General features: G+C 40.5%; 1 long non-coding RNA gene and 1 pseudogene across 1 annotated transcript; one reads left to right on the top strand and one right to left on the bottom strand.

Moving 5' to 3' along the window:
• Window positions 1–1047: 1047 nt before the first annotated feature.
• LOC148851826 (uncharacterized) lies at window positions 1048–4113 on the bottom strand. The gene is made up of 3 exons (XR_016099719.1): window positions 3706–4113; window positions 3163–3396; window positions 1048–1368 (listed from the first exon to the last, which is right to left on the bottom strand). It is a non-coding gene; the product is annotated as an uncharacterized LOC148851826 (long non-coding RNA).
• A 7403-nt stretch (window positions 4114–11516) lies between these two features.
• On the top strand, window positions 11517–20672 carry LOC148851825 (ethylene-response factor C3 pseudogene; annotated as a pseudogene).
• Window positions 20673–72089: the final 51417 nt, after the last annotated feature.

Here is a 72089-nt window from a genome sequence, read left to right as displayed (position 1 = left end):
AAGTTTTATACTATATAAATTAAGTTTTTAAAGGACATGTTTCATTTTTTTTGAAGGGAGAGAGTAAAAAGAACAGGGTCTATGATCGAGTAGACTGTAGAGCCAACCTTAGAACTGCTAAGGCCAGAACCGACATTTATAGGCTAGGTTCTGGTTCCAAAAACTTGGAATCGACCCCTATAAGGTAGGTTCTAGGTTCTGCCATGGAACCGGACCGAACCAACCTATGCTCACCTCTAACAAGATATATGGCCCAAAAACTAAGAAATTGAACATTTAAAATGAGTACAAAGTTTGATATTGTTTATTTTTGATATTCTAGAAAAAAAGGATGTAAGAAAAGCTAATTTCCACTATTATCCGCAAGATTAAATATTTCAGTGATCAAGGGAGGCTGAATGTCGTCGCACCAGCATTCAGATCTTCATTAGCAAGCCAATTTGCTACATGATTACCATCTCTATGTATGTGGATGTATGAAATTAATTAGATCCTCCTCTTGTTGAATCTTTGCACACTCCTTAAACATCGATCTGCACCTCTAAGAAGTTTTGTATGCACCTCGTAGAACCTTAATCATAACCTTTGAATCTCCTTTGATGATGATGCGCTCAACTCCTAAGCTTTTGTCAAGTTTATGGGCCTCAAGGCCCACCTTCATTTTAGCTACCATTATGCTAGTAATGCCAATAGGCTCATTTGCCCATTTTATAACTTTCCCCCTTTTTTTTTTAATCCAAAAGATAGAAATTTTATTAACTAGCAGAAAATTTACATCTCCTCCTAAGGATAAGCAGCCATATCTTCTACCAAAAAAGTTAAATATTAACAGGCGGATTATTTAGGTATTTCCTTCGATCAGATTGACCTGGGGCCATATTAGCTAACCTGTTTACACATCTGTTTGCCTCTCTATAACAATGAGAGAAGGTAATATTTGTTCCTTGACTGATGAAATGCATAGTGTTCTTGAACATCACTTATTTTCACTTCAGAAACTGCTCACTCATAACTGTTTAGAAACTACCCACTTATAAGTTATAACCATTCAGAAACTGCCCATGAATTATAAATAGTTTTTATCTTAAAGATAATGTCACATTCAAATGCACACACACGTTTACTAGTTCAATAATAAGAGGGCCCTTTTGCAAAGCATGCCATAGACCCTCATATATAATCCATAGTTCAGCCACTTCAGTTGGTGCAATTCCAATGTTGCTAATATATCCTCCACACCATCTTCCCCTGGAGTCTCTGATTAATCCAGCTGCCGAAGACAGTCCAGAACTTTGTTTTGAAGCTCCATCTGTATTAAGCTTAAAACTTTGATCAGGAGGAGGGATCCATGTAACGCATTTCCCGAACCTGGTATCACTTTGAACAGTTGGATTAGCAGCAAGATACATATCAGTAAAATCATTACTGTTTGACCACATGGACTTTATGGAAGTGTTCTTTTGATCAAAGATTGTTGTATTTCTAGACTTCCAAATAGTCCAAAGAGTATGACATAATAAAGAAAACATTTTTCTTTCCATTTGTGCCTGTGTGTTTCGAATCCATGTTTTGAAATCATGAGGCATGGGTATGGGAATTAGAAATGATGCCCATGTCTCTAGTTTTTGGACAATTAAAAAATAGATGGATCAAATCTTCATTAGGGTATTGACATATAGTACACTTTGAATCTGTTATGATCTTTCTGTGATAGAGTTTTTCAGCATTATGAAGTTTATTCATAATACTCATCCAGAAGAAATGTTGAATCCTATAAGAGCACGGAAAGTTCCAAACCTTAACCTCTTCTCTTGTACAGTTCACATACTTACTAGATCTTGTATAAAATTTCATAAGCAGATCTTATTGTATCATTTCCATTCTTGCTCTTGCTGTAACTCCATTTCCAAGTGCCCTCAGTAGAAGGGTTGTAGCTAATTGGAATAGCATATATTTAATTCAGAACTGATTGCGGTAACAATGATTCTACTTCCTTGAGGTTCCATTCAAGACTTCTAATGCAATCAGATACTAAACTGGAACTTGATCTAGTCAAAGGTCCCGGTTGTCTGCTTTCAATTAATGGATTTGGAAAAACCCAAGGATCATCCAAGAATTTTGTTAATTGTCCATTTGCAATTCTTTTTCGAATTCCTATTCTTAAAAGTCTCACTCCTTTAACAACACTCTTCCAACCCCAAGAATCATTTGCTATATGTTCGGCATCGATGCCTTTTTTTTGTTTGGAACCGTTGCTGCTAGGAAGAATATCTCCTGGAGCAACAACCACTTTTCTGTTTGGTACCAATGCTTCAGGAAACGTTTTCTGCATTGTTACCTATTATCCAGTGCTTCTACTATGTAAATATTATCTTACATCCAATGGTGGAAAAAATACCTATTTCATCCTATGGTCCCAATTGTTGAACAGGCTATAAAAAAAGAAATTCAGGAAATCATGAGGAAAATGGAAAAAATCTGAAAATTACATGGAAGAAAGCCAAAAAATTCATGCATTAATATAAATATAAAATTCTAGATAAATGTAAAAATATAGAACAAAGTATGGAAATCAGCAAAATTGAATGAAATTGCATGGAAAAAAACAGATATATATATTATATTTATATTTATACAAATATATAAACATAAATATAAATATAAATTGTAGACAAATGTAAAAAGATAGAACAAAGCATGAAAATCAGAAAAATTGAATGAATTGCATGGAAAAACAGACTATATATAAGTATAAATATATATTTATATTTATATAAACATTAGCATAAACATAAACATAAATATAAATATAAATTCTAAACAAATGTAAACATATAGAACAAAGTATGAAAATCAGCAAAATTGAATGAATTGCATGGAAAGATTGCTTGGGAGAAGACCAGACCCACTGTTTGGATGAGCATTTGGGGTTTGAAGGTTTTAAGAGTTGGGGTATGAAGGTTTTAACAGTTCCACATCCTCTGTTCAAAACTGAGACAGGTACCTCCACCAAAACAGAGCAAACATCATACTATTCGACCAAAACAAAAAAGAACAGAATGCTTGAATAAAACGGTAAACAGAGCAAACATCACACTATTCGACCAAAACAAAAAAGAACAGAAAAAAAAAAAAAACTCAGAATGGTTGAAGAATACAGACCTGGTATCTCTGACGACCGAACAGATGGTGACTGAAAAAAGGAGACTACAGGTGACCTCGGTGACTACTTGCACTCGACCTCCAACTCCAACGTTTGACTGCTTGCACTTCAGTGACGGGCTGTGCGGATAAACCTCTGGTGATTGCTTGCACTCAACATCCAACTCCAACGACTGACTAGCTGCGCGGATAAATCTCCGGTGACTGCTTGCACCAAACCTCCAACTCCAACGGCTGAAAAATTGAAGAAGAGAGTTTAGGATTCGTTTAAAGCAGATAAGAAACATTATCAAACTAGAACACATAGGATGTCACATCACTGCCACTCCAGCGCCCTGTTGGCAGCAACGAACAGTTCCAGAAAACGTGACTTTGGAGCACTGTTTTATTTGAAAAAACATTTCCAAACAAGAGACCGTTTCCTGAAACACCGTTTTTCCGACATAGCACTAATGAATACTTGTTTATTCTAGGATCAATGGGGTGAAATCAATTGTGATAGGGACCAGATTAAGAATGATATTGGAAACTATGGATATCTACCTCGTTCTACAAAGGCTTGTTCGTTTCTGTAAGACGCGGACTTGTTGCCGTAGCTCATGTAGCCGTGGAAACCGAACCAGTTGGTGTCTGGACTTAAGTAAATCTTGTTGAAGTGATTGCTGCTGGAAATGGGACTTTGGCGACGTGGGAGGTCGGTTCTTTGATAGCCATTTCTGTGTTTAAGGGAACTCTGGTTATTTGAACAGGGGATTTCTGCTTCTGATTCCTGCATCTGAATGGCTTTTGAATGACTTGTATATGTTAATGTCATCTCTTGTTTTTGGCCTATAAAAACTTCTAAGCTTTTTTATCTCATTGTTTCTCCAAAAGTGGGGAGGGAGAAGGTTAATACAGGAAGGTATTTGAAGACCTTTGAGTCTGTTCTGTTTGGTGAAATTCCTCAATAACATTTCCTCAACTTTCTGTTTCTCTTATTATCTATCAAACTAAAAGCAGCCTAAGATAATTTAAGACCACATTGGAAGCAGACCTACCTAAGACTTAGGTTAATTAGGCATGAGACTTGAACCATACTGACCCCTGAGTCATGGGTCTAAGATATGCTTTGAGGCAGGTAGGATTCAACCATGAAGGGGCTTACTGATAAATATGCTTTTAAACGAATAAACTTGTTAGTCTATGGTCAAGGCAAGGCATAAACTCGAGAAAATTTAGCAAAATCTCAACCCAACCGGATCCAATTTCTAATTAGGGTAAATCTCATAAACCTTCCACGGTCTTTCTGAAAAAGCTTTAAATCTCCCCTGACCTTTGGGGATAAAAGGGACTTATAGACCCTTTTGTTACTTTTAAGTGGACAGATGCATTAAATGTCTTTTATGCCCATACTAATCCCTACTATTAAGTTAGCTTATTTCCTAATTTCAACTTTACCCTTAAATTATTAATACGAGTAAATGTGTTTGGGGCATTTGGTAACGCTAAACAGACCTCCAAAATTTGAAAATATTGCTTTTTCAACGGTTGAATGGTCGTTTGGTTGCAGCTCCGAACATATCCTCCAAATCTGAAAAAACCTTCGAAAATATCAGAGGTCAAGCTACCTCTGAATGCATTCGGAGGTAACGGATGATTTTTTTTTTTCCAATGGTGCCCGTTGATAAAATGGAAGACCCAAATTTATTTAATAATATTCATTGTCTTTCTATTGCAATTGGTTCGAATTTGCACAGGGGATAACTCTGATTTTGGGTTACAACAGTGGCAAAGAATGAAAAGAAAATAAAAAAGCCAAATGGTGCTTCGATTGAGTTGAAGAATCAACGCTGAATAGGGTTTGGATGGAGCTTCTTGCACAAGGGATAACAGTGTTTCTGGTGGTTTAGTTGTAGTGATAGTAAGAGAGAGAGAGTTGTTCCAAGCTTGGCATCCTGTTCAATTAGCGGTGGTGATGATGGTCCGATGAACATCACTGTTGCTGCTCCTCTCTACTCATGGGGGCAGTTCCCTGCTTTCACCACGTCCTTCATTCTGACGTATTCCCCTTGGTCAGGCTTTTGGGCCTCAAACTCCTCCCTACTCATGACGGGAGTGGCTTTCTACTTCGATTATATATTTTTTATAATATTAATATTTTAAATTAATTTTAGTATTATTTTTTAGTATATTAATATTTGAATAAAAATATTAATATTTTGAAGACAAATTAAAATTTAAAAGCAACAAATATTATTTTATAATTAATATTATTTTGATCATTTTACAATAGGGGTAAATTTGTAAAATGTGCATTTTTCAGATGTGAGAGCATTCATATTGTAGAACAACTTCACTACACTCAGATACCTGTAAAAGTAGAAGAAAACAATTCTTTTGCATATTGCTTTCAAAGCCTTTTCGGAAGATTTTTTGAATATTAGACTTTAGATTTATTGAACGCCACCTTAATATCTCATTTTTCATGGGTAAAATCTATGATGCCAAAAAGACATATACCATAAAAGCTTTGACCAATAAAACTAGGGTTGTTAATGGATCGGATCCGACTCGACATATCCTAATATAGTGTCTTGATTATTATCAGTTCAGAATCTCTTTCACCCAGTCCTAACTTGATTTAGACCCAACCCAAACTTTATACATTATATATATATATATATATATATATATATATATATATATATATATATATATATATATATATATTAGTCATGTCCGTCGGTCACAAGCTTTTTTTGATATCATGTCTGTTTGGTATCATAGTCAAACCCTTTTTACAATATAAACAAACATATTCTTTTGGTAAAGAGAATTTTAAGGGTATTTTTTTTTAAGATTTAAGGCTTTGTTTATTTGTGATACAAACGACGAGCCGGGGTATTTATGTACCCTGGTTTGTGTTGCGAGCATTTGTTTGATATGTAAAAAAGTAATGATTATTAGATAAAAAATGTATTTCCTGACACTTTTATACTTTGAAAGCATTATTGTACCTATTTTTTTGTTACAATTTTGTGTTCTTTTGATAATTAACTTTTTGACCAAAGTTAAGGCATTGGAGCATTTAATAATGGGCCCACACTTTGCACCGATTTCAAAAAAACAAGATGAGTGAAAAAACGATTTAAAATATGAACCGTGTTTACATTCATGAACTGAAAAAAGGGTAAATATGTAGTGTACATATTTACGTTTGCATTCCAACCAAACACAGCCTAAGGGTTTAGTTATCAAACATTTTGATGATTTTATATAAGATTAAAATTATGGGGTGCATAAATCCTTTTATCCTCAAACGTCAATGGAGGTTTAATGGTAGGTCAAATTTGAAGGGAGATTCAAGATAGACGGGATCTCCTGCCCCCAAAAACTCTACCTAAATTTACCCACAACACACCAATTCTGTGCATTGAAAACATCTCTCCATGCATAATAGTATGCAGGAGGTTGAGATATTCTCCATTTATGACTGTGATATCTCTCCATGCATAATACTAGAAGAAATGCAGGCTAGCTTTTATGTAATACCCATATAGAGATTCCCTTATCTGCCAAATTACGGTAGGCCATACACCTACTAGAACTTTAATGCAACAGTTCATAGCAGAGAATTGGCATCACCCATCACTTCCACATAAAGATGGTTGAGGCATAATTGGGTTCCATTTCATATCCTTGTTATCCAATATGCACGCAAAATGCTATTTTTAATTTTTATGATTTCTTAACAATCCATTTGATTTTAATGCATGTTTATATCACCTAAGATTTTTTTTTTTTAAATCATTTTAGGACTTGGTTGTCTTTCATGGAAAAAACTTTTGTTACTTAGAAGATGCCAGTGGCATATACCCCCAGTCCCGAATTCAAATCCTTTATGGTTTTATCCTTCATACTATTAAATTCTATCATATTAGCAGAAATTGCCACATGTAACAAAACAGTGAAAAAACAATAGTATTAACTAATATTCTCTCAGTGGATGGCTCTCACATAATTTGAGAAAAATGATTTCTTGATAAATATTTTAAACCAACATTTTAAAAAACGACATGGAAATGAAATCATTTCGGCCATTGGTTCTTGGGTTGATGGTCCAATCGTCTGGTTCGAATGGATGGTCCATTCTGACAAATAAATTAAAAAATAAAAAATTAGTTAAAAATAAAAAAGGTCAAAAAAACCATTGAACATGCCGATTGACGATTTGACCACCCAAGTCAATAAATTGTTGATTTTTTCAATGATTTTTTTACCAAAGATCAAGTTTAGGGTAAAACAGAACCGATTATCCAAACGACACCCAGGAATCAACGGCAATTTGAAAATCATGGTTTAACCAAACAAAATTTCAATTTCCATTGGGGCCTGAGGAAATGCTTATTTATTGAACCTCTGCAAATTTTAGGATGAATGAAAATTGTACCAAACACCATTTTAATTTTGTAGATTAATAGGATTGAAATTGAACAACAATGCAATCAAGAGGCACCAAATATAACGGAATGGGTAAGGTTGTCGGCGACCTTTATTGGCATGCTGTCCCATAAACACAAATGAGACATTATCAAAATGATGAAGCAAATTGGAAAGGTTTAGTCTATGGTACCGAAAAGATATGATACTTGAAAAAAAAAAACTTATAACGAATCAACCGGTATCAATGATTGGTATATTTTATTGAATTTATAAATGATTGTTAGTTAGTTTAATATAGAAGCATGCACAAAGCAATAGATATGGGTACACAGATTTCATGAGATTAATGTGGGCCACGTTTTCACATATGGTCAAGAAATCTTGCCAATTACCTTTATTCCCCACGTGCAATCCATGTCCCATGTTTTCTAAATGACCCCTAGATTAGTAAGCATCACAAAAAAAGGGACAAAAAGTGAAAAAGTAAACCTTAATTAACAACAGTTAAAATTTTATTAGGTAAACTCAGATAGGTATCTCATCCTGTACTTTGGATTAGTCATACTTTTATAATATAAATTTTTAAAGGGCAAATTTGTTAAATTATCCTTATGTTTTAGTTAATTGATTACTTCTATCCTTATTAAGTAGTAAGGAGAAAAACGGAAATATTGAATTTGATCTTTACTATCCCTCACATTTTCAAAATAAAACACTACTGATGAAATGTGGATTATAACACCAAAAAGCAGAGCATTATTGTCACTTCAGACAATGAATTCGAAATACATATTTGGGATCTTAGAATGCCAAAGGTTGGTAGCAGAGAGATTCCTGGTCATGCACATTGGACTTGAGATGTCCGGGGTAATATAGAGTATGATGAACTCATTTTGAGTGCAGGAACATTTACACACTCAACAATCGATTTATGGTTTGTTTCTGATACTTGTAGTGAGGATTCAAAATTTGAGTGTCTTGTAGAGTCACCTATTCGGAAGGTTGATCCTTAACTAAATATGAAGATAGTGTTAATGGCTTTGCATGGAATTCGATCTCGTGAACCATGGGTTTTTGCATCATTGTCATATGATGGAAGGGTGGTTGTAAAATCGGTGAAGTCTTATTCATGGTTTTTAAAAACGATCTGGAGATTGAACCGGTCAGCGGTTTGGTTACTGGGTCGAACGGTTTGACCATTTGAATTGAATGATCGGCTCATTCTGACAAAAAAAAAAAAAAAGGTCAAAACCATTCAAATGGTTCGAATGATTAATCGCCCGAGTTAGTGGTTTATTAACTAAAATCAACGGTTTTGGACAAATTTCCGATTTTGGGAAAGACTGAAACCAATCACTTGACTGGTTCTCGTGATATAAAGTAGAAGAAAGATGAAATGTGGAAAAAAGCATAAGGGTATTTTTAAATTTAATGGAATTGGACTTAAATGTATACTTCTTGAAGTTCAAATACTAAAGTGACAGAATTGAGAAATCAGATCTTAAAGTTAGACTACCCCTAAATTATAAGGTACCTATTTGTAATTTACCCAAACCTCTCCTAAAGTTAGATAATTGTCATCACCTCCCCTAAACTTTTTAACACAATTGCAAATAGATCTGTCCATTAGAATCCTCTAACAAGAGGCATGAAAAGTAGTCCAAAATACCCATGTGTAGGGGTGTCAATAGTATTCGAAAATCCGATTTTGTATTCGATATTCAATATAATCGAATCGAATTCGGATAATTTGAATATATAATTGGTTGAATTCGGATATCCTATTCAAACCGAATAGTTAATCAGATTCGAATTCGGATATGACTTGATTCGATTCTATAAATATTTGAATTTGACCGATTATTTAGTTCTTATATATAATATAAAATATTTTATATAATATAATATATATATATATATATAATAATTAAGTTATATAAATAATTTATATACTTTATATCAATAAAGTATTTATTTGATATATTTATTAATTATCTAAAATAATTAATTAATTGAATTTGAAACAAATCGAATATTCGAATACTTAATCGGATTCGAATTCGGATATTAATTTTTAATATCCGTCGAATATCAAATAGAATTTGAATATCGGATTTTCTAATCGAATTCAAATTTGGATATTACCTGATGCGATCCGTTTACATCCCTACCCATGCAATTACTTTTGACAAAAATATTTATTTTCCAAATTTTTTCTTCACATCTCAAAGGTAAAGTGGCAACTTTAAACACTTTTTTTTTATTGTTATTTATTTATTTTTCTATAAAAACTGACCATAGGTGTTTTCAACATTTTCATGCCCATCTACTTACAACTAAAATAGTATTTATCTTTTCAGTCACGTGCAGTATAATTTTTTTTTAAAGACAGAATAAAAGTAATATCCCGTGGTACCACGACATTTACCGGTACATCACCACCGGCACTTTTCCGGGTTACGACCAAGAAGCAACCCGGGTGAAGCACGCCTAAGGGGGCAGCGCGCTCGGTGACACTCTCTACAGGAGATCACTGGACGGCCTCCTTCTAAGATGCCTTTCCAAGGCAGAGGCCCATGCAGCAATGAAAGAAGCTCATGAGGGCATATGTGGAGAACATCAAGGCGGCAAGAGTCTCTATCAACACCTACTCCGAGTAGGATAGTACTGGCCCACGATGCGCCAAGATTGCAAGCTATACGCCCGCCAATGCCCGGCCTGTCAATATCACGGAGACATAATTCATCTCCCACCGGCAAACATGAACCCGGTAGAAGCCTAAATAACTTATTGAAAAGAAAGTGAGGCGGAAACGAAAAATTCTCTGAGCAATATTGGTACCGAGGTGCCTTAGTGTCGATGAAAAAGAAAGAAAACAGAAAAAAATTCCGAGTGGACGAATAAGGGATTACTAATGTGGTCGTTGAATAATGCACTCTCTACTCCTTTTACACGTGTCTAATTACGAAATCACCCCGATGTGAAAAAGACATAAACACGGTTGGTGGAGTCACGTGTAAATGGAATGGTGGGAATTGCTACATAAGTTACATCATCAATCAAACTCCTGAGAGTATACCATATACGTATGGATTTTGGTTTTATCGGGTGAACCGACCCAAGTGATGATTCTTCAGACCGGTCTTGGAAACCCTTTTTCTTTTTTTAATAAATAAATCTTGGAAATCCTTTGGGAGACGGCAATTTTTATTTTTTTTTGAAAATTGGGGAGACAGCAATTTGCCAGCCGAACTGATGTTCGCATATTATTGCATTTCTGATAACATCTTTACCTTGAATTAATTTGAAGGAAACATGCTTACCAAGTTATTGCATTTCTGATAAGATCCTTACCTTCGAAGTACATAAGCTAAATAGTTAAATGGAAACGTGCTTACAAAGTTGTGCTGCCCGATTCAGACTGATCAAAATCCCCATGAATTTTTATAAATATAATCTGATTGGCTCTACCATTTTGATGATATCGGTTGATTGATTATAAGAGTTTCCAATACCATATTCAAATCCGAGCTAAGATGCCGTTGGGAAAAACCTCCATATTTTGTCTAAGGACGGTGCTTTTTGTCCTTTCACCAAGGATTTCATCAGGGTTGTGCCTGATTTATATAAATGCGTAGATTCCCTCTGAAAATTTGGAGCTTGGTTGTGCATCTCCTGGCTACGCAGGAACCTGGATCTTGTTCTTGTACGCATATAGATATAGCCGCCAGGCAGAGGCGAGGTGAGAGACCAAGTGTGCATCTGTAGAAGCCAAAGCCATCACCTCACTTGGCAACGACTCTGCACAACCCAGAGACACAGATGAGCGACTGCCATGACAGAGAGGATAAGGCTCCTCGAGTGACAAAGGAAGGGGTATTAGTCTCCTGCTGGGCCTCCACCTCCAGGGATTATTTCTCCATATGCCTCGGATGCCGGAAAGGTTCTCCGGCGATGCCACCGCGGAGAGGGAAGGTGATGAAGAACATCTTCAAGCTCGTAAAGCTGCCGTTTTCGTCCATAATTGTCCGCCCTTCTTAGCACCTGTCCCCTTAAATTTATATCTTCATGGTTTATTGGTAAGTTGAAGTGAGTAAGCACACGATAATTAGTAATCTGCCAACGGAATACTCTCTCGACATGACATTCAGTGAACTTATAATCGGTGTTCATTTTTAGAAATCAATCTGTTCTCTTTTCCTTGAGTTTAAATGAATTACTCTCCGGGATTAAATCTATCAATTGTTCAGAGCTTCCAATTAATTGAATTACCTCCCGGAGTCCCGCTGAGCACGTAATACTTCATATGGCTGATGGCCAACTGCTGCCGGGAGGTCACCGCAAAGCACATCAACCTGGATTTTGGGCCGAATTGAGATTACAAAAGCGATTTTTTTTTTTTTTTTTGCTCGTTAGTCATTACGGAATTCAACAGTTCGAGTTACCTGTTAACTTAATTCTACAATCCTCTCTACAAATCCAATAAAAAATGCCACCTCCCTTTTCTTTTCGTTAGTCAGTTTTTCCTAATTTTTTTTTTCTTGTGCACGATTTTTTTTTTTTTGTAATTCCTCTCACCCACTCATTTCTAGTGTTCCGGAATTTGCTATATTCACCATGACAACAAATATGTTATAATTTTTCTCACTCCGAACCAGTGGGGACCCATATGATGCTGGGGAAAATCTGAAAGATTGAGTAATTTTATTTTCTATTAATTAATAAATTAATTATAAATTATTGTTAATTAACGAAAAGTATTCAAATTTATTGTTAATATTTAAAATTTTAATAATTATATTTTCTATTTAATATTAATTTATAAAAATAATTATTTTTAATTTAATATGAACAAATATTTTTTTTTATAAATTTGATTTTATTAATCATTTGTAATAATTTTAATAACTGTTATTATTTTCATTATTTTTAAATGAAAATTTCATTGACTTTAAATAAATAAAAGTAATTATAAAAGATAAAATTTTTATTAATTTCACTAATAATTAACAATTATATAGAAATGGAAATGGGGTGGGTTCGAGGCGGGGCATTCCATTCTTGTCCCCGCCCCATAGTCAAAACACTTTACCCCATCCCCGCCCCGTCCCTAGTGTCAAGCGGGTTCCGAGCAAAGTACGCACGCCCATTAGGAACAGGGAATCCTCGAATTTCCCCGCTTCATCCTCAATGTTGGGTGAGTTCAGGGCAAGGCACCCACTCCTCATCAAGGATGGGGAATTCTTTAATTTCCCTGCCCTATCCCCCAATGTTGGGTGGGTTCAAGGCAAAGCACCCACTCCCTATCAACCCAATATTTAATTTGATGACAAAAATGTATACTAAATTGTTTTAAATTTTCAAAAATGTAATTTTATGAAATTTTTGGAAATTTTATTACATTATGTAATTTTGTAAATTTTATTTAAATTTAGTTTTAAATTGTTATTAAATAATTTATTTTCTTTTTAAATGGTTTACTTACATAATTATACTAATTTATCTTATATTTTTTAATATAAACTAATCAATAATTTCCTTTTTTCAATATTGTACTAATTTACCTTAATAATTTGTGTAATTATTGGTTCAAATTATAGTTTTCCCTTTCCCATACTCATTTATCTTTAAAAATTTTCAATAATTTACAATGAAAACTACATAATTTTCCATAGCTTTCCAAAATCTATCAAATGTAATAAATTTTCCTAAAATTTCCCAAATATTCCAATAATTTTCAATGATTATTTAATACATTTTAAATAAACTTTCAAATATTTTATATCATTTAATTTCCAAAATGTTATTTTATGAAGATGAAGTTTATTAACTTTTTTGAAAAATTTATTACACTTGTGTAATTATGGAGATTTATTGAAAATTATTTTAAATTGTTATTAAATGTTTATTTTTATTAGGTAGTTTATTAACAAAATTACACTAAATTATCTTTTATTTTCCAATATAAAGTAATGAATAATTTCATTTTCCAATGTTATAATATTTTATTCCCCCATCTAGTAATAACAATAACTAAAATTTTATACTTTTTTATAATTGTTAAATATAATTCTCAATTTTACAGAAATTAGTTATTGAGTTTTCAAATTTTATAAAGTGCTGTTAATTAACATGAAGATAACAATATTTACCCAAAATTCTTTAAAAAGTCATGATGAGTTAATTAATAACAATATTTATTAATTTTTGGTAATTTACGAACTGTATTTATTAACTTTTGGTAATAACACTATTTGATACTCATTGAATATGGTTAAATTAAATATTAATCGTATTTAACTATTTATTAATTGATATGAATATTTTAAATGAGAGAGAGTGAATATAGATTGGGGGGATAGATTTTAGGAATTGATTGGGGAGTGGGGTAACATGATAAACTCCTAATGGCTTAGAGGAGATACCTTAGGAGAGAGATTCTATGAATATTTTTAAGTACTTGGGTTAGGAATGGTGACATGGCTTAATGGGAGTGGTGGGGAGGAGAGAGGAGAAAGAGTCAAGGAGAATGCAGGGTGGGGGTAATGGAGCGAGGAGAGGCATGTTAACGTGGACCGTCTTACACAGTATTATGCAGGTGGAGATGTTCCCAATTCACGGGGGTAGTGTGTTGTGGGTAGAGTTCTCATGGGTAGGAGATCCGGTGTCATCTTAGATGCCCTCTCAAGCTCTCAAAACCCTTCAAATATAAGTCAATCTCTTATTCAAGGTGTATGCAAATCCCAACTCCAATTCATGATGAATTTGCATCAATCGTGTTAACATGTTTTGAACATGTTAGAAAAGGTAGGCATCCCCTTCAAAAAAAATAATAATAAATGAAATTCAATGTAGTTTTGTCTAATTTCAATCATAAATTAGATCTTGGAATTCCATTGTGATTCCATTGAGCTCACGATTAGGTCAATAACACCTATCTTCACTTCAGTGTTATCCTTGTAGTCATACCATTGAGCTCACAATTGAGTAAATATTGTGACATGTCTACAAGGCAAATCTTCACATTACTTGGGTGTAGGGTACAGTACTGATTGTAACTTTTTTTATGGTAAAATTCCAAATTAATACCATGTACTTTGGGTCTAGTATCATTTTGGTCAATGAACTTCAAAACGTGCCAATTTAGTACCTAAACTTTCAAAACATGTCAACTTAGTAACTACCGTTAACCAATTATTAACTGGTATATGAAAAGACCCAAATGCCCTTCTAGTGTCATTTAATTTTCTATATCAACCATCTGCTCCTTCAAGAGCGCAATGGTTGAAAGAGATCTCTCCGAGCTCAAGAAGGCTTGGAATGACAAACTACAAAGAGTCTTGTCACTTAGCAAACATTCAAGGTCCCTTTCTCTCTCCTTTTTGCTTCAGTAGCCCTTGGTGCTCTGTCTGTAATTGACGGGGCTCGTTTTGAGTCTTTACATAGTTCTTCTCCAACTGAAGTAGTTCTGTCATCAAACCTTCTACCTCTAGTTTCTAAATATCAAGATCCTTCTAAAGCATATCTTTTTGAAGGACACATAAGAAGCATCTCTTTCGTGACCAAGATTTGTAGTAAGGGCCTCTACAGATTTCTTTAGTAAGTCAATCTCATGGTCTCCATCAATTCTGGCCCGCTCAATTTGATCCCTCTCCCTAACACCATCAACAATCACTTTCTTCAGTTCCCCAAGTGTTCTCACCATTTCTTCCTTCTCTCCTGGGACACCATTGCACTCTACTTCTATATATCGAATCTCGTCACAAACCTCTTCATTGCTCTTCTTCAGGTCTTCCACGACTGACCTCAACTATTCCACTTCCTTTTGATTCAAATCAATATCCTTGCTAGCTCTTTCCCTATACCTACTAAAATCATCATTGATCTGATCGATATCTCTTTGTTGTTGTGTCAACATCATCTCCAAAGCTTCTCTCCGTCTCTCCTCATCTCTAGCATTCTCTTCCATCTTAGCTTTGAAAGCAACACTTGTGAGCTCCGAGAAGCTCATGGCTAGATCAAAGAACTGGAATCACCACCCTTTTTTAGAGGAAATGAGTCATCATTTTCAGCATGAAAATTTGACTTTATTGCTTTGATAGTGACCCCATCCTCTACTAAGGAAAACATTGAACCGAAAGATTTTGGAATCCCGAGTATTGGGAGTGGGAAGGTATTAGACACCCCTCTCTCCAAGCTGTTGTAGCAACCCCATACAAGAAGTTTAGGCTCAAATTCTAACAAAAACATCAATGTACTAGATTGCTTAGAGTTCCTAAAATCTAGCAAAATCGTTCCCAACCTCACTTGGAATTGATTTGAGGTGATGCTATCGGGTTTTAGGTATTGATTTCCCTATGACCCTCGCCTCTCTACCTCTTTTTCTCAATCCGGAGGAAACCAAGAATGCAAGTTTCCCATGGTTTCAGGACTTCAAGCAAACCCAGAACTAAATTGAAAACGCTCCTGGGCCAAAAACCATTGATTTGGTCAATGATCCCCTGACCCAGGCGGTCGAATCGTTGACCCAAACAATGGTTTTTGACCAGTTTTTTATTTTAATTATTTTTTAATCTTTTATTTTTTACTTAGAATGGGCCATCCCTTCAAACTAGACGATTGAATTGTTTGAACCGAGAACCGGTTCCAAAATAATTCCGTGTCCAATCCAATTTTTAAGACCTTAATCAAAAAATAAAAAACTCATAACAAAAACCCCACAAACCCTAATAATAATAAAACAATAAAATAGTAATAAGCTATTGACAAAAATATTATAAAATAGTAGTATTATAATAAAATATTAATAAATTAACAATAGAAGAAAAACATATTATCTCTTTAATAATAATCAATAATAATAATAATTAAGTACAAATGGAATATTAATATAATATAATGAAAGTATATACTTAACCCAACAACAAATGATTTGTTCATCAATCCCAGTCCAACTTTATCGACATTTCCACAAAGAAATAACAAAATGCCCCTAAGCTTTACTAACCTTATCATGAAGAGCCTGGCAATGGCGTTTGCGAAAATTGTGTGACCCCACATTGTTATGGGGCTAATCGACAGAGCCCCATGCGACACTCGAATGGGTCGAGTAAGCCTTAGAAAGCAAGCAATCACACACAAAAGGCAACAAAGATGGCACACGAATTAGTAAAAAGTCAATTTATATTGCAATAAATGGCAAGCACAAACATATAAGTTTGTGTCGAGGGGACCTCATGCTTAACCTTTACGCGGTCTTGGCACCACTCAACTACCTACCTCCCCTCAAAAAGTAGCTTAAGCTTTTGGTGCTCTAACAAAAGATTACATGGAGATATTGAAAATTCATACTACATAATTACAATAATGCCATCGGCAATCCCCCATACAAAATACACATGTTGCCCCACCCAAGACACACTAGATGACACTCTGTTGATGAGACATGGGCGCAAGGAAGGCACTTGATGGTGTGGCAAAATTGTCACTTGTGATAGTCTTCCCTACTGAATTCAGTCTTCATCCTCAAAGACCAACTTTAGCTTGTGGCTTGAGTCCGATGTTGGTGAAGGAAGGTTCTTCTACTGCTCCACGAACTTCTTCTCTTCCAAGGCTTGGGCAAGTGCTTGGGTAATAGGTTCGAGGACAGTTAGGATGATGGAGAAACCTATGGCCAGGTCCTTAGTTAAGTCCTTGGCTAGCAACTTGGAGATAAGTTATGCGTGGCTTAAATTGGTTTGCGCTACTAGCTAAGGTAGGGATTGGCGCAAAAGATGAATCTAAGTCCAAAGGTTGTTGGATACTGAGGGGTGTCCCCCAAGGTTCTCTCCTCACCAGACTACTATGTGGGTTAGATGGAGGTTGAATGCTGGAATGGATCCCAAAGCAAGTGGGTGGCTTTCTCTTCCCAGGGTGATAGGTACGGCTGATGTTGGAGTTGGCCTTGGATCTTTTGTTGGGCTCGTTGACTGAGGGCATTAGCGTTTTTTGCTACGGATGTGGCTTCTACTAACGCACTGTGGCGATGATGGCATTATCTTCTTGCTGGAGATGTCACGATCACTTCTGGTTACAGTGACTGTGGTTGCTGTTACCGAACTCTTTGGTGTCCCTTGATGTGGGGGTGGAAGTTGGAGTTGCAAGGTTGAGATTTGCTTCTTCTTCAAATCACCTAAGGTAATCATGTCAACCATGCAAGGTGTCTACTCATCCATAATTAGCAAGGTCTTAAGCTGAGGCACTGGTGTAGCTTTTGGTTGAGTCAAGAAGTCCATACCAAGTACGACATCAAACTCATCTAGTCGTGCTATGGAGAGGTCAATCTCTTGGTCCTAGGTGTCGACTTGGAGTCCTATTCAATGAGCCATGCCTTTGATGGGTTTTGCACCTGTATTAACAGCTTTGAACTAGCTTGGCTCTCTTGAGATGGCCAAATTAAGTCTCTTGGTCTTAGCAATGGATATAAAATTATGGATGGCCCCTATGTCAACTAGGGCCCAGGTTGGCTTCCCGCCAAGGTATATGTCAACGTACCTCAGTCATCTCTTGACTGAGGTGGGCTTTTTGGAGGTAGCCCCTTTTTTCACCATGGCATTGAAAAGTTGTAGGGCCCCCACTCTTGGCGCCTGTGTACTCCGCTCCCCATCGCTTCGTTCATCATCACTCATCTTGGCAATGAGGGCATTTAGTTTCTCCCACTTTGGGCAGTGCTTGGTCAAGTGTTCCTCCCCACAAATGTGGCAAGTGGGAGGACGTGTTGCTCTCCCCTGATATCTGTTGTTGTAGGAGTTTCGGCTTCCTTGTGGTTGCTTGGGCAGTGCTTGGTCAAGTGTTCCTCCCCACAAATGTGGCAAGTGGGAGGACATGTTGCTTTCCCCTGATATCTGTTGTTGTAGGAGTTTCGGCTTCCTTGTGGTTGCTTCCCTTTGTGGTACTTGACTGGCTTGCGATAGAATGGCTGCTTCTCCTTCGGGGGACTTGGTGGTCTATCTCCCCCACTCAAGTTGGTGGCACACGGGTTGGCTGGCTTGCTTCCTTCATCATCCGACAGCCTTAGTTCATTAAGTTGTTCGGCCACATCCATGGTTGAGGCAAGATCTTGGACATTACATCGCTAGAGCTCAAGCTCAACCTAAGGCTTTAGGTCATCCATGAAGTTAAACAATAAATCTTTGTCTGACATGATGGTGACTTCCAATGTGAGGGTTGGAAATTCTTTGACATATTCGTGGAGCGAGTCACCCTGCTTTAGAGTTTTCATCTTGCAGCGAGCGAGGTACTCCACGTTCTCTAGGTAGAACTATATCTTCAGCTCCCGCTTGAAGCCGACCCATGTATGAATGGCACATGTGCCCCGTTCTATGTCAATGCATCTTCTGTGCCACCACAACATAGCGACATTAGTCAAATAAATAATAGCCGTACGTACCTTAGCTGGTTCATCATTCACACCGGCTGTGACAAGGTATTGGTCTATTTGCCACAGAAAGTTGTTGAGCTCCCAGGCATTGCGTGCACCTGAATAGGGAGTTGGCTCCCTAATCTTTATGTGGGAAGGAGCGTGCACAAAGGAGGTTGACTTTGGAAGCGCGTTAAAACAGGCTTATAGGTTCGCCTTTCTAATAGAATAAGAGTCTATAATTATATAGAATTAGCCAGATCGTCTGAAGCATGAGCAGAATCACCTTTGTTCCGAAGGCCCAATGAGTTAACCGAGTTCCTTTTTCTTGGTCAAAGGCGGTCCTTATTTTTCCCGGGGCCGTTGACTCGGTTATAGGGCGCTGCAAGGCGTCAGGTTGCTTTGCCTATGTACGCTAGTGCGCATTTCCATTTTCTTGCTTGTTGCCCCTGTAGTTTTCTTCGCTTCGCTCCTTGGTTGTTGCTTTTGTTTCTATTACTCAACAGCTTGCCTTACCACCATTTCAGAGCCAAGCCTCTGCAATTTCGCACATTATTGAGACTAAGCCCAGATAAAACATGGCCCAAAATAATGGAATACATTATAAATCGTTCAATTTGCCATTTGTCCATTAAAGACGTTAGGAGCTATTTGATAACAGCTGAACATGTTTAACTGAAAAGCTTATTATTTTGTTTTATAGTGAAATAAGATTTTAAGAATGCTGTTAACGGTTGTAACTGAAGTTGGGTAAATAGACCATCACATCCTTAAAAATTTTACTATTTAAGTATTTTAACAATTAAAAACAAGGGTAAATTAGAAACACCCCCCTCTATACTATGGGGCCTTTGATAAAGACCCCCTGTACTTTGTTTTGCAACAAAGGCCCTCCTCGTACTATGATCATGAGACAAAAACCCCCTTCCGTTGAAATCTGCCTAATACTTTTTTAATCCCCATATTGCCTTTATAATAACTATTCGGACTATTAGGAGAAAAATACTATTCATCTTCCCTGACCTCAAGATACACGAACAATAACCGCAGTAATCCCTTCTACCTCAGATTCCTTCAAATCTCTCTTTCTCCCCCTATCTCTCTTCTTCCCCTTCCCCTTTCTGTTATCTCCTTTCTTCTTCCCACTTTCCTCCATTTTCCATTACTCTCGGCCATACGGTTGTTGAAAACAGACTGCAAGGCCTGCTCCCAAGACTCAGAGTTGCCTTACCAATAGACTGATGGATTAAGAGGTGAGCTCCAAGGAGATAGAAAAGCCCAAGACCAAGGAGGAGAAGGAGAAGACATACAGAGGGGTTCGAAGACGACCATGGCGGAATTTGCAGCCGAAATAAGGGATACCAGCAGGCACGACATAAAGATTTGGCTGGGGACATTAGATAGTGCGGAGGTTGCAACTCTAGCCTATGACCAAGCGGCTTTTTCCATGTGTGGGTCCATTGTGGTTCTCAATTTTCCGGTGGAGCATGTCCGTCGGTCACTCCGGTACATGAAATACGACTGCGATGACGGCTGCTCACCTGTGGTGGCACTAAAGAAGAGACACTCCATGAGCAAGAAAAATAAAGGACGACAAGTGCAGATAGAGAGTGTGGTGGGGTTGGAGGACTTGGGGACAGAGTATTTGGAGCAACTCTTAAGCTCCTTTGAGAGTACTAGCCCCTGTTGAATCTAATCTTGTCTCCAACTTCCGTTTTTTTTTTATTTTTCTTTTGGTTCTTTTGCTCCCTTTATGTTGAAGATGGCACTTAATTGTGATTTTAAATTTCTTGAATGACCCTCTCCCTCTGTTTTAGTTTCAAATGTAAAGTTTGCATTATCGTGTGGACGAAAGCTAAAATTTAATTTTCTAATGGGAGAGATGGGAGTAAATGAAAGATCATTGCACTTAATTTCCTCCCACTTAAATGCTATGAATCCAAATGAAGGATCACTTGAATTGTGTTGGATTTTAATCTCATAAGAGATTAAATCCAATGGGTTTGATTGGTCAATTACATGAGAAATTGCACATGTACACTTGTTTGAAAAAAATCAGTTTTTCTCTTCCAAAAACCCCATTTGAACTTGTCCCATATTGAAAAATTATAAGATTTGTTTTCAATATTTCAATAGGAGCTGATTTACACTCCTTAGAATTAGTAGAGAAGAGTATTGGGATTCGATACTGTGCAACGAGGCGCTTCAGAGGCGCACTTTGCTCGCACCCGCGTGGCTTGCGATGGGCGGCTCTGGTTTTGGTATGTTGATGACCATTGATGACCATTGATGAGATCAACAGTCACGATTCGATCGAGTGTGATCAAGAGGCACAATTCAAAGTTAACAGTCACCAACTGTTAATAACTTTTTAAACAGTCACAATGGTTGAAATTGTGACTGTTCAAGGTGCCATCTCTAAACCAGCACCTACCTTTTCCTCATACCTCTTCACAAGTAATTTAAGGAGCATGAATCAGACTCCAAAAACACAATTTCAAAATTCACTCTCTCTCTCTTTCTCTCTCAGTCCTGTCTGCTACAATCTCACAGAAGGTTTCTTTGGAGACTCTTCAACTTTGCTGGTTGCAGATTGTCGCCCAAGGCTCTATTGTATCCTAGGAACGAATTTGCCTGTAACCCAACAACAAACTCAGTAAAACTGAGTGGGGGCAAATAACGTTATAAAGACAGTGTCTTCAGATGCGCCCCAGAGCTTCTCCTCCTAAGTTACAGTGACCCCATCTTCCCCAACAATTTTTAGAACGTTATTTTGCAATGGAGGCAGAAGCAAGCATGACTTCGATCAAGATGATGAACCAAGATCTTGTTCGACTAGACCAGTTTGATGGAGCAAATTTCAGCCGATGGCAAGATAAGATGATCTTCCTTCTGACCACACTAAAACTATACTATCTGTTGGACCCGAATCTACAATCACTTCCTGAACCCACTAATAAAGACTCTGAGAAACTAAAGAAGGAAAGAGCAAAACGGGAAAATGACTCACTTCTGTGCTGAGGACACATACTGAATGCCTTATCAGACCGGCTCTACAACTTCTACAAGGAACTTACATCTCCAAAAGAAATCTGGAAGGCCCTGGAATTCAAATACAAGGTGCAAGAAACAGGTACGAATAAGTATCTTATTGCAGAATACTTTGACTTCACCATGAACGACCATAAACCTACACTGGAGCAAGTTCATGAACTACAGGTGATAGTCAATAAAATTCGATCCCTTAACATCATCATTCCTGAATCTTTCCAGGTGGGAGCAATCATTGCCAAACTTCCAACCTCTTAGAAGGATTACAAGAAGAATCTTCTGCACAAGGCTGAAGAACTTACCTTGGAGCAAATTCAGCAACACCTTCGTATTGAAGAAGAGTCTCGAATTAGAGATAATAGGGATAAGACCCTGACCGGTATGCTGAACTCTAAGGTAAATTTTGTGAAAAACGGATCGAAAAAGGCTAACCCTGCATTACAAGTAAAGAAGAAGGATGAGAACTTCAAAAAGAGCACCAATAAGAAAGGATCCTGCTATGCTTGTGGAAAGAATGGGCATTATGCCCAAGTCTGCCGACATCGGAAATGCGGAACCAAGTCTACAAACATGGTAGAAGATAATCTCGTGGCCATGATTACTGAAGTCAACATGGCAGAATCGTCTTCTGGATGATGGTTTGATTCAGGCGCCATAGTCCATGTTTGTAAGGACAAGTCCTTATTCAAGACATATGAAGAAGTGACTGATGGCCAGGAGGTATAGATGGGAAACCAAACATCTGCCAAAGTTGTTGGAAGATGTAACGTAGAGTTGAACTTCACCTCCGGAAAGACACTGACTCTCCTGAATGTTTTCCATGTTCCTGACATTAGAAAGAACTTGGTCTCAGTAAATCTTGTTTGTAAGAGAGGATTCAAAGTTGTCTTTGAATCCGACAAACTAATCATATCCAAGAATGTGATGTTTGTTGGAAAGGGATATGGTTGTAATGGTATGCTCAAATTAAGTATTAATGAAGGAAAAGTTTCTACTTATATTGTTGATTCTTTCTCTTTATGGCATGATAGATTAGCACACTTGAATTTTAAATCCATAAAGAACATGAGCAAACTAGGTATAATTGCTTACAGTAATGAATCAACTGGAAAATGTGAAATATGTGTAAAATCTAAAATGGCTAAGAAACCTTTCCCTAATGTTGAGAGAAAATTTCAACTTATAGAATTAATCCATTCTGACATCTATGAACTCAATGGTGTATTAACTAGAGGAGGCAAGAGATACTTCATAACATTTATAGATGACTTTTCTAGGTACACCTATGTCTATCTTATGAGAACTAAGGATGAAGCCTTTGACATGTTTAAACTATATAAGATTGATGTTGAAAATCAACTAGAAAAGAAAATTAAAATCCTTAGAAGTGATAGGGGTGCTGAATACTTTAAAAATGAGTTCAATTCTTTCTGTGAAGAATTTGGAATAATACATCAGTGTTCAGCTCCCTATACCCCTCAGCAGAATGGCCTGGTTGAAAGGAAAAATAGAACACTTACAGAAATGATAAACTACATGTTGTTAAAAGCTAATGCACCCTTAAACCTGTGAGGAGAAGCACTCCTAACAGCCTGTCATTTACATAACAGAATTGTTTCTAGAGTTAATAACAAATGTCCATATGAATTATGGACATGAAGAAAACCTAATTTAACATATTTAAAAGTGTGGGGGTGCTTAGCATATTATAGAGTTTCAGATCCTAAAAGAACCAAATTAGGACTCAGAACTAAGAAAAGTATGTTTGTTGGATATGCAGAACATAGCAAGGCCTATAGGCTTCTAGACTTAGAGTCCAACATAATAATTGAAACTAGAGATGTTGAATTCTTTGAAAATAAACTGTGTTCTGAACCTACAGAAAATGACAGAGAAACTCAGATCTCAATACCTGTTGATAATAATGAGACTGAAAGAAGAAATGACACAACTATAACACCTACAATAGGACTTAGAAGAAGTCAAAGACAAAGAACAAAGAAACACTTAGGTTCAGATTTTATCTCTACTCAGTCAATTGTATTTTTGGTTGAGGTTGATAGAGAGAAGATTTTAAATAAAATATCCATTGTCCTACACATTGAAAATGATCCTAAAACCTATAGTGAGGTCATGACCTCTAGAGATGCTGCCTTTTGGAAGGAAGCTATAAATGATGAAATGGATTCAATAATGTCAAATAATACATGGGTACTAGTAGATCTACCTCCAGGATCAAAACCAATAAAATGTAAATGGGTGTTTAGAAGAAAATACAACATTGATGGAACTGTGTAAACTTTTAAGGCTAAATTGGTAGCCAAAGGATTTAGTCAAAAGGAAGGGATTGATTATTTTGACACCTATGCACCAGTGGCTAGAACAACTTCTATTAGAACACTTATAGCATTAGCATCCATTTATCACTTATCTGTTCACCAAATGGATGTTAAAACTGTTTTCTTAAATGGTGATTTAAATGAAGACGTTTATATGGAACAACCAGAAGGATTTGTTCTTCCTGGAAACGAGAAGAAAGTCTGGAAACTGGTTAAATCACTATATGGATTAAAACAAGCACCTAAACAGTGGCATGGGAAATTTGATTCTTGCATTCTAGCTTTTGGTTTTAAACATAATAGTGCTGATAGATGCATCTACTCAAAATTCACTGAAAATTATGGAGTAATTGTGTGTCTTTATGCGGATGATATGCTTATTGTGGGTACAAATATGGTTGGCATAAATGAAACAAAAAACCACTTATCCTTTGTTTTCAAGATGAAAGATTTAGGAAAAGTAAATACCATCTTGGGAATAAAAGTTAAAAAGCATAGTAGGGGCTATGCACTAAGCCAATCACATTATATTGAGAAAGTACTTGAGAAATTTAAGCATTTAGGTTTTAAAGAATATAGCACTCCATATGATTCTAGTATAAAACTAGTAGAAAATACTGGTAGAGCAATTGCACAACTTGAGTATGCTAGTGTAGTAGGGAGCTTGATGTATGCTATGCTTTGTACCAGACCTGATATTGCATTTGCAGTAAGTAAACTCAGTCGGTTTACAAGTAATCCCGGTGCAGAGCACTGGAAGGCAATTGGGAGAGTTCTTGGGTATCTCAAGAGAACCCTAGAACTTGGCTTGTTTTATTGTGATTATCCAACTGTACTAGAAGGGTACACTGATGCAAATTGGATTACCGATAATGGAGATAACAAGTCCACATCTGGATGGATTTTTGTCCTTGGTGGGGGTGTGATCTCTTAGGCATCCAAGAGACAAACTTGTATATCTCACTCGACCATGGAATCCAAATTTGTAGCCTTAGCGACTGCTGGAAAAGAGGCTGAATGGATTAGGAATTTATTATTGGATATAAAACTTTGGCATAGTCCTATGCCTCCAATTTCCATTTACTGTGATAGTGAGGCAACTCTGTCAAGGGCCTATAGTGGTACCTACAATGGTAAGTCCAGACATATAAGTCTGAGACATGAATTTGTTGGGCAACTGATTCAAGATGGAGTCATCACTATAACCTATGTGAGGTCAAGTAAAAACTTGGCTGATCCTCTTACCAAGGGTTTAGCCAGAGAATTTGTAAGAATGACAACTAAAGAGATGAGATTAAAACCCTTTACTTAGTCACTGTAATGGTAACCCAACTTGAACTGAAAATCCATCAGTATTGGGTTTAATGGGTAACAACAAGTTACAGCAATGTGACTGTTAGCACTGACATTGAGAAATTTTCCGTCACACACATAAACAGTGCTGTCCGTTATGATGAAAGGTTGAGATAAACTCTTAATGAAGTTCTGAAATGTATCAAATAATGGAGCACATAGTGGAACTTCACCTATGTGAACATAGAAGTGGTGCCGCTTCTCATGAGGGTTTGGGTTTGCTCTCGGGATTATTCATGAAACCAGGAAAGAAGCACATGACCATAACAGTGTTGAGCAAAATTTGAAACTCTTGCAAGGACTGAACATTTTTATGTGTATAGGTGTCTCCGGTCTGTCTTGAGAGTAGTTGGTTTAAGGTCTTACCACCAATAACTTTGATAAGGCTCTGAGATAACTATACTAACAAGAGGTTTAAGTTGATAAACACATTTTGTATGCATAACTGTGTCATAGTAGTTTGGATTGAGAGAGAACTATGTAATTAATCAATCAATGTGGGGGATTGTTGGATTTTAATCTCATAAGAGATTAAATCCAATGGGTTTGATTGGTCAATTACATGAGAAATTGCACCTGTACACTTGTTTGAAAAAAATCAGTTTTTCTCTTACAAAAACCCAGTTTTGTACTTGTCCCACATTGGAAAATTATAAGTTTTGTTTTCAATATTTCAATAGGAGCTGATTTACACTCCTTAGAATTAGTAGAGGAGAGTATGGGGATTCGATACCGCGCAACGAGCGTGCACGCATGTGCGCGCGTGTGTGTGGCACAATTAGGCGCTTTAGAGGCGCACTTTGCTCGCACCCGCGCGACTTGCGATGGGTGGCTCTGGTTTTGGTACGTTGATGACCGTTGATCACCATTGATGAGATCAACGGTCACGATTCGATCGGGTGTGATCAAGAGGCACAATTCAAAGTTAACAGTCACCAACTGTTAACAACTTTTTAAATAGTCACAATGGTTGAAATTGTGACTGTTCAAGGTGCCATCTCTAAACTAGCAATTGCCTTTTCCTCATACCTTTTCACAAGTTATTTAAGGAGCATGAATCAGACTCCAAAAACACAATTTCAAAATTCACTATCTCTCTCTCTCTCTCTCAGTCCTGTTTGCTACAGTCTCACAGAAGGTTTCTTTGGAGACTCTTCAACTTTGCTGGTTGCAGATTCTCGCCCAAGGCTCTGTTGTATCCTGGGAACGAATTTGCCTGTAACCCAACAGCAAACTCAGTAAAACTGAGTGGGGGCAAATTAACGTTCTAAAGATAGTGTCTTCAGACGCACCTCAGAGCTTCTCCTCCTAAGTTACAATGACCCCATCTTCCCCAACAAATTGAAGTTAGCTAGTTGTATGTCGGAGCGAATAAACAATTCAATCTCTTTTTAGTTCAATGAGTCCAGGATTTATTGGTTCTAGCTTCTAACGCTTCCATTCATGAGCCGCAACGTTAATAATTCACAGAGGATATTTCCATTTCTCTCGTACTCCAACTTTCAAATACAACTATCTTCTTTGATAAGTTAAGTTCCCCTTCAACAGATCAACATACAGACACAGACTTAAATAAACAAAAGTATAGCAACAAGAATTTTTAATTGGCTTAATGAAAAAATAAAAAATAGAAAAAAGCATGTCAAAAGAATGCGTTCACGGGAGGATTAAATATCTTAATGATAATAGTCCATTGCTATCGATTTTGGCCGTGACTCCGGCCTTCATCGTCGGTAAGGCAACTTTGAGGCCTGGGAGCAGGCCTTGCAGTCTGTTTTCAACAACCGAGTTAGCCACTGCAATGAGTTGTGGCGGTTATGGCTGAGAGGAACGGAAAACAGAAGAAAGCAGGAATAAAAAAGGAGAGGAGAGAAAGGTGAAGGGGAAGAAGAGAGGAGAGATGGAGAAAGAGAGAAATGTAAAGAAATCTGAGGTAGAAGAGATTACCACAGCTGTGCTTCTCCTGTATCATGAGATTGAGAAAGATAAACAGTATTTTTCTCTCAATTGTCCAAATAATTATGATAAGGGTAATATGGGAATTAAAAAATATTACAACAACAAACTTCAACAAAAACTAAATAAAGGGGATCATTGTCTTATGGTCATAGTACAGAAGGTTCAATCATAATAGTTCCCTAAAAATAAAGTACAGGGACCCATAGTTCCCTAAAAATAATGTTCAGAGAATTAATTGGACTGGACATCCAACAAAAAAAAAGAGTTCATGGTCATGGCTAAAGGTTCAATCATAATAGAACCGGAGGTTGAACTGTAATTGTATAACAAATAAAAATATTATTAATTAATAAAAATATAGAAGTATAACAAAAAATATGTACAAAATAATAATTTTAGCAACCAGATAAGCATTACAAACTTAATTCAATAATTACAAATGATCCTTCGATCAACCCAACTCCTTGTTAAATAATTGCTTAAGTTATAAAGGGATAAGTCGTAATGCTGCAGCTCTAATTTCTAAAAACCATAAGACTTCTTTTATTAGGCAACTAAATTTTCTACAAAAGCTTTTTCACACTTTATTTTTAATCCCCAAATGTCTTAAAATCCTAAGTTCTTCCCCTTCTTTTCATCTCTGTTTTCACACTTTATTTTTCTCAATTCCTTTGTATCTTCCATTTCTCCCCACTTTTTTCTTCTTCTCTCTCCCCATGTAAGTTCTCATTTTCGTGTTCTGTCTTGCCAACTCCTCTTGGTTGAGAAAAGGAGTGCGAAAATATTAAATCTGTTAAAAGATGTTCTGAAGCCCAATAAAACCAAAGTTAAATCTGTGCATATCCATTTCATGGTGGATATTCTCAATATTATTCTTCTTCGTTTCTATTTAATCACAGAAGTTTAGGATTCATTTTACAGGGCGTTATGATTCAAGTTCTTTTCTGTAATCTTTTATGATAATTGTAGAACTTTGTTTGATTTTTCAATATGTTGGAAAGAACTAAGGATGGGAAATTTTTCCGTCACCAACGGGTACTCGGGCTCTCCAACCCGATGGGTTCAGGTATGGGAAATGCTTTGGCGGGGTCAGGAGGGGGGATGGGGCTAAAACTAAATCCTCGCTTGGATTCGGGGACGGGGATGGGGACTGCAATCTCCCGCCCCGCCCCGGCTTATATATTATTTATATAATATTTATATTATAATAGATTAAAATACAAAAACCTCCCTACGACAGAAAACGTGTATAATTACGAAATTACCCCTAAACGTCAACCATTTTGTAACTGGAGCATCACCTTACATTTTCTATTATTTTTGATAGAGTGGAAGAACACAAACCCAACTGTTTCAACTGAGCGGGGGCGACTGTTCATCGTCTTCCCCCTTCAAATGAAAACAGAGAAGCGGCGGCGACTCTGCGGCAAAAACCTCTCGATCCCGGCGGTGGCGTTTTCTTCTCTTCCCCCTCTCCGGTCACTTCTCCCCAGCAAGGACGCATCACTCCATCATTGATTCTAACTTTAGCGTGATGTCCCTTCTCGGTGAACGACACCCCTCCCTTCACTGATTTTTATTTCTTTTTCTTTCTCTCTCTTTCTCCCTCTCCTCTCCGTTCTTTTTTCATTTTCACATCCCAAACACCGTTGTGAGTCTTTCGTTCGTCATTCACGCCGGCTGAGGGTAGAAGAAACGCTGGTGTGTTGTGTTAGCTCCAACGTACATTCTGCTCATCAACTCTGAAAAGCTCAAGCTCGCAACTCCATTTTCTTACAATAGATCCCTTCAGACCGATTCCGAATCAAAGAGGTCAGATCCTGAAACGAGGTGGTTCATTCATGTCTTCAACATCCTGCTTGAAGCAAGTAGCGACTTTCTTCCATCTCTCTCTCTCTCTCTCTCTCTCTCTCTCCTTCTTCTTCTTTTTTGGTCTCCACCACTACAAACATTCCTCCGCTCCAACTTCCTGGTCCTACTGAGATTGACTACCAATTCCCCTGTTCATGTATCCCGTTCAACTTAATTAAACCATTGCAGCTGCGGTTTAATGATTTTGCAACATGCCATTTCACTCTGCCAAAACTCAATGACGGGGATTACAACCGAGTTCTGGGTTGATGGCGGTTTCACAAGTATGATTCAGTCGTCTGTTATGCGGAAATGAGGTAGCAGAAGAGATAAGGAAAGGAAAGGAAGCAGATACTGAAGCTGAATCCCCTGGTCAGAGGTGTTCGGTCGATAATAGTTGTAGAAGACAGGGGAGGAGTCGAATAAATAGAAAATAGAAGACGAGGGGGGAAGGAAGAAAGAGAGCAAAGTGGAAGGGGACGACGACTATGTCATCTTTGGCGGCGTTCTCTATTCAGGTCTGATACGGCGGGGTGGGGCGGCGTCCTCTTTTCAGGTCTTCTTCATTCGTTGAAGATAACTTTTTCCCTCTTCGTTTCCTGATCTCTATTCTTTGTCTTTCTTCGAGCTATCGCCATTGGGTTCCTCAGTGGGGAGAGAGAGTTTCAGGAACGCCTAGCTGTAGCACATGAACTTCACTACTGATTAAGACAAGTTTAGATCTAGGGATTTAATTTGTAAAAGGGTAAAATAGGTATTTGAAAAGATTTCGTCATCGGTTTAATATTTTCCTTCATTGAGAGAAGGGAGGTTTCTGTATTTTACCAATTATAATACCATTATATATTATTTGTTTAACAAATAACAATTAACTAATAATTCTCAGAGTCTCTTCTACTATTCTAAACTTTGGCGGTAGTGGCTGAAACTGAAACGGTAAAACCCTACTCTTCTTCGTATTCAGTAGTCGGTACTTCCAGTTCCAGTCTTCCAAATTTCAGGTGAGGCAACGCCACAACAGTCCTCTCTTTCTCTCTCTCTCTTCACTCACATTTGCATTAGCATTAAGCCCTTTCAACCTTTGCAGAATCTCATGGGTTATCTTTTGCTTCATGCAGTGGGATAGTTCTACCACACTTTTCTCTCTGGAAAATTCCTCCTTCATTTCCTTAACTAATCTAACAAGCTCTATGGGTTCCGATGCCTTCCCAATACGAATGAAATATTCCATTTTCCTAATATGATCTTTGACTGTATTTAAAAGTGGGTGAGGCATTACTGTATATAAAGTGAGGTAGAAAGAGATTGGAGAACGTAGAGAGCTGCAACAATGTTAATGGAACATATAATGGCAATGGTTCTCTTATAAGAACACCACCACTTCCCTCTCGCTGGGTATCCCAATTCTACCCTCGCCATCTCTCCCTCTTCTAGGCTTTCCTCCTATTCATCACATTCTCTCTCCCTCTGTTTCTCCCAACGCGGAAAGAACTATTTTGGAATTCCTTCCAAATATTTACGGTGTCGATCGGAGTGGTGGAGGCTTGAAACCGAACAGTCTTTGTTTGGTTTTTGTTTACAAAGAGGAGCATGGGAGGGATGAAAGAGGACACAGGATGTCAAAAGCAATCGGGGATCCAGGCCTTCGAGACTTCGATGTGGAATACATCCCCATCAGGGTCGGGGACGGAGGAGCATTTCTTTCCTCGATGGAGATCGGGGATGATTTGGAAATCGGGGTTAGGGATGGAAAATGTAATCCCTGCCCTAAATCCACCCCGTTGCCATTCCAAGAAAGAAATAAAATTGATAGTTTTTTGTTTTTCTAGGTTTCAACTTTCAAGTGTATAGATAAGAGTGGGAAGAGTTATCAAATTGTTCTTTGTATCATTCAGCTCTCCCTGTTTTCCAAACATATTCAATGCATTTAGGAGGAGTTTGGTAGAGTGGTATTGTGTTGCCAATTCCATTGTATTTTAGGTTGATTAGTACAAATTTATGCGAGATATTGTTCTACTTAAAATCTTTTAAAAACGTTTTGAGTTATTTAACACAAATTTCTACTTCCACTAAAAATGTTAAATTTAATGTTTTTTATGTAGATATATTTCTCTAGTCATTGATCAACCCAAAACGTAATTATAGTGTACCAAACACCCTTTTAATAATTGTTTTAGTGGTAGTCCAATTTATTGATAAGCATTCATCACCAACTAATTAGCTATAGCAATTTAGGCCATGTTTGGTTCAATTCTCTTTTCGTAAAAGTGCTTTTATAAAAATGCTTTCGTAAAAGTGCTTTTATAAAAGTGCTATTATAAAACACTACAGATCGGTGCTTCCGTCAAGGAGCCTTTGCGAACTGAACTAGTGAGTTTCTTACTAAAAAATTTAGATATTTTTGCGTGGTCTGTGGCGGATAAAAGATCAACTTTAACAGAATCCTTTAACATCAACTCTAGAGATTTTAGAAAAACAATAATAAAGATTTGTAGGTACCATACCTTTCCGGCACCATAGAAATTGCTTAATGTATCATGTAATAACTTATGAAAAAAAGAAAAAGACAAATATAAATATAAGGTTCAACAGTAATGTCTACGTCGAATACCTAATTAACCATTTTTTGAGTTATTTTACTTTAGAAGTCTGCAACATGTAGCAGAAGAAAGATTTAAGGTGGGACAAGATTAAGTCGCCACGTACGACCACAAGGAGATGATGTGGGCCTGATGGACGTGGGCTTTGGATGTCCACGTTTCTTGTGATCTTGTCATAAACTACCAGTTCCATAATTTCATACATAGTTACTAACCGCATTCTAATTGTTAGAATGTTAATTGTATTTTAGGCTCAGAGTATAAATATAAATATATAGACTGTAAAACCTTATATTTTATATTTTTTTATATGTATTTATATTTTATATATATATATATATATTTGTATATTTTTCCAAACCGGGCCTTAAGAATTAAGTCCATGCGAATAAGCTATTCCAGGTCAGCCCTCTACTTCCCTATCGTACTATTCACTATTTAGTGGCTAGTTGGCCAGATTCGTGCTATGCATACTCGTATCATCGGTTGTCCACGTGGTGGAGCAGGAGTAAATTGATCTACTGCTTGAACGATTCAAATAAAAGTGGAGAGAGAGAGACCAGCTTGCAAAAGAAAAGCAAGGAAATGTCAAAACCGTTGGGCTGATTGACGGAGCCACAAAACCACTACCGCACTTTCTTTTTGGTTGAAAACCACCATTGAACTTAGGCACTGTAAACACTATATCACTTGTTATATGTATATATACTATTACCCACAATGCAAGCCAAGAGAAACAGGCCTAGGCCAACAAGCTCGACGTTTTTATGCCTAATTCCCCTTATAAACACCATTTCCTCATGAATTTGACATCTTTTCCATTGATATTTGAGTCAAACTGTACTATTGAATTATGAATTCCGAGGTAAAAATAAAATAGTGTGGCAATCATCAAAAGAACCAAAGAAGGAGAGATTTTTGTTTTTTTCGGAAGTTTCTTTTGCTTGGTCTTTTTCCAAACATTTGGATGGCGTAGGATATATGGACCATCAAATTAGAATTGCAATCAACCTGCTAAACATTTGTTATGACTGGCACGTGTCCCGGATTTCTAATCAGTCCCATATTTCTAACTTGGTAAAATTTAATTAAGTTGGCAAATATAGTCTCTTGTTGCCAAATGGAATGTAAAGAGAAGTTAGTAAATGAGGCACTCAAGGCTAATGTAAATAGAAAATAACCATCACTTTGTATGATAAAAAACAAATTATTATGTTACAAAAAGAAATTTAAATGAAAATAAAAATTACCAATACCAATAAGCTTAGCCCATATCTTATATCCATTTTATAAATGTCCACTTGGTTGGAAATTTGGGCATTCAAGATTTCAAGACGAAGTAATCAATATGAAACTAATAACATGAAAGTTATCCCATAATAAAATTCAAGTAAATCTCTTCAATTTATCTAAATTGGTAAATTCTTACTAACATAAAAATAACACTTGGTTTGAGATAGGGTGCAAGTTGGGTGGGTTGGGCCAGGTTTATGGTTAACCCGAGCCCAACCCTAAAATTTGGGCTTAAGGCTTCAACCTAATAGGACTATACTCGGATTGGATGTAGCAAAATCGATATCCGATCCAATTACTGATAGCATACATCCAAATCCAATATGAAATCTGATCTGATTTGAAAACTTAGATTCGAAGCCTAATCCGAATGGGCTCGAATTGGATTCAGATTTAATTTGACTTTTCTATAAATTTTCTAAAATAATAGAAAAAGTAAAAAATATTTATTTTTAACCTTTATATAAAATAAATTAATATAAATATAGCACACTAAATTTGTTATATATATAAATTCACCTATAATATAATATATAGAATATATATATATTTTTAATTTTAAATATAATTATATAAAACTTCTATGTTAAAATTAATAAGTATTATATTATAACTAGATTCAGATTTTAACTGGATTGGATGAAGTCAAATCCAAACCTGATCCGATTACATATATACATCATTTGAATCTAACATAATTGGATTGAATGTCGAATCAGGCCTCAGGTTTTCAAGTATCATTGATAGGCCTAGAACCTGAGAGCAAGCTCGATCTTCCCAAACCATGCCCAGTCTGGATTATAATTTGGTACACTTGGGTTAGGCTTGGGCCCGGGCCGGGCTCGATTTGGTCAATGAACCCACTCTAAAATTATACATAGAAATATTATGAAAATATGTATATACATAACTCGGGCAGCATTTAGGCCACCTTAAGGGCTTGGCCAAGGCCCGACCCTAAAAAAAAAAAATTGTCTTCTTGGGCCCGAGCCCAGCTTGAGGACTTGAAATCCATACCCAACCCATGTAAAATTTTGGGCTGGGCCCACCCAAGTTGCACCTAGTTTGAGATAGTTTAAGAGCTTATGTTGCAAAAACACAAGAGGGAGAGAATGCAATGATTGGGGAAAAGAGGGAGGAAGAGAAAGGAAAAGAGATAGATAGATAGAGAGAGAGAGAGAGAGAGAGAGAGAGAGAGATTTGAATGAGTCATCTTTTGTAATAAGGGATTTTAGTTTTTGTCTTTTAAAGGGGAAATGGGGTTTTGAAAAGTTTTATTTTGAAGCGTTAGCACCCAATTTTTTATTGGTCCCTTCACCCTACCTCTTTGTACCCCTCTTAGACCCCAAAAACTTAGAAACACAACTAGATCAACTTGAGACTTTCCAAAACCCAAAATACCATCATTTGACACAATCCACAGGACAAACAAGAACATTGATCAGACACCATCCCCAAACTTGGAAAACTACAAATTAGTTATACATCAGTTTTCATGACTAAATTGCAAAGATCCATTGTTCATCATGCCAACTTCCTTTCTAACGGACCCAATCTATGCGATATTCAAATTCTAATTCCTCCAAAATCAATTCAAACATATCCATCACCCCAAGATCACTAGAAAATAATCAATTAGTAGATTTCACCACAAATCTACGATGATCAACTGCAAAAACATCAAGATTCCATTCTAATGGCCCTGAATGATTACCAAGATCAACCATATTTTTCTCAGATCAGAACCATCCACTTGCCTCCATGCCTACTTACCAAATTGTAGCTCAAAATTCCCCGTTTGATCCATCATCAAGCCTATATCCTATTTTAGCAAATCTATTAATTGGAGTTTACCATCTATCATCCCAACCTCATATGACCTAGAAACCCCCAACATGTCAACTTTCACGACCAAACACCACTATTTAACCATTGATAAAGTAAGATTCCATTCCATACCTCTCATTGATTGAAAAATCATAAACTAAGATCATGATCTGAACTAAAACAATCAATTTACACCTTGGATCAAAGATCCATCACTTCCATTAGAATCAGGACATTCAAAAATTTCAATCCACCAAATTTCATACCAAAATTCCCTCGTTTGGCCTTTCATCAAACAAAGATTTTGTTTCAACAAATATTATTGACCCAAAATTTTCATCCATACATCTCAATCATCCTGACACCATTTATCCCATCAGACCTCACCAATGTGTTCAGAGACCCAAAAAACCCCATCACACCAAATTTTACATCATAATTCATCTGTTTGACCATTAAACTATAAAAATATCATTTCAACACACCAAATTAAATTGTCACATCATCTGTGCCAACCATAAGCCTCAAAAGAGTGATGGCTGATGTTAGACCCATTCTTAACTCATTTGAACACTTGGACCAATGAAATAGAGCCTAATAGGCTTAGAAAGCTAAAAATACCAAACTTACCCCACTTGAGACCATGAAAAGACAAAATAACATTTAAAAATTCATCAAATTTACATTTTCTGCCACTAATAACCCCAAATACGAGATTGCCATTACAGGCACGCCCTAAGCTCCCATTGGACACACAAAACTCGTGAAAACTACCCCCAAATCAAAGAGAATGTTTTACCAAATAGGAAAGTTTGAGTGGACATATTTTTCTTTGAAGAATCTTTGCCTATTTGTGTGAAAAGCTTTTATTGAATCCCAAGCATTGTAGCTAAACAAATTTAGACATCTTCCTCTCCCTTCCTCTATAAATATAGACCTAACTCAAGCTTTAAAGAGGGGAGAAAACTTGAGGGAGGCCTAGAGAGAGGGAGAGAGAGGGGAAGAGACCGGTGAAAAGAGGGGAAAAGAGAAAAAAAAAAAAAAAAAAAAGAGAAGGAAGGAAACTTGAGGGAGTCCCCTAGAGAGAGAAGAGAGCTGTCTCCCATCCCATATACTACCTCCTATTCTCTCGAATTTCAGGGGTACTCTGAACCTCAGATTGCGAACTTGTCTCCTCCATTTTCAAGAGGAAGTTGTTGCAATCAGAAACATTCCCTAGCCCAAGAACCCATTCGAACTTCACACTATTTCATCCTAACTGCTAGAAAACTTTCGACAAGATATATATGAAGGGTAAGAATTTTTTAGTTTTTCTGGTTTGTTTAAGAGTCTAAAATGTTGAAGAACCATTGTTTGCAATTTCTTCTTGATTGATAATAAAGGTAGAGAAGCGAGGGTCTTAGGGAAATCAATAACTAAGACTCGATAATATCACATCAAAATCGGTCTTAGGAGAAGTTGGAAGCATGTTCCTCCAGATTTAAGAAATTCCTGTAACCATTTCCGTTATTTTTCAAAAGAAACTAAGCTTGAACAACTCCTATATTGGGTTACTAGAGCAGCTTGGAGAGAGGGGTGCCGAAATCTCTCGGTTGTATGCCTTTTCAATGGAGGACGGAGTTGTTATCAAAGACTTAAATCAAGTTTTTTTTTTCTGTAAATCTAAAAATGAGAGCCCGTTTTATCTAAAAATGGATGGCGACTCCATTTCTTTGAGTCGGCCATGAGGGCTCATATGAAGACTTCAAAAATCTTAATGGCCATTTGACATATATAAGCTATACGTGCCAACTTGATAAACATTTAGGAGGATGAGATTACATTTTATTTAAATATTTTCTTCTTTGATTGAATTATGTTTTGTATTAAGGGCATTTTAGTCTGGGAGATGGCCATTGAAGTAATGCTTGCCCGATACCAAATGAGTAAAGACAATAATTTTTACATAGTGTGAGAATCTATCCTAACTTTGAAATAGTGTTATATATGTTTTATGGTTGGGCTGAAATTAAAAATTCTAAATTGGGCCTATCCATTCTTTTCGCTTTTATGATAAAAGAACGAAAGCACACAATGATGCACATCAATCAGACTTCTTTATATTCACGTAGAATCTTCCTATATCATCTCTGGTGCAGCCCTCCTCCTCCCAATTTCAAGCTATCATGATCTCGACGTTCATGATAACCATGAAAAGAAAATTTGGAACAATTGACTTGGTAACCCATTAATTATTGAATCTTCCTAAATCATCTCTGATGCAGCCCCCCTTCCCAATTTCAAGCTATCATGATCTCGACGTTCAGGATAGTTAAGAAAAAGGAACAACCAAGAAAAGAAAATTTGTTACCATTAACTTGGTATCCCGTTAATTATAGGTCAAAGTCAATAGAACTCGTGATCATCTATTATTTGATAACAACTAGTAAGAGAGAGAAATGGTCAGGTGGGTTATTAGTAGATTATGAGGAGCTGATGACAACTTTTTTTCTTTTTCTTTGAATATCAAAAATAATAAATTTTTTTATAAAATAATTGCAATAAAATAATTTTTTTGGAAAAATATAAAGAAAGGGTAATAACATTATCGTTGTCTTCCCCTGCCTCTGTATTCATGTGAATACATTGGATATAAAGCCACAGTTGTACAGTATTCCTCGTCTTCCTCCGTTATGTGCACTGAAATGGGCAATGAACACTGAATTCATGCGAATACACTGTATTGCGAATGCACTGGGTTGTATTGCGCACTGATTCGTCATTCACAGCCTTGCCTAATTGAATCCATTCAATACACTGATTGTATTGCGCACTGATATAGGCAGCAATACCAGTGAATGACTAATCAATGCACAATAAAGTCTAGTGTTCAATACACTGGACTGTATTGCGAATACACTGATATGGGCTAGAGAATGTGAATGATGAATTAATGCGTAGTGTTCATTGCAATCAAGGCTTGGGATCCAGTGTATTCGCATTAATATAAAGGTAGAGAAAGACAATAAACAATATCACTGCCCTTTCTTGATTTTTTCCCAAAAAAAATTATTTTATTTTGGTTATTTTATAAAAATATTATATTTTATTGATATTTAAGGCAAAAAGTGACCTTTATCCTCAATCTGTGCAAATAGTACGGGCATGAAAACTGCCCTAATGGAAGCCGAACTCCGGTTCAAGGCGCCAAGATCAAAGTATCAGTATTGGGTATCGTATCGAATAAGTCAGATACGGATACGCTTTGTAAACGTATGGATACAAATGAAAGATATACAAACGATTGGACACGCTAGTGAAATGCATAGAAAATCACATAAATACATTAATAACACTAAACCAAGAGCTGAATTATCTATGAATAAGATAGTAAGACATGAGAAATGCATACTTCAATAGGTTATATGAAGAGAAATATTACAATAAACAATACCACGACTCTAGAACATTCAAACATTGTACAATAATTATCATTCTTTCAATTTTCTAAATCTAATTTTCAATTTTTCTTAATCTTTGAGAATATTTATTAATTTAGTATTTTATTTAAATAACAACTATCTTTTAAATAGTAAATATGTTTATATTTTTAAGATATAATATTTTCATTTTACATATAATTGTAAAATAAGACAAATAAATCTTTTAAGGTAGATAAAATAAATTAATATTTAATTTTCAGTTTTATTAAATCTTTTGGGAAAATTAAATCTTAAATTAATCATTTCATTTTTTATAATTATTATTTTCTATCTTCCATTATTTTTTGTTGGGAAATTTTATTTATTTAGTATTTTTATATAATAACTATTTTTTCAAATAATAACTATGTTTTAATTTTTTTATCATATAATTATGTGTAAAATAAAATATATAAATCATCTAAGGTAGATGAAATATATTATCTTTATAAATTTTAGTTTTTATTATTTTTTTGAAAAAATTAAATCTTATCGATATGCCTGATATGGAGGCATATCGTACCGATACGCCTGACTCATGGGATACGTATCCAGTCTTAGCATATCTTGTATCCACGATCATGGATACAGATACGATACACCCCATATTGGGAGTATCGTATTGATACCTTAATCCTTCCTGTAAAAGCTGTTTGGATGAACGTTGCCCGGATGGATCAACTTTGGTCAGGGCAAGGCCATGCTCATATTGTCCCAAAAGCCTCTTGCACCTACTCAGTTGTACATTATCATTCATGGGGAGATGCTTCGGATGTGCGGTTGTAAATGGACCTCATTTCGTGTAGCATCTTTTGAATGGCAGATTGAGGCACAATTGATGATTGAATCATTCGTCTTGGCCCTAGGGGTCAGCAAAAAAAATCGAAAAATGGAACCAACCGAAACCGAACCAAAATCAGTTAACCAAATCGATCGGTTCGGTTTTGGTTCGATGTTTTTAAAAAACCAAAGATACCGCTTTGGATTCGGTTAATCAATATAAAAACCGGTGATTAACTGAACCGACCGGTATACATATATTTCTATATATTTTATATATATTTATGTATATCATATATACTATATATATTTTATATATTATAAATTAATAAATATGCATTATATATATAAATTTATATATTTATAATATATTGTTTATTATTTATTATTTAAAATATAATATTTTATTATATATTTTTATGATATATATTGTAAAAACTAAAAAACCAATGAACCGAACCGGTCAACCGGTTAACCAACTGGCTTTGGTTCGATTCCAGGTACCAGTTTTTATTACCGATTCGATTCCAAAAAGTGCCTCACTAACTGAACCGTGAACACCCCTACTTGAGACCGGATTTTCTCCTCACACCTAGTGCCTCACATGCACATCCTACCATGCATTGGGAACATCCCCCGTACTTATTAGTGAATATTCATGGAATATGTTCCCAATGCATAGTGGATGTGCCTGTGACGCGCTTATTTGTGAGGAGCAGATCCTGTCACCCCTTACTTGGCCCCATCCCCTAAAAGCCAAAACGCCTCTCCTTGGAATTGTAGCCGAATCAGTGGAGGATGCTCATACACGTCATCAACTGATGTGTGCAACGTCGACCGCTGAGATTTTATCCAAAACCTTAGAGGACAATAAGGACATCCCCAACCAATTACATGACTCTATTCCCTACGTCTAAACAAGATCAATGATGATTAAGCTTGATGGGACAATGAGTTGCTGTGCATTGAAATACACTTAAGTGATGCTTGCCATTCATTAGAGGTGTAAAGTGGGCTGGGCCACAGGGCGGACCTTGGGCCTAGGCCGAAGCGGGCTACACTTTTTTTTGTTCTTTTTTTAATTTTGTTTTCTTTTTTAAGTAAAATTGTAAAACTAAAATATTTGACTTTCCTTTGAACTTTGAGAATTGGGAACTATTTAAAAAATTAAAAAATGAGAAATCTAAGTTATCTAACACATAAATGAAAAAAAAAATACTTAACCAAATTGAAATAAGAATGATGGAATAACAAATTTGAAGAAAAATAGGAATTTTATTTCATTTAAATTTGAATGGTACAAATTACAAACAATGATTGATCATTGCATACTTGGATGAATGAAATATGACAATGGAATAAATTAATAAAATATAAAAAATACAATATAATTACAAATTGAAAATACAAAATTACATTGTTAAAATATATATATATATATATATATATATATATATATATATATATCAAATAAATTAAAAATTTCACAACAATTTGAAAACAAAAAAAAAAATTCTATGCAAGTAGTCAAATTCATTAATCATCATTCACGATTTTCATCATCTGCTTCGGGTGAAATATCCAATGTAATATCATGCCGTCCCTTGTCTTGTAATCTATCTTTTGCATCTAGCCAATCATTGAATAAGATGCACATCTCTATGCTCTCATCGTTCATGCAGCTTCTTTTGTCATCCAACACCCTAGTACCTGCACTAAAACATGGCTCCATAGAATTGTAGACACCGGAGGGGTTAGTAGATCATGTGCCTTGGCGGCGAGAATCGGATAATTTTTCGAATGTTCACTCCACTAGGCTAAAATACCAAAATTAAGTTCAGTAAATGAATTTGTTATAGAACTATCATATTTTTTCCTTCTACTTATTAAATAAAAAAGTTTTTCTCTTCTACTATTGGGCTCAAGGTCAGAAGTATAAGAAGATGATGAATAAGTTGTAGGAATATTTCCTACAACTTCAGATTCATACAAAGTGTACATTTCAAATAATAAATTATTAATCTCTTCTTTTTAATTTCCTATATCAATATTCATATTTTCACAATATGGTTCAAGTAAAATATCTAAACCATCTTTCCTAAACCTAGGGTCTAATATTGTAGCTAAACAATAAAGGGGAGAAATATTCTCCCAATATTTTTAAATTTATTTTCTATAACTTCAACAATACATCAAAATTGTGGATTATTTCTATATTTTGCAAAACAATCACTAATTACCATTAATTGATAAGGTAAATTACAACTAATTAGATAATAAATTCTAGATAATTCATTAGTCGCATCTTAAAAATGTTTTAAAAAATCTCTTATAAAGGCTGCCATTTCCCAGTCTTCCTCAAATATCATATCATTAGGCATTTTTAAATTATAAAAATAAAAAAGAATTTCTTTATGAGATACACAACTTTCTAATATAGCATAGGTAGAATTCCACCTATGCTTTACATCTAACATAAAATGTTTATATTTTAAACCATAATTTTGACATAAATATTTAAATTCTTGTTTTCTTGCCCCTAAACTTTTTATATATATAATATAATTTCTAATTTTTGAAATATGAGTAGAAATAATATTCAAGGCATCTTGAATACATAAATTTAAGATGTGGCTTGCACATCTAATATGAAATAATTTACCATTTAAGTGTGGTTTTAATTGAGATTTTAAAATATTTATTGCAGAATCATTATTACTGGCATTATCAAAACTAATAGAAAATAATTTATTTTCTATTCCATAAGTATGCAAAGTATTTAAAATACATGTAGCAATAGCTGGGCCACTATGTGGCAATTCAAGCAAGTAAAACTTAAAATTCTTTTATTCAAAAGCCAATTTTCATCATTGAAATGGCCGCTAACACAAATATAACTAATATTAAATTTGGATGTCCAAACATCTAAAGTAATTGCAACTTTAGAATTAAGATTTGCTAACAAAGAAATTAAATTTTGTTTACATGAATAAAAAAATTTAAAGCATAAGTTCTTATTGTATTCCTAGAAACTTTTTTATATTGTGGGTTTACAGAACTATGCAACCATTTTTTCTAGCTTTGGATCTTTAGCCAATATAAATGGTTGTTCTGCATGTATAATATACTGAGCAAGTTCTTGTCTCATTTTTTCTTGTGAACATTTAAAAATACCAAAACTACTCCCCCTCCCAATCTGTATTTGGGTTGTTTCTCTCCCTTTATCTTTCTCTCGCTCATGTGTGACCAGGTGTCTACTCTAATGACTTGTACCACCTTTGCTACAATAACTAAAGTCTTTTCTACATTTTTGGCAAACAACCATCTTCCCTTCCCCTCAATATCCTCTATTTTGAAAATTTTCCAAACTGGGCTACTCAGCTTAGAAGCCCTCATTTTTCCCTTAGTATCAGTACCAAGGGTGAATATCATCCATGGTGAACATGTTGGGGAATTGGTTTTCAGAAGAGCTAGCCATTTTTTTTAATTCTAAAAAGAAAAAAAATAATATAATTCGACTTATACGTATTGCCGGTTCAAAATTCCAACTTAATTTCAACAGTTGAAGCCTTTCAATGTCCAAGCCTCTCAAATTGAGATACTTAAGCTAGTTGAGCAAGACTTATTCTTTTTGAAAGTCAAAACTTCAATGAAGTTGAGACTTGAGAATTGGAGAATGTAGAATAAGACAATCAGTTAATTAAAATTACTTGGATTGCAGAGAATTGAGAATGTATGAGTATGAGAGAGAGAGAAGAGATTAAGAGAATTGTTGAATTGGTGTGATAAGAATGGTGGAGGATAAGGCTATTTGTAGGATTTGAACATAATTCAATTGTCTAAAATACCCAAAAAACTAGTTGTTATTTAGTTGTTGGAAGAGGTATTTTGGTCAATGTAAAGTTACTTATAACTTTACCCAAAAAACCCCCCTAAACTAATTGATATATAATTGTTGGGAGAGCATTTATGTCATTTTTTAAACCCTAATTAATAAAATACAGAAATATGCCCCTAATATGACTGCTTATAATTATTACGGGGTATTTCTGTAAACCCCACCCCCCAAAAAAAAAGTACCGTGCCAAGCCTGACACAGACCGTTGGATTAGAACCAAAGAGGCTTCTACGCCTAGTGGAATGTATTACAAACTGACCAATTTACCATTTACCCATTAAAGAGCTTAGTGAGGAACGGATAAATATCGAATTGTTTTGTTATTTAGCCATTAAGGTAATACATTTGGCATGGAGCATAGTTAATGTGATCTTGTCCTAAGCTCCCTGTTCCTTCCACAATAACTTGCAATAATGGAACTCTATTGGTAGTCGTATTTTGAAGAGTTCAAATGTGAGACAATCAACTTACTCCACGTGGCCCAGATCTCTTGCTCACTTTTTCTTCCTATACTCTAACCGCAGTGAATTGGAGTCACACATTTCTCGATTCGTAATAGAGACGTATGACTCCAATTCACCGTAGAGAGTGGATAAGAAAAGTGGGTAGGAATACGGAAATCCCGAGTGGGCACAGACAACCCCGTCCTATGCTTAGTCCCATCATCTGTTGCCTGCCCACGTGGTGGAATACGAGTAAATAAATCTAATACATGAGCGGTCCAGATGAAAGAGAGAAAGAGAGAGACTTCTCACTCCTCAGCTTCCAAAACAGAAAAGCAATCTCGAAACGGTGGGCTGAGTTACGAAGCTACAAAACCACCAATCCATACAGCTTTGGCAGGGTAAATGCATTAATTATTAGTTTTAAATGAACAAAATGAATTTGGTGGGTGTGACTTTTTAACCCAAAATATAAGAAATGTTGACAGGGGGTCCATTAACGACGTCGCCCGTTGGGTGATCGGGTCTCTCATTAATAAGTAATGGCATCCACTAATCGTACCCGATGTACTTACCCGATGATTCTTGCACAAGCACATTACTCCAATACGAAAGGTGGTAAACAAAAGAAAGTTAACCGGATCACATTTGGTGATCCAAATTTGATCCACTTACGGGAACCGCCGGATCTCGATGGTATACCAGTAGCAGTAAGATCACCACACTGTCCAGGAGGCCGAGGCCATCTTCACGACGCGGATGAGCACGGCCGGATATGGATGGTATACCGGTAAGATCCCGGCGCTGTTATCGAGGCTTCAACGGAAGACAAGTGGAAAAGAATCAATCATAAGGAAAGGCGAAAGAATCACTTTTTGTCGGAATTTGTCCGAGTGAGATTGCGTGCGTACGGTTTTCTGGTCTGGATGTTCGCAGTTTCAGATGATGCCATTTTTTTCCACAATTGAATCACTTTTTGTCGGAATTTGAAAGCACACGCGTAAAAGAGGTATTATTGTTGTAATTAAGTAATTTTGCTTTTGGAGGCAATTAAATTCAGTTCTTCAGATTTCAGTCTACAGTCTACGCTAACTAATTCAGATCTTCAGAAAACGAGGGCGCTCTGCCTTATACGTTGTTGTTGTCGTCACCCGTCAATAGTAAAAAAAGATTACCGAGAAATAAGGATACACACGATGCAGAATTCTTAATTCCAACCCCTCCTATTACTAGCCCTCTCTCCCTACATGCATTCCCCCTGCGCGGGTTATAAAATTCTGATCATGACTAACGGGCGGCCGTCTCCTCTTTCCTAAGACGATTCTTGACTCTTCCACCTACTTATTGGATATGGGACCATTCCCGCCATAACATGCCAGCCAATGAGTTTGGCTTCAGTCAATGCAATGACTGTTCGTACAGCTTTTACAGTTTTGTATTGGGTATATCTCCGATTCTCCATAATTATGTATTTTATTTTAAATGTAAGGTTATAGGAAGCTGTTCAATTGATCAAATAGTGAGAACATGGACCTGCACTGACTGAAGCCGGTCTCCCAGCCAATATACGAACCAAGCCCAAATGGGTTGGGTCCATTCAATTTATCTGATAAAGGATTAATAGACCCCGTTATTATTGATACGTCCAAAAGTGAAGTAGAAAACCACCAAACCAGAAGTGAAGTGGAAAACTTCACGCCTGAACGGGATAAACATTTTGCACTGGGTTCAGTTCCGAGTCATGCATTCATCTGTTTGCCGTTACAATTTGTACTCTACCTGATACAAAATTAATTTATACTTTTTGTCTAGTTTGTGATGAGTTGAAAACAGCCTCCCACAAGAAATGGTGAAGCGTCAGAGGGAGATATTGGTGTCGTGTGGGATGTTGTGGAAAACTATCTTGTGGGAACTGATTTAATCTCGTTTGTGATGCAAATTTTGTATCTTTCTCCAACATCAATCTTTCCAACCACACAACCAAACAAATAATTCTTCTCTTAATTTCCTATGAAGATCAAAAGTGTCTGCTGGAGGTCGGAGGCAATTCAATGGTCAGCACCTGTAAGAAGAACGACGTCAAAGGGCCCGGTTTGAGATCCCGGGCTAGGAACTCCAACGAAGAAGTTAGTATTGGCCGAGCTGTCCAATAAGGATGTCAATGGACCGGTTTTGGATTGGACTCCGTCCAGTCCAAAATCAATTTGGACGGACCAACAAGACATATTGGATTGGATCAATCTGGTCCAAAATACTTATTATATTGGATTGGACCTGGTCCATTCATAACAAATTTATATTGGATTGGGTTGGATTAAGCCCATATTTGGTCCATTAATATAAGATAAGAATATATGTGTCAATGGACCGGGTTTGGGTTAAAACCAATCTAAATCAAAATGAATTTCAACAAATTGGATGGTCTAGACATTGAACTAGACTGGTCCAAATTGGTCCAAAACACTCATTGAATTGGATTAGATCTGATCCATTTACAATGGACTCACATTGGACTGGATCAGATTGGACCAGATCAGTCCAATTGACACCCCTACTCTCCAAGGAGCTAAAAGCCAAAATGCAACAATTAATGAGGCCAAAAGTATGCAATCAATACTCAACTAACCTTTATATAGAGGAGGCATGACACATACAACTCGGGGTAGAACACCTAGAGCTTGGATAGGACATGTGTAGTCTCCCTAGTGTCATGTTGCTCTCACATGGAAGAGACTTGGGGTCCACTGGTTTATAGGATGGGCATGCGTGATGATGGCGTTGCCATATGTAACAGACAACGACAATGGCCCTTCCAAGTGCAGCTGTCAGATGGCCATCTATTGTACACGTGGTGGAGCTTGGGTGTGCTTTTCTAGGGGCAATTCACCCCAGTGGAGTGTGTTTCTATTTGCATGCAGCTCGTCTCACCTACTGAGTTCCCCTTTCGCTTCTTACGGCGGCTCGTAGCAACCTATTTGCCCAAGAAGAGGGTAGGTTGCCCGAGCAGAAATCTCCCATCGCCAAGGTTGGCCCAAGCATCCGAGGAGGATCTGTTGGGCCTAGGTGATATGTTTATCCGAGGTGCAAATCGTAGGTAAGGTCGTTGACATTCCGGAAGCCACGACTAGGGGTGCAAGTCAAGAGGGTTAGGTTGGGTTTATGGTCAACCCAAGCCCATCCCTAAAAATTGGGCTTAAGGCCGAAGCCCGGACAAAGCCCAAGGTCAAGCTCGATCTTCCCAACCTAAGTTTATCTCACGTTATAATTTGATGCACTCGATTTGAGCTCGGGTTGGTTAATGAACCCACTCTAAAATATACTGTCTATAAAAGAGTAAATGCCATTTTTTCTGGAATTTTCATTAAACGTTTTCTACCGCTTTGTCTAAACATACAATGAGTATAAAGAGGGCATATATATCCTTTACACATTTTAAAAACTGTCCACTTATAACTAACTATTTAGAAACAAACACTTATAATCGCTTAAAAACAACCCACAAAGAAAATGTCTACAAAAGGCCTTGTAAAAGTCATCATCATTAGCAACAATCTCAGGGTTCTATTCCGTTTGTCCAAGAACACAACGATCTCTACTTCCATCTCTTTCTACTAGGGCTGCAAGTTGGACCAGGTTAGGTCGGGTTGAGGCCAACCCTATGTTCCAAACCCCCAACCCCAACCCTAACCCTGACCCCAACTAATTCCTTCAACCCTAACCCAACCCGTTGTCAACTTTGGGTTGGGTTGGGCCCAACCCAACCTTCCCATCCCTTAAATACTAGTAGAAAACTAAGTATTTGTTTATCGTGAGTTAGGACTTATGATAGTTTTTTTTCTCAAAAATATAAATTCATGAAATCAACAATAATGAAACACAAAATTATGGAAATAAAATCACTAATAAAAACTCATAGGATCAAGCAAATAATTTGATTATATTAGATAGATCACACATAAAAATTATAAGACAAAAGTAAAAGACATATTGAAGCCCCTCATTTTTATCCAATAAACAAGGACAAAGAACTTTATATGTTAATTAAGCTCGGATTTTGATATTGTAGGACATCATCTGAACCTTATATGTTGGACATTTTCTACCCCACTTGTCTACGTATACAATAGCATAAAGAGAACAAATATTCCCTTTACTCTCACTTCAAAAACTACACACTTATAACCATTCAGAAACTACCTAATTATAACTATTTAGAAACTGCCCATGAATTATAAATAGTTTAGTCTTAAAGATATTATCACGTGCAAATGCACGTATGCATTTACTAGTATGTGTGTGTATACACGAATGCATATAGTTGGCCCATGCTCAATCTCAGCGCAAAAAATGAAAAAGCCTAACTTCTTGGGCCCAAACCTACCCCGAAGACCGAAAATCCATACCTAACCATTTAAAATTTTGGGCTGGGTTGGTTTGGAATCGGGCTAGGCCTGCCCAAATTGCACCCCTGCCGCCGCATGACTGCTCCTAATTGGAGGTCACTTCCACCCCCATCAATTACCTTCTCTTTCTTATTAAAAATAAAAATAAAACCACTTATTTTTTTTTTCTCAAAAATAAATAACATAAGGTCAAATCTAAAGAAAAAGTAAAGTAGAATTTGCATTCACACTATAATCCCATTTACAATGCAAACAAATTGAACCTTACAAACTTGCTCTTCGTATATGTAAAACGTAAATACTGATTTTGTCATCGGGAGATACAAAGAGCGACATGGCTTCTGGTACTGGTTTCATAGATGATGAGGGGTAATTTGGTCCTCCAATGGCATCGTGAAAGTAGCATTCCCATAACAGTTGGCCAGCACCTTGGTGCCATGTAACTAGATCACCTCGAATACTTCGAATAACCTAGGGGCTACCCTGGTAGGCCGAACTGCAGACTACTAGATGGGATCTTGGGTCAGTGTATCATGCGACCTACTTCCACGAGACTACATTGGTCTAGTCATAGGATGTCAAGACGGCATAAGAGGCGACTTGCTTCTGCCGACCTAACCTGAGTCCAGCTAGTACCAGCCAGATCTTGCCTCTTAAATAACTTATTACCTCCAACTTCTCTGGGATCATAACGTTCGACCGTTAGGCCTAACTATCCACACCCTCTGCATTGGAGTTGACTTTACCTCTATAAGGATTACGTATCCAGTATGGGATCTTCTCCGGATATGGAGGGCACGGTATCTAAAGAATCTTGGCCACATTACAAGAAACTCCCGGTTCCTACGCTTATATGAAAGTGCCCCTCCCTTTGAGAAGAAATGCACAATTCAGCTCTCATACTAGTTATCTTGCTCTCCAGCTCTCTCCTAAAACTTCAACTCATTAACTTAAACATTGGAATGCCCACCCAGGATAAAGCAACCTAGACACTCTTACATCATCTCTATGAAAATTGACCCGGTGAGCTAGACACCTCGACGTCCGAATCACCTCCAATTTGAGAGCAGCCAGAGAGCACCATCAATTGACAAGAAAGAACAAACGAAAGGGTTTTTGGTCCATATAAGTCTAACCCAAAACCCATATAAACAAGAACGCTACTGTTCTGGAAAAACAGCCAGCTGTTTTGGGAGCCTCTACACATGACACATTACCTAATTCATTCAGGTCCTCATTTGTCTTCTCAACTCAAAAATATCGAGTGCAAATACTGTTTTACCCACACTCATTGGTCCTTGTATGAGGCCATTCATAGAAGCTACGAATATGATGTTACTGTTGAATGCAAACAAGGAGGGAAGGAAACTTCTTTTAATACGGAACTAAGGAAGCTTCTGAGGGGAAACTTCCTCCTCTTCTATTTTAGTTTATTTATACTGATTTATTTTAGACGTGGTCAGGAGATCTGGAGTCGCTTCTGAGGGGTTAAACTTCCTCCTCTTCTGTTTTAGTTTGTTTATACTGATTTATTTTAGCTCGTCGTTACTCCTTTAGTTTGTTTCAAAATCAACCCTAGTTGCAGATAGATTGTTTCGTTGTTCATCAAGCAGAGAGAGAGAGAGGGAATGGACGTCGCTGGCAAGCAAAGGAACCCTAATAAAGTTCTATACGGCAGGGACATAATCGGAGAGCCAGTGCACGCACGAGGTGTTCCACACGGTGGCGACCGTGCCGGTAAGTGCGCTCGCGCCGGCGGCGTTCGACACGGTTATGACTATAATCGCAAACGAGTTTACTCCGACCAAGATCCAATCGGTCAGGGTGAAATTGGCATGCGTGTACTGCCGGATGGAGCCCGAAAGTTTGGAGGCGTCAGTGGCCAGCAAGTTGGTTTTCGAAACAGCGAGGACGGTAATGCCAAGCGGGTCGGTGCTAAGGAAGTTCGAACTGATGGTGAGGATGGAAACGAGAAGCCTGTGCGAGCTCAAGTGGTCCGCAACGACGGGGACGAAACCGGCAAGAAGCGATTTCGTGCAGAGAGACATGGAGACGTTGGAGATGAGGTCAACAAGAAAGTTATCGCTTGGGGAGTTCGAAACGTTGATAAAATCGGAAAGCCAGGGCGGGACAACGGAGTCGGGACTGGAGAGGATAAAAATGGCACGCCAGCAGCGAGGGCCGACCGAGTCGGAATCGGGAAGCCGGGTGGTGCTAGAGGACTTGGAAATGGGGTGGACGAAATCTGCTTCAAACCCGATACAGCTGATGGAGTTGGAAAGGGCAAGGATGAAATCAGCAAGCGAGGGTGGGTCGAAGGAGTTAGATATGATGACGACGAAAACACCGGCAATCGATTTCATGACGATGGAATTCGAGCCGATGGGAGCGACACCGGAAAGCGAGTTCGCGTTCTAAACGATGGGAAGCACACCGGCAAGAGAGTGCACACAGATGGAACTCGAATCAGCAGGAGCTCAACGAAGTTGGCGTCACCCAGCTTGTGCATAATAGTTTTTGCACCTCTAGATCATTCTCGGACTATGCCCCCCAGGAGAGGGGACGTGAAGAGGAAGATCTTTGGTGGGATAGCAAAAGTGGTGTATAGTTTTCTACCTTGCAGAAAATTCTCTGCGGCTGCTCCGACTTCGTACCGCCCATGGTTATAAAGTACTGTATGCAATGATTAAGTACTGCTCTAGATTTCTTGTTGTTTCTTTCTTCGTACTGCCCATGATTATAAAGCTTATGCTTTAGTTGAGACACTATATCGGCTAGCTTGTACTTCTTTTCTTATTACATGTTTGCGATGTTGTTTCTTTCTTGGTTGTACAGTTGAATGATTTTGAGAAATTCATCTAGTTTGATCTTTCAAATGTTTCCATTAGTATAACCTTCGCCTGAGTTTGAATTACGGGGTATTCTGCGAGCATTTGGTTACCATAAAAGTTTATTTGTTTACGTCCAGTTATTGTGACTAAAGATGAGGTCGTTTCACGAACAGTCTCCTCCTCCGGGAACTCGAATAAGATGAGCAGCAGCGGTTCTGCATTTCCCGGAAGCGAAGTCATGGCTGATACGGAGGTTGAAGTAGGAGCCGCCCAGACGAAGAGGTGGACGTCGACATGGGTACCGACGAGCTGGATTGTCATGCTCTTCCTGTCTTCCATGCTCACGCTCGAAGAAGGTTTCAGTGAGGTCAGAAGAGGAATCCCATGGCCCTGATAGAAGCACTGGAAGGGGGACTGGGGGAGTATGAGGTGCTCGGCAGAGCCTGACATCTTATTGGTCTCTACTTGGCCGGCGGCCGAGTGCTTTATTGAGAGTTGGTCGGCCGGCCATACCAATTTTGGCCGTTTTGCATGCTTTACAACCTCTGTGGGAAAGACGACCGAATTTTTTGGCATTCTCATCCTTACAAATTCCGCTGCCCTTGTCACCAAAGATCCCCTTGATTTGAGACTGGTGAGCTTCAAAAATCGATGTTGCCTGGTTAGACATATAGATAGAAAAGGGAAAGCTTTTCAAAAAATTTGTAAGTTTCCGTAAAACTCCCTTAAAACTCTCTTTATTTATTTTTGTACTGACAAATTTACCCTGAAGTTCAAATATATACTCCATTTGCATTGTTTCCAAACGCAGCCTTAATATTTATAACAATCTCTCCTCCCTATTAAATCTTTTCTTTTCTATTACGGTATCTCTCTTGACCGTCTTCGGGTCTTCACTCTCTTTCCAAATGGGGAGCCAATCCAAGACAGTCTTGATATAAACCCTGAGTTTCCTTTGCTAAGAGACAGAAACAGAGAGGGGATACTCAGATTCTGATTCCATGTACTTTAATTAACGTCAGTTTTATGTAGCGGAGATGGGACTTCGAATCCATCGTACTATATTGTGAAAATCATTGTGTGACCACATATGAATTCCAGTGATACCATGTGTACTAGGTACAGAAACCTTAATTAAATGGGTCATATTAGACAAGGTGATGTAGCATAATCCGACCATTCTTATCTCGCACTCGCGTGATTATTGAGATATAACTGAAATGAGAGAAAGGAGGAAACAAAGAGAGAACGAATGCTAAGAGTGTGAGTTGCGCTAAGGATTTCAGATACCTTGTTCCTGGAGTGTAAGTTCCTTATAGCTGAATTTCGTTGCTCCCAACCCTCTGACTTCTGACAGCGCAGGTATAAGCGCCACTGTCAGTCTGCCACAGCCACACAAGCAGGGATAAGGTGGCACGCGCGGGGCCTTCGAGCAGGGTACGTGTCTGTTAGGTGTGGGACGCCTTCCTAAAGATGGCAGGCACGACGAGGGGACATGCCTGCAATTCACAGGTTTTTCAGGTATAGCGGTCGGGCAGGAAGCCATCCTATGGTATATCGAGCTGCTCTCCTACGAATTGCCCTAAGCTGGGCCATCCCTTAAGTGATGGACTGCCTGCAGCCGGTTATGCCGAACTAGCCGACCCGAGGTCTTTGTGCCTCGGGGCGTCCAAAGAAGAATCGGTGCGTTCTTGCATGGGAGTGGACATAGGTTCATTGGGAGGAAATCGGGTCTCAAAAGGGGTCAGGGTGCCCCGAACTTGGGAACCCTCGAAGTCCCTTGACCCCGGGGAGGAGGTGCAGGCGAGGCGGTTTTCGGCGAGTAGTTTACCTGCCGAGTTGCCGTGCTGAACTCGGTGGGACTTCCCCACCGAGCTGTGCTCTTGTCCGTTGTGCTATCATGCTTAGTCACTGTTTGAGCTAAGTCATGCCTACGTGTACCTGAGCTATGAGGTCGGGCCAAATCACCCTCCATCAATTGCCCCCACTCCCTGCGCTGGCGGCGGTGACCTAGCGCGGGGAGGTCATGACACACCGGGTGGATTTGGCATTGGTGTTTGTGCTGCGTTGTCACAAGTTCCGTCCAGCTGTGCCGATCTAGCGCTTGGCTCGGCAGAAAAGAGATTCAGGTCGCGTCCGGGTTACGCGCAGACTTCACGCGACTTGGACTTCGCGGACGTCAAAAACGCGCTAAATCATTTTTGCCTCAAAGAACCTGCGGTTGCGGCTATAAATAGGGGGTCCCTTGGCCATTTTCTTCACCACAAAGCCTTCATCGTTAGCGTTTGAGCTCGTGCTAGGGGTTTCTTAGCTCGGGTCCTCCAATTCGTTCTGTTCTTCCAGTTCGGTTGTGTTTCTTTGGTGAGTCCTCCTGACCTTGCTTTTCCCTTTTAGTTCGCTTCTTTCTGTTAGTTCGGTATGTCGTCTAGTGTAGACAATCTCATCGACGAGCCCGAGGTAGGTAACTCGGCTCGGGATGTCCCCTCTGCTACCCAGCCATCCAAAGTATGAGTGGCTTTGGGTCATCTGGCGTCTACCTCCCATCGAGGTCGGGAACTAGATCAGTTCGGCCCTTCCATAATGACCTCGGAGAGGCTTCAGGACGTCATACAGAGGTTTCGCTTTCCTAGCGAGTACTCATATAGTCTTCCCACCGGCAACTTCCCATGGGAGCACGGTCCCAACGAGATCGTGATCTTCTGGGAGCAATTGATAGTCGGGCTCAGACTCCCACTTCACCCTTTAATCATTGAGGTGTTGGTGCACTTTAACATTACCCTGGACCAACTCCACCCAAACTCCATACGGAATGTGGTGGGGTCCATTTTCTCTTTGTTTTGACCGTTCCCTATCCATAAATTTAGATGTTCTTAGTACGATCTTGGCTATAAAGAAGAGTGCTTCGGGCGTTCTCCCCGAGCATAGGTGGCCTTACTACCTGTCCCCCCGCCCAGGTTTTAAACTCATGCACAAGCTCCCGAGCAAAGTCCCAGCTTGGAAGCGGGACTACTTCGTAGTCTGGAGCAGCACGGGGTGGCCCTTCCCCACCGATTGGAGGATAGCTGTTCAAGACCCTAGTGTCATCCTGGACAGGAAGACTAAGAAGGATCTCCAGTCACTGGCTAAGCTCGGGTTGCATTATAAAGACTTTACTTCTAAGGAGAAACTCGTCCGAGCGGGCTTGAGTCCGGGTAGGTTTTTCCCACTTCGGCTTTTCTGCTCATATGTTTGCTTTGAGTTACTGATGTCATATTTCACCGCAGGTCACATGGAGGCGGAAAAGATAGACAACCAGAAACTCTTCCACCAGATGAAGAGGAAGAAATCTGGGGTAAAGAAGGCGCGTGTTGGGTCCCCGATAGCTCCAGCCGAGCCTCGACTTCTGCAGACCTCTGCCTTAGGGCTCGAGGTGGCAGCAGTGCCCGTCATAGACTTGGAAGAGGGGGCTGTGCCCAAGGGGCCCGAGGTGATGGTGGAACATCCCGTTAAGCCCGCCAACCCGACTTGCCAGCAAAAGTGTCACCAAGGCTAATGGCGCTACTACCGAGGCTCATCCTTCTGAAGTTGCCGCCGAGACCTCCGAGAGCTCCACTCACGATGTGGAGATGACGGCTTCCAGCTCGAAGGGTCAGAAGAGCCAATCCGTCCTGAACCCCAAGTGCAGCCTGAAGAAGGGTACGCGCTGCATACCTATGGGAGGTCAGCGAGTGGGCCGAACTCACTCCTGGTCAGCTCGACGCCCGAGCTGCCACTCATACTATGGTGGTGAGTTTCTCTTCTTTTTCTCTTTTTCCATTTTTTTGCCTAGTTTTCCTTTCGCAGGTGAACACCGCCATTCGCGCCTTGACCCTCCAATCAGATTAGCACCTGAGGCAGGCTCTGGAGGCTGAGAAGTCATCTCGCACAGCCCATACTGAGTTGAGGGCAGCTCGTTGTCAGGTTCACCACCTAGAGAGTGATGCCTCGGCTCAAAAGAGCTTCATCGAGATGTTAATGGCAGAGAAGGGGGACCTAGCCCGAGACAAGGACAGGTTGAGGGCCAAGGTGAACGGCCTTAAGGTCGGTCAGCTTTAGAACTCGAGGTGAGTAGCCTAAAAGCTGAACGGGATGCCTTGAAGCTCGAGGTGCATGGCCTCAAGGAGGCAAAGGGGAAGCTGGAGCATGAAGTGGGGTACCTCTAGGAGGACATAAGGGAGAAGACTACAATCTTCGAAGGTGCTCTTGAGGAGGCCTAGCATAAGAGCTTCAAGCTCAGTCTGTGGCTGATTAGGCACCTCTACCCCGAGCTAGACACGAGCGCCATCACCACTTCGCGGATCACTGACAACATCGTGCATCAGTCAAATGGCGACCCCGATTCTAAGGATGAAGGTTTGGAAGATGGAGCAGAGGACGCCGGTCCAGACACTGTCCCCGAGGGAGTCCCTGATAGAGGTGGCAAGTCCCCAAAGTAGTTTGCTCTTTATATTTGTAACTTAATCTTTTCCCTTTCGAGCTCGGGTAAAAACTTTTGTACTTGAACTCTTTTTTTAATGAAATATAGTTTCTTTCGAGTATCTCTGAGTGCAAAAATACTTTTAAGTGTGAGTGGACTCCAAGCTAGTCAATTTAATGTATAGGTTACGCGAGCTGTTAAGCGATCGAGTTGGCGATGAGGGAGACTGAGGGAAGTTGTGTTACTTCGGGTTGCGCGGGATACCCCAGACTATCGGGTTACCGAGCAGAGTAAGAACGGCAAGGGTATAGACACTGTAGGGTTCATACCCGAGCTGTCTTTCCCTTAAGGGTTAGAGATAACCAGGTTTTTGTCAGTTTGCTATGCCGAAGTGCCAGCTGGGGTTTTCTTGTGGCCCTTAAGCTTAAGAAGGAACCCGTAGTCTATTCTTTGGTTTCACCCAAGCCAAAGTGGCGACTGGGTCTTATTGTGGCCCTTAGGCTTAGGGAGGGACCCGTAGTCCACTCCTAGATTTCACCCAGGCCAAAGTGGCGGCTAGGTCTTATGTGTCGAGGTCATGTTAGCTCGGTATTCTGGCCCTTAGGCTCGGGGAGTGGATCGTGGCCTACTCGATTCTTACAAATAATATTGTCTTAGGTTGACAATAATCCATGCTCGAGGTATTTGTTTCCCTTCGAGGGTCTCAAGCTCGTATGTTCCTTCCCTGAGCACTCATTTCAATCGGTAATGACCTTCCCAGTTGGACTCGAGCTTGCCAGCACCGCGCTCAAGTACCATAACTTTACGAAGGACCAGGTCACCAACGCGGAGGTTCCGCTTCTTGACCCTGGCGTTATAGTACCGAGCTACTCTCTGCTGGTAGGGTGCGGTCCTAATGTATGCAAGGTCCCTTACTTCGTCGAGTAGGTCGAGGTTGGTACGTAGCTCATCTTCATTTGTTTGATCGTTGTATGCTTTTAGGTGCAACGTAGGTACTTCGATCTCTACGGGGATCACTGGTTTAGTGCCGTAGGTGAAATTGAAAGTGTTTCTCCCATGGCAGTCTTCTCCGTGGTTCGGTAGGCCCACAAGATACTGGGTAGTTCATCTGCCCACAATCCTTTAGCTCGGTCAAGCTGTGCCTTTAGTCCGTAGAGGATGGCTCTGTTCGTGACTTATGCTTGACCGTTTGCTCGAGAATACGCAACTAAAGTAAATTTTTGTTGGATCCCCATGTCTTGGCACCAATCTTGAAATTTGATGTCCTCGAACTGTTTGCCATTGTCGGAAATCAATACCCGAGGTAGTCCGAAGCGGCATACGATGCCCTTCTAAAACAGTCCACCGCCACTACTAAGAACTTTCTTCCACCCGTTGCTGGTGGGAATGGCCTGAGTAGATCGATGCCCCACTATGCAAAGGTCCACGGGATGGTGAGGAACTTGAGATCGACAGCGGGTTGGTGGTGAATATTGGCATGTCTCTGACATTTGTCACATTTGCTAACGAGTTCAACGTCGTATGCCTTCATTGTTGGCCAATAATATCCTTGCCGAAGCGCTTTCCGGGCAAGGGCCCTGCCCCCCAAGTGTCCGCTGCATAGACCCTCATGAGTGTCACAGAGTACGAGCTCGGCTTCGGTAGGTCACAAGCAACGCAGGTAGAGGAGCATATAGGATCTTCTATATAGCCGCTCATCTATCATAACACATTTAGCTACCTAGCGTTGCACCTTCTGGCTGCATTGCGATCTACAGGGGGTCCCATGTAGTAAGAAGCTCGCGAGCGGGTCAATCCAACTCGGCTCTACTTGAACGACGGGAGCGACCTTCTCTGCCTCCTCGAGAATGCTAGGCCGAGCCACATCCTCTATGTACACGGTTCTCATGGTGATGTTGCTACTGCTAGCTAACTTGGACAGGGCATCGGCCTCGGCGTTGTCTGACTTAGGGATTTGTCTGATAAATTATGACTAGAAGTTGAACAGGACCTCTCTGACTTTGGCTAAATAGGCAATCATGGTTGGCTTGCGAGCTTCGTAGTCGTCGGTGACCTGGTTGATGACAAACTGGGAGTCATTGCAGATAACGATGTGCTTGGCTTTTACTTCTCTAGCTAGAGCTAGTTCAACTATCAACGCCTCGTATTCTGCTTCATTGTTGGACGCCTCGAACTCAAAAAGTAACGCGTACTCTAGTTTTATGCTGCTTGGGCCGTGCAGAACTATTCCGGCACCGCTACCCCGTTGGTTCGAGGAGCCATCTACGTGAAGGATCCAGGGCTCCTCATCCCAACTTGTGCTTCGCCGAGCTAGGAGAGGTGCCACACTGGCTAATACTTCACGGGGTTCGGACTCGATCGATCTGGGAGCTTTGGGCTCACCCGAGGTGGGAGCCTCGCGTTCAACCGGATTGGGAACTTCGGCGCTGAATGTGCATCTTGATCTGGTTATATCCCGAATAGGCATCAAAGAAACTTAGCAACTCATGCCCTGAGGTCGCATCCACCAAACGGTCGATTCTGGGGAGCAAGAAGCAGTCTCTCGGGCAATCCTGGTTCAGGTCGATGTAGTCGACGCACATGCGCCATTTATCGTTGGCCTTCTTTACCAGGACGGGGTTGGCAACCCAACTCGGGTAGTGGACTTCTCTTATGAAGTCCGCTGCGAGGAGCTTCTCGACTTTCTCGTCGACCACTTTCCATCGTTCTGGGGCTAGATTGCATTTCTTCTGTCTAACTGGCCTAACCACAGGATCAGTGTTCAGTTTGTGAATTATGAGTTTGGGGTCTATATCGGGCATTTCTGCCGTGGATCATGCAAAAATATCTAAATTTTGAAGTAAAAAACTTACTAATTCGGATTGTAGGGGCTTTTGGACGGAAGCGCCGATCTAAAGCGCCCGAGCTAGGTTTGTTGTTGATGTCGGGACCGCGACTGTTTCTTCCATGGGAACGGCTCGCTCTTCGCCTTGCTCCGTGGGTCATTCCAGTTCAAGGTCATCAGCCACCTTGGATTTCCCCTTTAGGGCGGTAACATAGCATTTGCGGGACTCAAGCTGGTCACCCCGCGCTATTCCCACACCAAAATATGTTGGGAACTTCATAGCCAAGTGGTAAGTGGAGACCACCGCCCGTAGGACATGGGTGATCGGTCGACCTATTATGGCATTATAGGGAGAGGGGGTCGCTACTACCAGGAAGTTGTGTTCAAATCTGACCACACAAGGCCATGTGCCGATCTCTACAGGTACTACTATTTTCCCAAGAGGGCAGACTTCCTCCCCGCTGAAGCCCACTAAAGGGTTGTTCGTAGGCCTCAGATCGCTTCTCTGCAACTGAAGGTGGTCAAACGCAGCTTTGAAGAGGATGTCAGCTGAGCTACCTAAGTCCACGAGTACGTGCCTGACCTCGAAGTCGTTGATTCTTAGCTTTATTATGAGAGCACCATCATGGGGGTAGTGGAACCCTCATGCATCGTCTTTTGTAAAGAAAATTGGATCTCCCATCTTCGGCCGCTTTGGGGGGTTCTGCTCTTCACGGGTGGCCTCACGAACTGACGTCTGAGCTGCTACTGAGGTGCAATCCGCAACGTTCAAACCTCCCACTATCATGTAGATGGCCACCTGAACTGGCCTCTCTGGAGGCTGCCTCTACGGTTGTTCGGTCGGCCTGCTGCTGGACTCGGGAGCATTTTTACTGTGCTCTCCTTGCCAACTTGTTCTATTGCTATTGTTATTATAATTATTTTGTACAAAGTTTCTCAAATATCCGCGATGGATGAGCTCCTCTATCTCGTCGCGGAAGTTTTTACAACTCTCGGTACTATGACCGTGGTCTTTGTGAAAACTACAATACAAACTCTTATTTCTTTCATTGGGATTCCCCCTCAGACGAGGTGGCCACTTCACAATGGGGCGTCTTTGATCGCCATCAGGATCTCGACACGCTTTGCGTTCAGTGGGGTGTAATCAGCTCGGTCTAGTGCGGGAGCTCGGAACAATTGACCCAACTTTGCACTCCGAACGATTTCATTTTTCTTTGGGTGTCCCCTTGACTGGAAGACTCTCATTCTCTCTTTCTTTTTTCGGGTGCGCCCTCGCCCTTCTGGTTGATCTCCTCTTCAGTGGCTAGGAACATATCTGCAAGCTTTAGAAACTCGGCTATGGTCGCGGGTTGGTTGATGATCATGTGCCACTTGAACTCTTTGTGCATCACGCCCTTCTTGGCTGCCGCAAGGCGTACGGTGGGGTCCAGGCGCGGTATCTGCAAACAAGCACCGTTGAACTGCTTGATATAGATCCAGATGGACTCTCCCTCTCTTTGTGCTACGTTGAAGATGCTTTCTTCAGTTCGCTGGCAGCGTTTGCTGGTGACGAAGTAGAACGTGAAAGCTTGTGCGAACTGTACATTTCTATTAATTTGCTGTTCTAGGCTAGATATTGCTGTTCTGGGTTAGATATTGCTCTATATAATACAAATAAAAATATGTACAGTATAAATTAATAAACTTTATATTATATATATATAGAGCTTACAACCACTTCATCTATTATCTAATCAGTTCAGGTCCCTTATGTCTCTGCCATGAAGAACAATAAAATAAAAATAAAATCATGTTTTTTTTTTTTAATTTATGAATTGTGAGTTAAAAATAACTAGATGAAAACACACACAAAGATGACGCACATGACTTGGGCTCACGTTTCCTTCATGTGGAATAAAATCTTCTTAAATCTTCTCTCTCATACCCACCCATACGTAGAAAAAACAAATGGAATCGCGCGTATTTTCAATTTTCTGCTTCATGGGGCCAATAGTTTGTTTTAAGGGTTTTCTTATCAAAAACAAAACAACCATCAAATAAATAATGTTCCGAATTAGTTAAAAGATGCTAATTTTTTATTTTCCTTCTGTTATGATATACTTTTGGGAGTGGATAAGATATGATGAAGGAAGATTTGGCCCAAATTCATAGTTACGCAACACGTGGCAAAGGTAACAGCTCGGCACAAAAGCACGATTAAGGCGCGAGCACCAAGGGGAGAAACCGTCTGACCAAACTCCCCTACTAGTGGTCCGAACTCCCTATTAGGAGCCTGAACTCACCCTTCGGCCCCTAACCAGACAGTAATCCGAACTAGCCTGCATGTAACAGTTCGGGACATACCTCGCCGAACGACCTACCTTGTAACAGTTCGGAACATGCCTCGCCAAACTGGCCTGCCTTGTAACAGTTCAGCACACCTCGCCGAACTGGCCTACCCTATAGCAATACAGGATATACCTCCCAACTCAAGACTTCGCCTCGCTCACTACCCCACCACATCGCCATCAGGACACCAAAACCAAACAAACCGTACTATGCCTGACACTAAGGAAGTTCGTACCAAGGGCGACGCACCCGACTGACTTGGGATCTGACGCTTGACGGCCGCACTCCAAACAACCACCTGCCACCACCTTCTGATACCGCCATCTCCAGTTACAGAGACGGTTCTGACAAAATGCAATGATGGTTCTTTCCCAGCAGAAAGGACGACACCCGAACTGACAGATGCAAGGGTAATTATACCCAACTTGACAAGGGATTCGGAGTGAGTGCTTGAAGTCGTTATAAAAGCCCCCCTACCCCCAACAACAAGGTATGTGAACTTTTCGCCATCTGGTCTATACTTTGCCTTTGAGAGAATACTAACTTGAGCTTCGGAGTTATCTCACCGGGTCCCCCCCGGAGTTCCCTCATCTTTCCCGTTTCAGGCTCCCTGCCGCTCCAACTCAAAGGCGAAATCGCTGACAGCTAAGACCGGCCAGATTAAGCTCCATCAATTGGCGTCGTTTGTCAGAACGCTTCTAATAGCCTCCCTCTAAATCTCTCTTACCTACCCTTCTTTCAAAAACTCCACTACCCATGGCCTCCTCCAACAGTGCCGGACGTGGAACAGAAACGGCCACCACCAGAGAACAACTCCATGTTCCCGTGGTGTGCATTGGGCAGTTCACCATCCCTTTTTCAGTGGATGGGATCCACAGATTGAATGTGCCACAAGCTGTGGCACCCCTGAACCATCCTTCGTTGAACATCCCTCTCCCACTCCCTATTGAAACGAACTTCGCTGAACCAACTGCTGTCCCACTAGCCACCCGCCAGAACCAGTTGGACGATCTAATGCAATGCATGCGGGCAATGCAACCCCAAATGCAACAATTCCAGCAGCACCAACTCCAGCAACACCAGGCACTGCACCACCTCTCCCAACACCATTATCAGCAGCAGTTCCCTCAGCTACCCTTAAACTAGTCACTGCCCCCCTGTCACCCTGTTTCGAAGCCGGTCAAGGCCTCCCCTCAAGGTGGACGACCTCACCAAGGAGAAGCATCCCGACCCCAGAACCACCCTAATAGCCAGGCCTCATCCCTAGGCTGAAAGCAAAGAAAAATCGCCTCCACCTCGCAGCTCGTAGGTGGGTCAGGAACCTCACCCACAAAGTCACCTCAGCGCTCCAGGCCCGAGTTCCCACTCACGGAGAATCGGTTCAGCGCCCTAGTAGTAGGCCAGCATTCCAGGCCCATCGAGCTCGGAAACACGAAGGCCAGCAACGCCAGCACCAGGCCCACTCAAAAAGGCGCGGGTGAAGTCACCGAACTGCTACCCGTGTCCTACCCGAACTCAGAGGCAAGGAAGAGATGAGCTCGGGTGAGTTAAAACCGTCCCAAATCTCTCAGTTCCTTCCCCCCTTTCAACAAAACTTTTGGCAGTCCCCTTGCCTAGAGACTTCAAACTTCCATCTCTGGACAAGTATGATGGTTCCTTTGAACCCAATGACCACGTCGACGCATTCCAGTCGCAAATGCACCTCGTTAGGGCCAGCGAGTCATGCATGTGCGTGGCCTTCACCACCACCTTCAGAGGGGGGTTTGCACCTAGTACCGGAACCTAGCTTCATTATCAATAAGAAGTTGGGCCCAATTCATGCAGATCTTCACCGCACACTTTGTTACCTGCAAGAGGTGCCACATAACCGAGGAAAGTATTTTTTGGGTAATCCAAAGAAAGGGAGAACCCATCCGGAGCTACATCAAGCAGTTCAAAGAAGCATGCTTGCAGATCCCTCGGTTAGACCCTACGGTATAGCTCGCTGCGGCCAAAAGAGGGGTGATGCACAAAGAATTCAAATGGCACATGGTGGCTAGCCAGCCAGTAACCATAGCCGAATTCCTCAAGCTTGCAGACAAGTTTATGAGAACAGAGGAAGAGATCAACCAGGGAGCCGAAGGCGGGGTTGAAAAAAGAAAAAGAGAAGGCGAGCCCTCCAACCCCGGTGACAGAATAAGCCAGAACTGAGAGGCGAAGCCAAGCCAACCGTCCCGAGCTCCCTTAGCAGTTTGGACAGATTACACGCCATTGAACACAAGGCGGACCGAGATCTTGATGATGATCAAGGACGCCCCTACATAAAGTGGCCACCTCGCCTAAAGAGAAACCCAAATGAAAGGAACAAAAATATATACTGTAGTTTTCATAAAGATCACGGTCATAATACCGAGCAATGTAATAATCTCCGCAACGAGATAGAGGGACTCATCCGTCGCGGGTATTTAAGAAATTTTGTACATTATGACAATAGTAATAAAGCAAGTCGACAAGGGTAACACAGGAAGGATGTCCCCGAGTGGAGCAGTAGACCGGCCGAAACCTTGCAGCGACCCCCACCAGAAGAGAGGCCAGTCCGGGGAACCATCCACGTGATAGTGGGCGGTTCGGTGGTGGCATGATGCACTTCTGCAACAGCACAGATGTTAGTTCGCAAAGCAACCGGAGAGGAGCAGAGCCCTCCCAAGAGGGCGAAGACAGAAGAACCGATCTTTTTTACAGAAGATGACGCGTGAGGTGTTCACTACACCCACGACGACGTGCTCGTCATAAAGCTAAGGATCTACGACTTTGAAGTCCGCCGCGTACTTGTGGATGCAGGCAGTTCGGTGGACATCCTATTCAAATCGATGTTTGACCAATTACAGTTGCAGAAAAGCGAGTTGAAACCCGCGCACACTCTTCTAGTGGGCTTCAGCGGAGAGGAAGTCAGGCCCCTGGGGAAAATAACAATACCTGTGGAAGTCGGCACATGGTCGTGCGTGGTAAGACTCAACCACGATTTCCTGGTGGTTTCGACCTCCTCCCCATACAACGCCATAATAGGGCGACCAATTACGCATATTCTGCGTGTAGTGGTCTCCACCTATTATTTGGCAATGAAGTTCCCCACGGACTTTGGTGTGGGGGTAGCGCGGGGTGACCAACTTGAGTCCCGCAAATGCTTTGTTGCCGCCCTAACGGGAAAAACCAATGTAGCCGACGACCTCGAACTGGAGTGACCGGCGGAGCAGCGCGAGGAACGAGCTTCACCCATTGAGGAAACAGTCGCAGTCCCGACCTCGGCTACAGATCCGGCGCAAACACTACAGATCGGTGCTTCCATCAAGGAGCCTTTGCGAACTGAACTAATGAGTTTCTTACTCAAAAATTTAGATATTTTTGCATGTCTGTGGCGGATATGCCCGGTATTGACCCTAGCCTTATAACTCACAAGCTTAACACAGACCCTATATTTAGACCCATTAGACAGAAGAAGCGCAACTTAGCACCAGATCGCTGGAGGGCGGTCGACGAAGAGGTCGAAAAGCTCCTAGCAGTGGACTTCATAAGGGAAGTTCATTACCCGAGCTGGGTAGCCAACCCAGTGCTGATGAAAAAAGCTAATGGCAGGTGGCGCATGTGCGTCGACGATACCAACCTGAACTGAGCTTGCCCAAAAAACAGCTTCCCCTGCCCCGAATTGACCACCTAGTGGACGTGACCTCTGGACATGAGCTGCTAAGCTTCCTGCACGCATACTCATGCTACAACCAAATCAAGATGGACCAGTCCAACGAAGAAAATACCAGCTTCATTACCGAGTTTGGCCTGTACTGTTACAAAGTCATGCCCTTCAAGCTAAAGAATGCTGGGGCGACCTTCCAAAGAATTGTAAATAAGCTTTTTCAGCCCTTAGTCGGCATGAAAAGAGAATGTTATGTAGACGACATGGTTGTCAAAACACAGTTCTCGCAGGAATTAATAAAAGACTTGGATTCTGTCTTCCAAATTCTGCGTCAGTATAAAATGAGACTAAACCCAAACAAGTGTGTCTTCGGTGTCACCTCGGGTAAGTTTCTTGGGTACATTATCAACCGGCGTGGTATTGAAGCCAACCCGGACAAAATAAAGGTCATCCTTGATATGAGACCACCCCGAAAAGTAAAAGAAGTTCAAAGGCTAAACGGCCGCATAGCCACTCTAAGCTGCTTCATGTCCAAATCGACAGACCGCTGCCTACCTTTCTTTAAGGCAAACAAAGGTAAAGGGTTTGAATGGACCCAAGATTGCCAGCTCGCGTTCGACGAGCTAAAAACCTACCTCGCCACTGTGCCAACCTTAGCCAGACCCGAGGAGGGCGAGGTCTTAGAACTATACCTCTCGGAAAACGACGAGGTGGTCATTTCGGTACTAGTAAATGAAGTAGATCGGGTCCAGCGGCCCGTCTATTACGTTAGTAAAATTCTGTAGGGAGCACTGGTGATTTCAGCTCAAAAACTCCGCCCGTGCTTCCAAGCTCACACTGTCATCGTCTTAAACAACAAACCCCTAAGACAAGTCTTGCTGAATCCCGAGGTCTCCAGTCGGCTGATGAAGTGGGCCATCAAACTTAGCGAGTACGATCTCTAATACAAACCACGGACCGCAATTAACGCTCAAGCCTTAGCAGATTTAATCACCGATTGCACTTTAAGCCTCGAAGCCCCTCAATAGGTTGAGCCCGAGGTCCCCAGTTCGGGCGAACCCGGAGCTCCCAGGCCAATAGAGTCTGAACCCCGTGAAGTAGCAACCAGTGTAGCTTCTCTCCTTGTCAGGCCAAGCGCGAACTGGGATGAGGAGCCCTGGATCCTTCACGTAGATGGTTCCTCGAACCAGCAAGGTAGCGGGGCAGGAATAGTCTTATGCGGCCCGGGTGGCACAAAATTGGAATACGCACTACGCTTTAAGTTCGCGGCATCTAACAACGAGGTAGAATACGAAGCACCGATAGCCGGGGTGAACCTAGCGCAAAAGGTAAGAGCAAAGCTCGTGGTCAACCAGGTTATGGGTGAGTACAAAGCACACGAGCTCTCCATGATCGCATACTTGGCGAAAGTAAAAGAGGCCCTGCTCAACTTCCAGTCACACATCATCAGGCAAATCTTGAGCTCAGAGAACACTGAGGTCGACGCTCTGTCCCGATTACCCAGCACAAGTCACAACAACATGAGAACCGTGTACACAGAGGACTTACCTCAACCTAGTATTCTCAGTGGGGCAGAGGAGGTCGCTCCCGTCCTCGAAGCAGAGCCGAGATGGATCGACCCACTCGCGAGCTTCTTACTAGATGGAACCCTCCCTGTAAACCGCAATGCAGCCAAGAGGGTGCAGTGCCAGGCAACCAAATACATCATAATTGATGAACGATTGTACCGATGGTCCTACATGCTCCCCTACTTGCATTGCCTGCGACCTGCCGAAGCCGAGTTCGTACTCCGTGACACTCATGAAGGTCTGTGCGGCGGACACCTAGGGGGCAGAGCACTCGCCCGAAAAGCACTTCGACAGGTATACTACTGGCCAATGCTGAAAGCAGAAGCCTCGAGCTCGTTAGAAAATGCAACAAGTGTCAGAAGCACGCCAATATCCACCATTAGCCTACTTCCGACCTCAAATACCTCACCAGCCCATGGCCCTTTGCACAATAGGGCATCGACCTCCTGGGGCCATTCCTGCCAGCAACAGGTGACAGAAAATTCCTAGTAGTGGCGGATGATTACTTCACAAAGTGGATAGAAGTCGAACCTCTGGCAACAGTTACGGCCCAAAACATATAGAACTTCTTTTAGAAGAACATAGTATGTCGCTTCGAGTTACCTCGGGTACTGATCTCCGACAACGGCAAGCAGTTCGAGGATATCAAGTTCCTAGAGTGGTGCCAGAACATGGGGATTCGGCAGAACTTCACATCAGGCGCGCATCCGCAGGCAAACGGTCAGACAGAAGTAATGAATAGAGCCATCCTACGCGGACTGAAAGCATGTCTAGATCGAGCTAAGGGATTGTGGGCGGAAGAGCTACCAAGTGTTTTATGGGCTCACCGAACTACAGAAAAAAACGCCACGGGGGAAACCCCCTTCAACCTCACCTACGACACTTAAGCAGTAATCCTGGCGGAAATCGAAGTACCAACATTGCGACTAGAAACATATGACAATCAGACAAACGGAGATGAGTTACATACCAACCTTGACCTACTAGACGAGGTATGGGACCTCGCACACATCCGGACAATGGCCTACCAGCAACAGGTAGCTCGCTACTACAATGCCAGAGTAAAGCAGCGAAGCTTCCGGGTCGGCGACCTGGTCCTTCGTAAGATTATGGTGCCCGAACCCGGTGTGGGCAAACTTGGTCCAAATTGGGAAGGGCCCTATAAAGTAAAGAGAGCGGTTGGTGGGGCATACGAGCTCAAAACCTTAGAGGCAAACAAGTACCCCGAGCATGGAACATTGTTAACTTAAGGCGATACTACCTATAAACTGCCAAATGAAGTGGACAAAATCACTACAAGAGCCTTAGGGCCAAGATGCAGAACCAACAAGAGGAACCTCAGCATAAGCAAGCAAAGAAAAGTCAGGCATATTATTAGCTCGACAAAAAATCAGTTCGCTACAAGAGACTTAGGGCCGAAGCAGGTCGCGCGAGTACAATAACACGGGCAAGAAACAGATTGGCATATTATCAGTTCGACAGAAAATCAGTTCGGAAAAAAGAGCAACACTTCCACCAAAAAGATTGTCTATTCCATTGCAAGAAAAAGGAGAGTACAAAAAAAAAAAATTTACATGCTCGGAGCTACTTCTTCCCCATTGAAAGGCATTTCAACAACACCCGAAGGCCCTGCCTCGCTCTCAGAATCCGGCTCGTCATCAGCAGCATTGGCAATCTCCTGGGTTATACGCGAAGTTGATATGGCACTAACGTCGAGGTCGAGATACGTGTTCTGGATCATCCACCGGCTCAGCTTGAATCCCCTTCTGTAAGAATCCACCATCAGGTCATCAAAACGCGGAGAGGCAATGTAGTCTTCAACGGCCTTCTTCTTGGTGTCTTCAATACCTTGGGAAAAAGTCTACGTTTTCTCCCCAATGTCCTCCTAAAGATATTCGACCTGACGACTACCCCCATGCCCTCGGCATCCCGCTGAGACATCGCCTGCCTGGCCATGACGATGCGAGCAGCCTCTTCGGCAGCATAAGCGGTCGCCTCAGCAGCTCGGGTATTCGCCTCGGTGGCACGAAAAGCCACTTCGGTAGCATGAGCGGCCACCTCAGCAGCTCGCGCCTGTCGCAAGCTTCTCTCCACCTGGACTGCTAAGGTGTGAATAGAAGAATTCACCTACAAAAAGAAACAAGTGAGCGACAACAGCAAGAAGGATAGAAAATGAAGAGGGCAGACAAAATCTGACTTACCACCATAGCATGTGTTACGGCATGGCAGGCGACCTGATTCAAAGGAAGATCGGTCCATGCCGCGATCTCCTCAGGGAAAGTAGCATCCCTACTCTTCAGAAGAGCTTAGCTCGGCGTCAACACGCTCTTGAACTCCCCTTGAGCTCCCAAACCCGAGGGCCCAACCCGCGTATGAGCAGACCCAGAGTGAGCAAGAGCACTGGAGTAGGCCGGAGCACCCATGTGAGTGGTCTCAGCGTAAGGCAGCCCGACCGCTTCATGCGGATCCACCTCGGCCTCCCTAGGCAGATCCTCCGACGTGTGGCCTGGAACTTGAGGCTCCTCATCCGGGGGCAGCTCGGTACGAGTTCGCTTGGCGACCCGCTTCCTCCCCTTCATGCCTTGGAACAAGCGCCCCCCATGATCCTCTCTGTGTACATAACACATGCAGAAAAGAGTTCGACATCAGAAAAAACAAAGGAACAAAGCAAACAAGAAACCTCTGAGCTAGAAACCTACCCGAACTCAGGCCGACCGCAATAAGCTTGGCCTCCGTTAAGCACTGATGGCACTTTAAACCTTGTCGTGTCCATTGCCGGAGGCCCTTCACCATCTCTTTATCGAGAGTGACACCAGAATTAGGAGCGGCCTCACCCCACCCGGTCTGAAAAGGCCACCCTTGTGCACTTCGCACCCCGAAGTAGTCCCACTTCCACGTCGGGACCTTGTTAGGAAGTTCGTGCAGAAGCTTAAAGCCCGAGCGAGGAGATAGGTAATACGCCCATCTTCCCCTAGGAAGAGAACTCGCTTGTTTCTTGAGCATTAATATAGAGGAGAATATCTCAAAGTCTAAAGGGAAGTTCTATTCGCAAAAAAGGGAGACTTTCCCCACCAGGTTCCGAATAGAGTTCGGATGAAGCTGGTCAATGGTAACGCCGAAGTGGTTTATGACCTCGACAAGAAGTCGGTGGAAAGGCATTCGCAGCTCCGCAGCGAGCTGCTCTCGAAAAATCACAATCTCATCAGGACCATGTTCCCAAGGAAAATTACCCAAAAGAATGAAATAGGTATACCCCCCAGGCAGATTGTAAGAAATAAGTAAAGATTGGAGGCCCTCGGGCGTCATGGTCGAAGAACCAAAGCTGTCTAGCATCCGACCTCGACGAGAGGTAGTCGCTAAACTGCCCAAAGCGGCTCGCCCTATGGGTTCGAAGTCATCCTCAAGTTCCACCTCAGGATCACTAAAGCAGTCAGGGGATACGGCTTGGTTCGTAAAACCTACATCAGTCCTACTTGAAGAATCGTCTGAGCTATCAAAGCTAGACATCGAGGAGAAGTGGTAGATTTAGGAATGTACTCACCGAAAGAAAGTTTTGAAGACTGCAGAGACTAGAACAAGCCAAAAACCTTGTAGGTGAAGTAACAAGCCTAGACGTGAACTGAAAGGCCTGGACGCGAGCCGAAAAGTTGGACGCGAGCTCAAGAAGCAAACTGCAGAAGTGACAAATCAGCTGGGGTCCCCTACTATTTATAGCTACAGTAACCAAGAACCACAGTGCAGATCAAAGCCAAATCCGATGGCCCGCATTTGCGCTGACTGCACGTCCCTGAGATCGAGATGTCATTGGCGCACGTCTTTCCGAAAAGAGCAAAACGTCAGCGCAAGTCTTTATGAAACCGATGATGCGCCGATGCACGTCATTCAGAAACTGACAGCACGCCTCACACGTCTCTGCAACTGACAACTGCTACCGCACGTCTCCTCAAAACGGCAGTGGCGCGCTTTTTTCAAAATTTAAAGACCCGTTGTCACGTCCTAGCGGTGCGATTTTTTGAAATTTAAAATAAACGCGTGCTGCCACATCCGTCAACATTCATAAGCAGTAGGCACATCTCCCGCCTTTTCAGACGCTCCAAAAAACCGAAGAACCCTGGCAAAGCACCTCGCGTAGTCAAGATTCGAAGAACGGGACAAATCCACCTACCACCTCGCAAAACTCCCCGCACCAGGGCAAGACCCTTGGTGCGAGGAGTGGGGGGCAATTGATGAAGGAAGATTTGGCCCGATCTCATAGTTACGCAACACGTGGCAAAGGCAACAGCTGGGCACAAAAGCACGCCTAAGGCGCGAGCACCAAGGGGAGAAACCGGCTGACCAAACTCCCCTACCAGCGGTCCAAACTCCCTACTAGGAGCCCGAACTCACCCTTCGGCCCCAAACCAGACAGTAATCCGAACTGGCCTGCATGTAACAGTTCGGGACATACCTCGCCGAACTGGCCTACCTTGTAACAATTCGGGACATGCCTCGCCGAACTGGCCTGCCTTTTAACAATTCAGCACACCTCACCGAACTGGCCTGCCTTATAACAGTTCGGGACACACCTCGCCAAACTGGCCTGCCCTATAGCAACACAGGATATACCTCCGAACTCAAGACTTCGCCTCGCTCACCACCCCACCACATCGCCATCAGGACACCAAAATCAAACAAACCATACTATGCCTGACACCGAGGAAGTCCGTACCTAAGGCGGCGCACCCGACTGACTTGGGATTTGACACTTGACGGCCGCACTCCAAACGGCCATTTGCCACCGCCTCCTGACACTGCCATCTCCAGTTACAGAGACGGTTCCAACAAAAGGCAATGACGGTTCTGTCCCAGCAGAAAGAACGACACCCGAACTGACAGATGCAAGGGTAATCATACCCGACTTGACAAGGGCTTCAGAGTGAGTGCGCAAAGTGGTTATAAAAGGCCCCCTACCCCCAACAACAAAGTATGTGAACTTTGCGCCATCTAGTCTATACTTTGCCTTTGAGAGAATACTAATTTGAGCTTCAGAATTATCTCACCGGGTTCCCCCCGGAGTTCCATCATCTTTCCAGTTTCAGGCTCCCTGCCGCTCCAGCTAAGAGGTGAAATCATTGACAGCTAAGACCGGCCGAATTGGTGAAAAAAATAAAAAAGTCAACTTAATTAAAACCCTTTACCAAAAGTAATAGTGAATAGAGATAAGAGTCATTCAACATGCCCTTAATTGTAAGAGAGACATTATTAATTTCCTCCTCCATATGACCTCTGGTATCCATCAAAGTAATAGAGAAGAAGGTTCACGTTCACATATATGCAACCACTAGAGATTCCCTGCTCTGAAGTATTCGCATGTCATTCGGTGACATGTGTCCGTAATTGTAGCGGATTTTTTTTCTCCTATTAATTTAAAGAGAAAAGCTCGGCTTTTCGGCAAAAAAAATAGTAAATACAAATAAAACTGGGTTGTTTTAAAACTTCTTGCACTTGACACGTGTCTACCTTGATCCAAGAATTTGAGATTTCCGGTTTTCAAGCCGGTACACACTTTCGAGTGTGGTATGGTTCTATATGGAGGCCTCAATCGCAATCTTCAGTATTCATCTTTTGTGTAGGATACTGTGTAAATTGGATCAAGGGATCGGCTCTGGGCCGGATTGCGGTAGGCTCAGTCCAAATCAGTCCACAGACCCTTTGCCGAAATATAACAGGGCTTGGAAATGGAACGAATCCTATTAATGATACTCGCCGGCGCCGGGTTTCACAAGTCACATCCTGATTAGAATAGTGTAGCCCAGGCCATGTATTAAGGGTTGGTTTGATTCTAGGCTGGTAGTCTATCAGGGGTGACCTTCGACAAGCATATGATCAGTTACTGCAATCTGGGCTTATTTTATCCTTTGAATCTTGTTTCCAAATTACGTAACTAATTTCTTAGCTAGTATTTTAAATTTATTGAAAAAAAATGAAATTCCATTCAAATGTGTTGATGCTATCACTTCTAAGCAATATTTTATTTGTTAAAATATTGAAAGCAGGCTCAAAAACACAAGGATTCATATCTAGTTAATCCTGTCAATTACCTTGCTCCGTTAATTAATTAATTTTAAAAACATATGAAAATGCAAGTAAAATATCAATTTAAATAGGCTTCAAAAGAATATGAATAGTATTTTTAAGTTGAATTGTGTGTGTATGA

Source organism: Nelumbo lutea, chromosome 5 (assembly GCF_056320005.1).
Source record: "Nelumbo lutea isolate HS-2025 chromosome 5, American lotus-T2T, whole genome shotgun sequence".
Taxonomy (NCBI): Eukaryota; Viridiplantae; Streptophyta; class Magnoliopsida; order Proteales; family Nelumbonaceae; genus Nelumbo; species Nelumbo lutea.
The sequence above is the reverse complement of the archived record's forward strand: the minus strand, read 5'-3'. Positions and strand labels throughout refer to the sequence as shown.